Raw genomic sequence first — 55,688 nt, 5'->3', positions numbered from 1 at the left:
ATTTGAATTATTTATTCGAATCAAAATAATTACAAGGAGGATTTTTGAATTTTTGAATTTGAAAGGCAATTAATTAGATAATGCTGCTAAAGAGGAAATCAAATTCCATTGCAAATCACTTAAAACAAATGTAGACCAAGTGTTTGTTAAAATGATGACAAAGATTCGTGTTTGTTAAAATGATGACAAAGATTCGATTTTCCCAATCCAATTAATATAATAATAACTGTAACACTCCATATCCGACCAAATTGCTATGTCTAAGCTATGAGATACCACATTCATTGTCGGAGCATCTACAATCAATTATAATTTAATTCAACCATGAATACATGTTAATAATTATATTACTCATTTCAAATATATTATACAATCATTTTTAGGATTTATACGAGTTTACGAAATATCTTAAGATGACTCGAGAAATAAAGACCAGATTCTAAAGTTTGTAAAATATCGAGTTAACTTCATGACTTCGAAAGTTCCTCATCATGATGCAACTCACTGATTTGATCTCTGTCGTGACGTTAAGGACTCGATGTCATGATGTGACCACCTATTTTCAAATGGTCCAAATGGTAACAATTTTGCAACACCTAAACAATCAAACTTATGTTTCAATTTAATCAGCAAGGATATTTAAAATATGCATATTTATAAAATTTAACATCATATATTCATATGCATTATACAAAATTCATCATTTCAACCTAAACACATATGCCAAGTTCCATAATTCTAACCATTTAGCTATTTGATAGAAATACACATATATGTCACAAGTTATGCAACATCTCATTCAATTTAACTCTTAACCAATTTCAATTGTATAAACCAACCATTTGGCCATAACAAAATTTGCCATATCTAGCTTTAAATATCAACATGATCACCTATTGTGCAAAATTGACTCAAGACCTAAGTACATGTCATTTATCGAAACAAAAGGAACTTTCATGATTCACCTATACCTACACACGGAATAACAAATTGTACGCTGAGCAATAAAGCTCAATGGTACTTTCATGATTCAAGGCTATTGAACATTAATAACACCATGTATAACAAATTCCATGTAACATCTAGTTTTCAACCAACATCATTAACATTCATGTATCAAAACTGGGATTATGCATATTCACATTTAAATAATCACTTATAAAAATCAATGTAACATATCATACATTTCTATCTATTTAACAATAATACATTCAATTTCAATTCAATTCCAACCATTTATTTGTATCATTATTCCATTCTCATGTTTAATCCATTTGTAATAGCTCGTTTTTCTGTGGTGTCGGAAATAGTGGCTTTGGGTTCACAATTCCAACAAGTGAGTCTGTAAATATTATTATTTAATATTTACGGGACAAATATCATGATATAGTGAATTTTAATTTGATAATTTCATTTAATTGGATAATTAGTTAAGTATAAGTGGTTTATCCCTAAAGTCGAATGGTTTTGAAAAATGAGGTATCAGGACCTCATTTTCATAAATCGAGTTTGTAAATCTTTTCATTAAAATATTTACGGAGTTGTTATATAGGTATATTAAATTTTGGTCCAAAAATTTTAGTGATTAAATGGCTAATTTAGGTTCAATGACTAAGTTGTAAAAATCATAAAACTTAATCACTTTAGATTATTATTAGTTATATGGCTTAAAAATGTATGTACAAGCCCATTTGCCCGGGCCCAACAAATCCATACCAGCAAAACCCAAACCAATTAAACTAACCCACCAGCCCAACTAACCCAATACCCTTCAGCCCAAACCCAAATCTCAAGCCCAAATACCCAAATGGCTCAAATCAGAAACAACAAAATTTCCTAACCCTAGGTGCGTCGCACCTAGGGTTCTCAGACCCAACTGCCGCCGCCCTAGCTCTGCCACCGCCATGCCGCACGTCCCTTCACCCACTTGCGCCTGCAGCACCTGCAAAATAGAAACCAAACACGCAAAGCAGGAGAAGAACAACAAAATAGTAGTAAACATATATAAAAAAATGTATTAAAAAGGCTATAAAAAGCCATTCAAGTGACTGTAATGAGGGTTCGCCCCCCCTTTTTTCTTTACGTACACGAAAGAAATAAAAGAAGTAAGGATTTCTTAGTTTTTTTTTATTTCTATTTTTCCTTTTTTTATTTTTACCACTGTTTTTTTTATTTTTATTTTAACGAGAGTAAAGAAAAGGAGAAAACTTCTTGGAAAGGGGTTTCAACGCCGATCCAAGACTTCGTCGATCGGCCGTCGGCTGGCGGCGATGTGGCAAGTGCTATGCGTATGCTATGGCAACCCAAAGGCTGGCCATTTTTGAAAGAGTGTGAGGTTTTTCAAATTTTTTTCTTTTACTTTTTAAAAAAAGAGTGGCTGAAGTGTTTTGATTTTTGAAAAAATGGGTTTAAATAACCCTATAAACGCGCCGTTTGAGCTTAGGGTTCGAGAGACCAAAAGCGGCGTCGTTTTGTCTCTCGACCCATGGTGACCCGACCCGAGGGGAGGATCCGCGTGTTTTTGCCTCTTGGATTATTTGCGCAATTGGTCCCTCTGATTTTGTGGTGTTTTCAATACAGTTTTTCGCATATTTTCAATTTTGGCCTTAATTTTTTCCGTTGTTTCGATTTGGTCCTTAGACCGTGCGCTTGGATTCCGCTGGAACGGCACCGTTTCAGTGACGTGGGAATATTCCACGTTTGGTCCTCATCCATTTGTAGCGTGCTTTAATTCCCCTTTTTTTTTCTTTTTTCATTTTATGATTTGGGCCTTTAAATTTATCCCTTATTTCGATTTAATCCCTTCTATTTTTTTATTTTATTTTATTTTATTTTTCTTTAATTATTAATTTTTGTTTTGTTTATATATTCATTTATCTTATATATATGTGTCTCGTTATTTTAATTTGTGCCATTTTATTATTAATATTATTATTAAAACTATTGTACATATTTATTATTATTATTTTACAATCTCAAGTATATATATGTGTGTGAACAAGTTTTTATGATATATGTATGTACATATTTTTAAATTTGTATAAGTATATATATATGCACATTGTTATATCTTAGTTTTTAAATTTATGTACATACACATGTTTTTATAACGTACATGATTATATTTTTTATATTTTTGCATTTTATAATCTATATACATATACATGTAAATACTTATATTTTCATATATATATTTTTCATTTTTTGTAATTTTATGTATATACATACATATACATATTTCCTTAAATATACATATACATGTTCATATTTTATAATTTTCATCTATTTTCCTTTATTGTTTTGTGTGATCATTTATGTATTTATTTATATGTCCATTTTTATGCTTCAGTTTATTTATTTATTTATTTGCTATGGAATGTATGATTGATTTATTATTCGTTTTGTTCATTTTTTTACATAATCATGTTTATTATTCCATCATGCACGTGAATATCATATTTTAAAAAGGAAATATTTCAAAATAAGGCAATATTTTGCGTTTGGAAATTCGAGAACGTGCCCTAAGGTCTGGTTTCGATTTCTCGTTCGACCAAATAGCTAAATATCCTTTTAAAAACTTTTCAAAAATAAGGCAATGTTTTGCGTTTGGAAATTTGAGGAACGTGCCCTAAGGTACTGGGTTTCGATTTCTCGTTCGACCAAATAACTTAATATCCTTTTCAAAAATTTTCAAAATAAGGCAATATTTTACGTTTGGAAATTCGAGGAATGTGCCTAAGGTACTGGGTCTCGATTTCTCGTTCGACCAAATAGCTAAATATCCTTTTAAAAATTTTTCAAAAATAAGGAAATATTTTGCGTTTGGAAATTCGAGAAACGTGCCCTAAGGTGCTGGGTTTCGATTTCACGGTTAACCAAATTGCCAAGTTTCCTCTTGAATTTTAATCCATGCCATTCGAGTTTTTTTAAGGATTGTATTTTAAATTTCTTTAAAGTTTTCAATCTTCGACACTAAGACATTAAGTAATCAACTAGGTACCAATTTTGGGCGTATCGAGGGTGCTAATCCTTCCTCGTGCGTAACCGACTCCCGAACCCGTTTTTCTAAATTTCGTGGACCAAACTTGTTGTTTTAATAAAATCAAACCTTTTATTAAAAACAACCACTTTTCGAGGTGATCCAATCACACCTTATCAAAAAGGATTTGTGGCGACTCCCATTTTCGTTTTCATTTTCAAAAAACCCAAGTCGACCCCGTTTTCCATCCAAAAAATGGTGTCAACAGCTTGGCAACTCCGCTGGGGACCCAAAAATAAGAGAGTCAAGCCACGAGTTGATTACTTTTTGTCTTTTTGTCGAAAATCGAAAACTTGGTTTAAATATATGATCCTCTCATTGCATTTCATTTGTTTTGATTTATAGTTTTTATAATGTTTTGTATTTCAAATTTCTATATACCTGTGCACATTGCATTGCATGATCGTTGGTCACACCTTTTAAGTGGGAGTGAGAAGCTACTCCTTCGTGAGGTTTTCACCTCCGTGCAGGATAGTGGATCGCTTTCGGGATACATCCGTACCTATGTCTTCGTGAGATTTTCATCTCCGTGCAGCCATAAGGAAATGTATTCCCCTGAATCAAACTCGGTCTGTATGAACCTATAATGGGTGAAGATCGAGGAATCTGCTGGTTCGGGTACCTCATCTTTAGAACCAACCCTCATATAGTGGACTTAGGAACTTAACCTAGGTAGAGCCACTCCAAATCCCAAGTATTTACCTGATTAGGTACTTTTTGTTTTCTGTGTTTGCTTATGTTTTGTTCAGACCCCTCTTGTTGTGTTTTGATTATGATTGCATTACATTGCATTTGCATCTTAGGAAAGAGATATTGATTCAAGTCCGATTACTAAATTAGAAAGCTTGCCATAGAATACGGATTCCTTGATAAAGTGGAAAACAATACGACTTCCCGAATATATTCTGAGAAACACAAGAATGGCGATGGAAGAGTTCGTGACCCTACTTCGTAGCCTGAGGATTCAAGGCAATTGTCTAAGAGCCTTCAACATTCTACCTCCTTAAAGAGGCGGACGAGCTTTATGAAGATGGGCAGATGATGGATCACGACTAAGATCAAGAAAATGAGCTAGCAATGACATCTATTGGAGAGATTACCTCAAACATGCAGATGAAGAAAAACCGATGTTGTTTCTTGGAATATGAGGGTGAGGTCGTACATGTATCCATTTTATGTAAGGGAATTTGCTTCCTAGAAAAGTTTCCTAAATGTAATTGAATCAGAATCAACGTCTCTTTAGGCATTCATTTCATGCATTTGCATTACATTGTATCATATGCATTAGATTTTCACGAAGTGACCCTAATTAGGTAAAATTATTTCAGAAAGTCTGGAAAACTAACATTTTTGTGGTACCCGAATAGAAACTAAGGAATGGACCAAAGGTTGGAGAAATTAGAGCGAATGCAGATTCAGATGCGGGAGCAATTGACTGAATTTCAACAGGAGATGAGAGATCAGATGCTAGAATTACAAAGAACCTTGATGAGTCAGTTCAACCGACTGCCAGCTGGAGTGTTAGAAAAAAGGAAGGACCTAGTGGTCCACTTTGGGGTTGATAATAAGGATCCTGCCCATTCCCTAGATTATACTCCGACAAGTGTCCAAGTCCAGCCGGTTGGGCGTCCACAAGGGGCACTCTTTACCATAAGATCTCAACAATATCAGACTGGTACAACAGCACCGGTGAGTGGCTTGACGGACCCAAGGTCCAAAGTGAGGAACAATTTTCCTGTTGCTCTCGACAACCTGGCTGAAACAAAGCATGCGAGGGTGGAATACCTAAGTACCACAAAGGCCCCAAAGAAGGAGGGGAATAAATGGGATAATGCGGGCATGTATAACAAGGGCCACTCAAAACCAATCACTACGGGCTGACCAAAGACAGAAACCACCAGCCATCAGAGGTCTTCAAAGCAAGAATCTGGAGTGAAGCCAGGTACTGAGAAGCTCCAGTTCATACCAATTCTGATGTCATATAGTGAGTTATACCGAAGCTTATTTGATGCACGTGTGGTGTCCCCCTTCTACTTAAAACCCATACAGCCTCCGTATCCCAAATGGTATGACACGAACGTACAATGCGACTACCATGCGGGAATTACAGGGCATTCAATAGAGAACTGCATTGCCTTCAAGAAACTGGTTGAAAAACTCATTAATATGGGGGTTGTCAGATTTGATGAACCATTGCGATTTCCATCATGAGAGGGGGTTCGAGACCCAAGAGAGTGTGGAATTCAAGGCCTTAGTTCAGGACATGATGGACGATAAGGGGATGAAGCTTCGTGAGGAAATTAAAGAAGAGGAAAACATACGTTCAATGTTGGCAAGCGTTCACACCAATGACATATTTGAAGACACGAATGAAAAGGAGCCTTGTTAGATATCTGCCCTTATAAATCTGGAGTGTTCTAAGCAATTGGGCTGCGGAAGAATTCCCTTTAGTTTTTAGGGCTTATCTAGAGTAATGTTCAGAACATTTTGTTGTTTTTAGCCTAGAAGCGATAGAAATTCCTTTGTGAAATAGGCTAATGTCTGGACGTTATTATTCTAATAAAATACATCTTTGCATTCACTTTTGAGCCAATATTCTTTCATTCTTTTTGAATAATTATGTCTGATTATTTTTCTTTTGGATTTTCTTCCACATCATTCATTCATTCATAATCATATCGTATAAATAATTATTCTTAAATTCATACATTCTTTGTATATTCTTTTGTACCTACAGTAGGTCCCTGGATATCAACGACATGAATGACACTGTTACAGACTTAGAATCTCCTTTTAAGTGAGACATGTGTTTAGAGGGATCTCACGCCTTTGAAGATGACATAGATCGTAGCTTATCTCCAAGCTTATTGAGGATGGTAGAACAAGAGGATAAACAGATCATACCTCACAAGGAATCATTAGAAATTGTGAGCGCGGTAAAGATTAGAATTGACCTGACCGCAGAGACGAAGCAAGACATTGTTGAGTCACCTCTAGAGTTCAATGATGTCTTTGTATGATCATACCAGGATATGCTCAGATTAATCGCTGATAAGGAAATCTGCACAGCAGCACGTTTTCAGAAATTTGCAGTGAATGATGCAATTCTTTACCGGGGCAATGCCTCTCTCGTTGAGTCAACATAACTTTGCCCATTTGAAGTCGAGTTTCCATCCCTTCAAGATGTTGTTGGATTTTATCCTGATTAAAGAGGAAGATCCAAAGTTTTCTATCGTAGTTGCGTCCCAAAAGGGCTCTATGAAAGAAATCTGGTACCAAAGAAGGTTTTTCGCATACAAGATGAAAGTGGAAGATCTTATGTGGAAAAGCATGACCAGGACTTGCCTGATCTCATGAGTTCAGACTCAAAAAAAAATCAAAAAACAAAAAATCAAAAAAAATCAAAAAAATTAAAAAATCAAAAAATCAAAAATCAAAGTCAAAAATAGGAGAAAAAGAAAGAAGATAAAAGAAAAAGAAAGAGGAGAGGTCAAGACGAAAACCCACAAAGGGCGCTTTGACCAAAGGTGGTTTTGAGTTGAAAATCTGAAAAGGACGAATCAAATTTTAAGCAAATTGGGGCATGGACATTGCCATTATCGAAGACTTCTAATGGGCATTGCTTCATTTCTTGAAAGGCTACTTCATGCGTCAATGTCATCACGTGCTGATTTTAGAGGAGATGGTATTGGAAAATGTATTGAACTTGAACAATAGCGCGATAGCTGAGGTCTCAAATTAACTCAGAAGTGGACACCACGATTCGTCACTGAATTGCCTAGAGTTGAACATCGAAAATTAAAGGAAAATGACTGAGACTTACAAGGATCGGCATGAGAAATTACTATTCGAACATCTATACTGGGGCAATACCTTTCTCTTTGGTTTGCGGGGTTTAGGTAGTTTTACCTATTGAAATCCTTTCTCTCCGGGTATTAGTTGGATGAAGCAGAATGGATCCAATCGCGATGCGATCAGTTAAACCTAGAAAAAAGGTTAAAAGCTATTCTTCAGGGTCAGATGTACCGGAAACAAATGATACGAGCCCATAATGAACAGTGTCATCTCAGAGAATTCCACGAGAGGGTTGGATGTCGAAAAAGATCATTCCTCTCCAAAAGGATTCCAGAGGGAAATGAATGCCAAACCGGGAATGTCCCTATGTTGTAAAGAAGACATTCTTCAGAATAGCACTGATCCTGAGTGAGATTGCTAGTCCTATAAACTCGGATCCAGTCAAGAAATACTTCGTTTAAAGAAGGAGAAATGACCAAGGTGAAAACCCGCAAAGGGCACTCTGAGTCAAAAAAATGTAAAAAAATAAAAAAATAAAAAATGAAAAATGAGAATGAAAAATGAAAAATGGAGAGGCTAAGGGGAAAACTCGGAAAGGGCGCCTTAGGCGAAAGGGGCTTTGAGTTGAAAATCCAAAAAGGGCGGCTCAAATATTTGTTCAGAATGGGGCATGAGACGATCGGAGCGATTCGAATTTTGATCATATTGGGGCATGTGGTGATCTTGCTATACCTGAATCAACAAGAAAGGATAGGCGACATCTTGGGGCATCGACAGAGCGCTGTAGATCTCCTAAGCGCATGTCCAACTCAAGATGGTCTTCAGAAAGTTCGTACAGAGAAGTTCAAGCTGCGATATCTAGGGCACCCAATTCTCATATTATCTATATTAAATCTGTTGTTCTTGGAATACATTTTTCCTTTCCAAGATAAACATTCCCGATCAATTTCTTCATTATCCTTCTTTACTATTTTTGGTAATTTATTCCTTTCGAGCTATGCTCAGAACCAATTTTATTCTTATCCATTGTTATGACCCATTTTTGCAAAGCATGTTGCATTAGAATAATGATTAATGGACTAATAAAACTTTTACAAAGGAAGTTTTGCATATTACTCTGAAAAGTTTCTAAATAATATAGGAGCCTAAAGTAGGACTATTGTTTAGAACACACCAATTTTAAAGGTTGGAAATTTGGGAAGGAATAGTCTAAATTTAGACTTTCTCTTTGGATTTTTGTTGTCAAATGCGTTGATTGACAAGACGCCATGTTGGTGACAAAGCTTGAATAAACAAGAAAGCAATGATCATCAGGCAATAGGAAGAGGTTACCTCGGAGAAGAAAGCCTTCATTTGCGCATGAGTCTTTGGTATGACACCTTGGGAATGGTGTGAGGAACTAAAACGATTCGTGTCCTGTATCCTTGAATTGTGATAGGAGAGGATTGAGGAAAATTCATATTTATACCCTTGGATTACAGTGGGAGAATGATGGTACAAATTTTGTGCCCCAATGGAGTAAACTTTGAGGTTTGCAGTGGGGGGCAACTTGGCTAAATGTTTCTTCAGAAACTGCCAGTCGAGAAGGAAGGTGTTGTAGTACTTCATTGACAAAGCCTTAATAAACTTCGAGTAGTGATAACCTAAGCAGGGTTATTCTAGAAAAATAAAATTCTGCATTCATGTCTAGTTAGGAGCATTTGATTCATTTTGGTCATGCCATCCTAATCATTATGCATAATTAGGTCATTATACAGGTCATGTTCCCCAGAGAACAGATAAGTAAAGATAGCAGATCTGGCCTTCCTGCATTGACAGCGAAGTTGATCGAAAACAAAGCCTTACTTCCCAGGTAGTGCAGTGGAGCAGATTAAAGCCACAACGGTGAATCTTGCTTTCCCTGACATTGCGGTTAAAAAGATTAAAGCTACATCAGCAAATCTTACCTCTCAAGCGATGCAGTGGAATAGATTAAAGCCAAATTGGTGAATCTTGTTTCTCCGACATTGCAGTTAAAAAGATTAAAGCCACATCGGTGAATCTTGATTAAAGCTACAACAGCGAATCTTACGCCCCAAGCGATGCAGTGGAATAGATTAAAGCCAAATTGGTGAATCTTGTTTCTCCGACATTGCAGTTAAAAAGATTAAAGCCACATCAGTGAATCTTGATTAAAGCTACAACAGCGAATCTTACGCCCCAAGCGATGCAGTGGAATAGATTAAAGCCAAATTGGTGAATCTTGTTTCTCTGACATTGCAGTTAAAAAGATTAAAGCCACAATGGCGAATCTTACTTTCCAGAAGTTACGAGTTACAAATCCTATCTCTCTGATATTACAGTGGAGTGGATCAAAGAACCAAAGTCTTATCCCCCTGAAGATGCAGTGGGGCAAATTGAAGGTACAAATCTTATCTCCCTGAGGTTAGAGTAGAGCAGATTGAAGCCAGAGATCTTATCTCTCTGAGATTACAGCGGAGTAGATCGTAGAGTAGATCACATCAGATTGAAGCCATGATCTTATCTCCCTAAGATTACAGCGGAGCAGATCGAAGACACTATCCTATCTCCCTGAAGTTACAGTGCAGCGGATTAAAATAAATGATCTTATCTCTCTGAAGTTACAGCAGAGTAGATCGCATCAGGTCTTATCTCCCTGAGATTACAGTGGAGTAGACTGAAGAATTTCAGATTTTATCTCCCTGAGATTACAGCAGAGCAGATTGAAGTCGATAATCCTATCTCCCTGAAGTTACAGTGGAGCGGATTAAAATAAAGGATCTCATCTCTCTGAAGTTACAGTAGAGTAGATCGCATCAGGTCTTATCTCCTTGAGGTTACAGTGGAGTAGACCGAAGAATTTCGGATCTTATCTCCCTGATGTTACAGTAGAGTAGATTGAAGTCAGATCTTATCTCCTTGAGATTACAGCGAAGTAGATTGAAGCTAGTAATCCTATCTCTCTGAAGTTACAGTGGAGTGGATTAAAATAAAGGATCTTATCTCTCTGAAGTTACAGTAGAGTAGATCGTATCAGATCTTATCTCTCCGAGATTACAGCGGAGCAGATTGAAGCTAGTAATCCTATCTCCCTGAGATTACAGTGGAGCGGATTAAAATAAAGGATCTTATCTCTCTGAAGTTACAGCAGAGTAGATCGCATCAGGTCTTATCTCCCTAAGATTACAGTGGAGCAGACCAAAGAATTTCAGATCTTATCTCCCTGAGATTACAGTGGAGTAGATTGAAGCTAGTAATCCTATCTCCCTGAGATTACAGTGAACGGATTAAAATAAAGGATCTTATCTCTCTGAGGTTACAGTAGAGTAGATCGTATTAGGTCTTATATCCCTGAGATTACAGTAGAGTAGATTGAAGCTAGTAATCTTATCTCCCTGAGATTACAGTGGAACGGATTAAAATAAAGGATCTTATCTCTCTGAAGTTACAGTAGAGTAGGTCGTGTCAGATTTTATCTCCCTGAGATTACAGCAGAACAGATTAAAGCTAGTAATCCTACCTCCCTGAGATTACAGTGGAGCGGATTAAAATAAAGGATCTTATCTCTCTGAAGTTACAGTAGAGTAGATCGTGTCAGATCTTATCTCCCTGAGATTACAGCGGAGCAGATTAAAGCTAGTAATCCTACCTCCTTGAGATTACAGTGGAGCAGATTAAAATAAAGGATCTTATCTCTCTGAAGTTACAGTAGAGTAGATCGTGTCAGATCTTATCTCCCTGAGATTACAGCGGAGCATATTAAAGCTAGTAATCCTACCTCCCTGAGATTACAGTGGAGCAGATTAAAATAAAGGATCTTATCTCTCTGAAGTTACAGTAGAGTAGATCGTGTCAGATCTTATCTCCCTGAGATTACAGCGGAACAGATTGAAGATAGTAATTCTATCTCTCTGAGATTACAGTGGAGCGGATTAAAATAAAGGATCTTATCTCTCTGAAGTTACAGTAGAAAAGATTGTATCAGGTCTTATCTCCCTGAGATTACAGCGGAGCAGATTGAAGATAGTAATCCTATCTCCCTGAGATTACAGTGGAGCGGATTAAAATAAAGGATTTTATCTCTCTGAAGTTACAGTAGAGAAGATCGTATCAGGTCTTATCTCCCTGAGATTACAGCGGAGCAGATTGAAGCTAGTAATCCTATCTCCCTGAGATTACAGTGGAGCGGATTAAAACAAAGGATCTTATCTCTTTGAAGTTATAGTAGAGTAGATCGCATCAGGTTTTACCTCCCTGTGGTTACAGTGGAGTACATTGAAGCCGATAATTCTATCTCCCTAGTGGGCAGTGGAATAGATTGAAGATCAAAGATGACAGATTTTACCTCTTTGTGATTATAGTGGAATACATTAAATCCAGTAATTCTATCTCCCCGACGTTGCGGAGTGGGTCCAAGCGCCAATGCCCATACCTCTGAAGTTGCAGTTGAAACTACAGGTCTTATCTCCCTGACGTTACAATAGGACAGACTAAAACCACGAATCTCGTTCCCCTAAAATTGCTGCGAAGAAGATTGAAGCTACAAGTCAGATCTCTCTGAAGTGCAGTGGAATGGATCGAAGCAACAAGGCACAGTGGACTGGAATAAAGCTACTTGAAGAAAAGAGGCTCAAAAATAAGTCAAGACTCGGCGAGACCGGGCAAATTGGTCTTTCTTAGTCTTTGCTTTGTTCTCGTTACACGACAACGAGCAAAGAGGGGCAGCTGTACAAGCCCATTTGCCCGGGCCCAACAAATCCATACCAGTAAAACCCAAACCAATTAAACTAACCCACCAGCCCAACTAACCCAATACCCTTCAGCCCAAACCCAAATCTCAAGCCCAAATACCCAAATGGCCCAAATCAGAAACAACAAAATTTCCTAACCCTAGGTACGCCGCACCTAGGGTTCTCAGACCCAACTGCCGCCGCCCTAGCTCTGCCACCGCCATGCCGCACGTCCCTTCACCCACTTGCGCCTGCGGCACCTGCAAAATAGAAACCAAACACGCAAAGCAGGAGAAGAACAACAAAATAGTAGTAAACACATATAAAAAAAATGTATTAAAAAGGCTATAAAAAGCCATTCAAGTGACTGTAATGAGGGTTCGCCCCCCTTTTTTCTTTACGAACACGAAAGAAATAAAAGAAGTAAGGATTTCTTAGTTTTTTTTATTTCTATTTTTCCTTTTTTTATTTTTACCACTGTTTTTTTTATTTTTTATTTTTTATTTTAACGAGAGTAAAGAAAAGGGAGAAAACTTACTGGAAAGGGGTTTCAAACGCCGATCCGGCACTTCGTCGACCGTCGGAGGCGGCGACGGTGTGGCAAGTGCTATGGCGGCGCTATGGCAACCCAAAGGCCGGCCATTTTTGAGAGAGTGAGAGGTTTTTCAAAATTTTTTTCTTTTATTTTTTAAAAAAAGAGTGGCTGAAGTGTTTTGATTTTTTGAAAAAAAAATGGGTTTAAATAACCCTATAAAACGACGCCATTTGAGCTTAGGGTTCAGAGACCAAAAACGGCGTCGTTTTGGTCTCTGACCCGCGCGGTGACCCGACCCGAGGGGAGGATCCGCGTGTTTTGCCTCTTGGATTATTTGCGCAATTGGTCCCTCTGATTTTGTGGTGTTTTCAATACAGTTTTTCGCATATTTTCAATTTTGGCCTTAAATTTTTCCATTGTTTCGATTTGGTCCTTAGACCGTGCGCTTGGATTCCGCTGGAACGGCACCGTTTCAGTGACGTGGGAATATTCCACGTTTGGTCCTCATCCATTTGTAGCGTGCTTTAATTCCCTTTTTTTTTTCTTTTTTCATTTTATGATTTGGGCCTTTACATTTATCCCTTATTTCGATTTAATCCCTTCTGTTTTTTTATTTTATTTTATTTTATTTTTCTTTAATTATTAATTTTTGTTTTGTTTATATATTCATTTATCTTATATATATGTGTCTACATTATTTTAATATGTGCCATTTTATTATTAATATTATTATTAAAACTATTGTACATATTTATTATTATTATTTTACAATCTCAAGTATATATATATGTGTGAACAAGTTTTTATGATATATGTATGTACATATTTTTAAATTTGTATAAGTATATATATATGCACATTGTTATATCTTAGTTTTTATATTTATGTACATACACATGTTTTTATAACGTACATGCTTATATTTTTATATTTTGCATTTTATAATCTATATACATATACATGTAAATACTTATATTTTCATATATATATTTTTCATTTTTTATAATTTTATGTATATACATACATATACATATTTCCTTAAATATACATATACATGTTCATATTTTATAATTTTCATCTATTTTCCTTTATTGTTTTATATGATCATTTATGTATTTATTTATATGTCCATTTTTATGCTTGATTTATTTATTTATTTATTTGCTATGGAATGTATGATTGATTTATTATTCGTTTTGTTCATTTTTTTTACATAATCATGTTTATTATTCCATCATGCACGTGAATATCATATTTTAAAAAAGGGAAATATTTCAAAATAAGGCAATATTTTGCGTTTGGAAATTCGAGGAACGTGCCCTAAGGTACTGGGTTTCGATTTCTCGTTCGACCAAATAGCTAAATATCCTTTTAAAAACTTTTCAAAAATAAGGCAATGTTTTGCGTTTGGAAATTTGAGGAACGTGCCCTAAGGTACTGGGTTTCGATTTCTCGTTCGACCAAATGACTTAATATCCTTTTCAAAAATTTTCAAAATAAGGCAATATTTTGCGTTTGGAAATTCGAGGAACGTGCCCCTAAGGTACTGGGTCTCGATTTCTCGTTCGACCAAATAGCTAAATATCCTTTTAAAAAATTTTCAAAAATAAGGAAATATTTTGCGTTTGGAAATTCGAGAAACGTGCCCTAAGGTGCTGGGTTTCGATTTCACGGTTAACCAAATTGCCAAGTTTCCTCTTGAATTTTAATCCATGCCATTCGAGTTTTTTTAAGGATTGTATTTTAAATTTCTTTAAAGTTTTCAATCTTCGACACTAAGACATTAAGTAATCAACTAGGTACCAATTTTGGGCGTATCGAGGGTGCTAATCCTTCCTCGTGCGTAACCGACTCCCGAACCCGTTTTTCTGAATTTCGTGGACCAAACTTGTTGTTTTAATAAAATCAAACCTTTTATTAAAAACAACCACTTTTCGAGGTGATCCAATCACACCTTATCAAAAAGGATTGGTGGCGACTCCCGTTTTCGTTTTCATTTTCAAAAAACCCAAGTCGACCCCGTTTTCCATCCAAAAAATGGTGTCAACAATGTAAATATTTGAGGATCAAAGTGACAATTGACCACTTTTTAATGATAGTGGATGGTGGATGTTTATTTTAAGGGAAATTTATATATTAAATAATGTTTTAATATTAATAAAATATAATAAAACATAATTTAAAGTGATCATCTTCATCACTTTCAATCTTCCACCGATTTTAATCAAAAGAGAAATGCACGAATAACCATGGTTGAATTCTTAAGTTCGGCCAAGCTTCCATTTTTCCTTGGTTAGCCGTTTTTAATTCGTTTCTTGTATTTTTTATGTTTTTGAGATCGTTGCAACTAGGTCCAATTAACTTGTATCTCTGATTTCAAAACTGTTAAAGATTTTAAAACTAACCATTGACGAATCTTAGATATTTTTTATAGAAATTGGTAGATTTGGAAGCTATGAAATGTTTAAGGACTATTTAATAAAGTAAATTTTGTTAATTTTGCATTTAAGACTAAATTATGAATTTGTCAAAAGTGATATTAAATTCATGTAAAATTAGGTTTATGAAGACTGTAGAAGGACATGATTGAAACTGGAATGAAAAACAAAGCTCAATTGTGAAAGTTATACTTGTTTCGGTTTAAGGGACTAAACTGAATAAAAAGTAAAAGTTCATGGAAATTGAGTAAAATGAAATTAAAAGATTATAAGCATGAATTTGAGTATTATTATGGTATTGATATTGATATTTTGAATCATAACTATTATATAGATCAAGTTGTTGACTTTGGCGAAAAAGAGAAAACATGAAGGGGCAGCAATCTTAGTAGAAATATAAGGGTGAGTCGTTCACCCCTCTTCTACTCTAAGTAGAATGTTATTTTTATATTTAAAATAAACCTCTACAACTCTACTAGGGTTCTACCTTCTCTTCATATAAATATATGCCACCGGTAGAGCTATTAACACAACTTTTGAGAGATTGTTATTCTGCTAAAAAATAGAGAGAATTTATTCTCAACTTATAAATATATACTTTAGAATAAAAATGTTATCAGTTTCTATTATAGAAGAGAGAATTTTCATTTTCACCTCAAAAGAAAAAAATTTTCCAGTTCTGTGTTTTGATTCAATTGGTTCGAACCCACACTTGAAGCAATTTGTGGTACGAGAACAGTAGAGAAGATCGTCTGGTTGAAAGTCAGAAAACATTAAGGATCTGCTTATCCAAAAACACTGGTACAAATTTAATTAAATTTTAGTGCTTTAAATATCACAAACCGGGTTGGTTTTTAAAATTTAAATTTTTCGTTGTGCAAGAAAACCAATTTTAAACCGGATTATTTCCAACAGTTACATGTGTAAGGCCTTATAGCTCTGTAAGGGTAGCATGTGAAGTCTGCAGTTTGGAAAACTAGGAGACCCACCAAGGTATAAGGAAGAAGGCGCGTGATGATTTGAACGCCCAGTCACTAGACAAAAAAGACTTGGCACGTTTGAGACACGAGTCAAATGGGGCAACTAGGAGATACATCAAGGGCAATGGTGATTGGAGCCTAGTGAGCATCATAACTCAGCCTTGTGTAAAAAGAGAAGTGACTCCTTAGACGAGATGGTAAATGGGGTGTTTACCAACAAGAGTCCACCAGAGAAGTTGCATATCCCTTAGGTGTTAAGCAATTGAAGAATGGAGCGCAATAGAATAGATCCTAATGGGTATGGTATACCAACAAGACTCATTATGGAAGGAACGTTAACTCTATGTTGAATAATGAATAAAGTTCACTAGAAAGCAGCAAGAAGTAGAAGTCTATCATGACCATAAAACACGACAAAGATCTTGTGGATCTACTTAGGGTAGATACCTTCACGAAATACCTAAGAAGGAGATAGTACATTGGGAACCACATGTCTAGCGACGCATCTTAAAACAATTGGCTAAAAGAGCAGGTACTATGGGGTTACATTGTAGGCACTAGCTCTTCAAGAAAAAAAGGGATACTAGAAAGAAATCGTATTCTATAAGGACCAATAGTTTCGGGAATTATTTGGGAAAAATGCCAAGTGTCGTCAGTCAGAAGTAATGAATGCAAGTATCAAGGATGTGGAACAAAGGTAAATGGGATGAGACCCATGAGAGAACTTGGTTATGACCAAACCAGGGTTTATGTCTGCTAACAATGACTCAAAGAGCATAAGGCATGGGCCTTGCCAACCAAGTTCGTCAATTCTCCTATGAAATTCAGGGAATTTAATTCTAAACCAGAAATCTCATTTTCTTGAATATTTATGCAGTCGTAAATGAATTTTATATACAGACCTCACTAAGTTCTTCCGAGCTTAATAAATTGTTGCTTGAATGTAGGATAGGTAAAGACTTGGAAAAATAAAAAAGGACTAAGCCAGACTTTACCGAAGTTACATGGGGTGTGGTAGTTGTTCATGTATATAGAGAGGCACCCTCCAAGGCTACGCCTCAAGGTTGAAGTTGACAGAGTCGAATTGTAAATTGTAAATAACTGTTGAGTCATTAAATGTGTCAGGTTATAATAAATTAGAACTAAAAAGATGTGTGTATAAATGTCAAAAAGAATTTGAAGGTTTAAGTTGTCTAAGTATATATTAAATTTGAAATAGGAATGTGTTAATTTATCCAGATAGTTGTGGCATCCGATACCCGAACTTGACGATCGGGTTACATAAAGAGTGTTATAACACTCTTAAAATAACAAAAAACTGTGCAAAAAAATTACTTCGGGACAAGTGCAGTGGAAATGCCTTAGCTTGCAAGAAAGAAAACATTCACCACTGTAATAAAGACATGCAAATGAGAAAAAATTACATGGGCACAGGTGTAGTGCATACCTAACTCATTATGTTGTTACCTCTACTACTGCCATAAACACAACAAAGTTAGCCATATTTTCCAACACGTATTAACTTATCATGCACACTCTTAAAACAAAACAAAAAATGTGCCAATTAGTTACATTCACTCTTTTAAGATGAATCCTAGAAATAATGTTGTCCTTTTTGAATTTGGAATTGAAAAGAAATAGTGGAGTTCGCAATGGTCTTTTTACACTAGTGGGCAGAATATTTTCCAAATCTACTTCTTTATAGAGATGAGTTTGTCGCTTAGGTTTCTTATTCCCCTAAGTACATTTGTTGTATACCTACTCATATGGGCGGCATAAATGTGGGATGCTCTGGGAGCTAACAATTAACTGCTCCTGCTCCTGCTCCTGCTCCGTGAGGTCATCATGCCCCAACAGATCATCATGATCCATCTATTGCTATTGTTGTTGCCTTGTAGGGTCATCATGCCCCAATTAATGATCTTGCTGCTGCATAGGGTTATCATGCCCTAACTGATCATCCTCTATCCAAGAGCTGATCTAAGTTCACTACAAAAATTTAAATAACTTAAATCTAATAAGTAATATTAGATAATGAATTCGATTTGGAAAATAGCTAACGAACATTATCAAAATGAGAAAGCAAGTTGTATTAAGAGTCCCCATGTCTCTCATTTAAACACAATCCCCTTGTTAAGGTTATGTAAAGAAGAAAAATCAACTTACCTATTTCCCCATCATGCTCTTGTGTTGGAGCTGTTATTTCTTCCATCAACTGCTCCTTCTTCATGGGGTCATCATGCCCCAACGAATCATCATGATCCATCTGTTGTTGTTGTTGTCGTTGCTTCATGGGGTCATCATGCTCCAACTGATGATCATGTTGCTGCATTGGGTTATCATGCCCCAACTGATCATCCTCCATATCCTATAACTGATATAAGTTCTCTACAAAAATTTAAATAACTTAAATCTAATAAGTAATATTAGATAGTAAATTTGGTTTAGAAAATATCTAACGAACATTATCAAAATGAGAGAGCAAGTTGTAATAAGAGTCCCCATGTCTCTTATTTAGACACAATCCCCATGTTAAGGTTATGTAAAGAAGAAAAATCAACTTACCTATTTCTCCATCATGCTCTTGTGTTGGAGCTGCTATCTCTTCCATCAGCTGCTCTTGCTTCATGGGGTCATCATGCCCCAACGGATCTTCATGATCCATCTGTTGTTGTTGCTGTTGTTGTTGCTTCATGGGGTCATCATGCCCCAACTGGTGATCCTGTTGCTGCATTGGGTTATCATGCCCTAACTGATCATCCTCTATATTTTAGAGCTGATCTAAGTTCTCTACAGAAATTTAAATAACTTAAATCTAACAAGTAATATTAGATAGTGAATTTGGTTTGGAAAATATCTATCAAACATTATCAAAATGAAAGAGCAAGTTGTAATGAGAGTCCCCATGTCTCTCATTTAGACACAATCCCCATGTTAAGGTTAAGTAAAAAAAAATCAACTTACCTATTTCCCCATCATGCTCTTGTGTGGAGCTGCTATCTCTTCCTCTTGATTTTGAAAGCCCCCCTTTTCTTCATCTATGACATTCCAAAAACAATTTAGAATACAAAGAAAGCAACAAGTAAGAAAAAAAAGAGGGTCACGGGGCAAGGGGGAAGGGAGACACAAGTTCAGGATTACCTGCAATATACAAACATCGCCAACAATCACACCAGACTGGCATGAAATTTTCATGTACCAAGGTCCAATCTCTCTTCTATCTTCCCCTAGATTTTTTTTTACATTTACCATGTTTCTTGCGAATAGTAGAGATATAACCCATCTTGGATTGAAAATGATAAGATACATGTAGTTGCTTTTGCTCCGAGACAGGAAGATCATGGAGAATTACCTTCTCCATAGATATAAATGATGTCAAAGCATGTTTCGAAGGTCCATTCAACCTATTTGAAACATTGAAATATAAAAGACTAAAAAAAATAAGAAAGTCATTTGAAAGAGTTAAAATTAAATCATTATAAAGAATAAAATGACTTCACTTACTCTAGCTGGCCATAACTTTCTGAAATATTCATCAAATTCAAAAACCATGTTGCGACTTCTATGCTTCTTGGATGGCGTAATCAGCCTTTCATGCCACCCAACCAGCAAAGGGAAGTCCTTGGGACAATTTTTCTTATTTTCAACTATGACAATTGCATTTATTTATTCAATGGCAGGATGGAGCAACCGAGATGCAACCCACGATATGCCCTCCAATATAAGCACCTACAACAAAGGAAAATAAAATGTTAATCCACATGAAATAAAGAGAAAATCTACTAAAAAAATGAAACTATAAATATAACTTCTATCCTCACCGTAACAAAATGAAAATTTCCAAATAGATCTTGTCCCTTTGATTTATGGTTCTCCAAGCTGCAGTGTAGAGTTGCTAGCATGACCGCACCCCATGCATAACTTCCAATTTGATCAATGTTCCTAAAAATGTTAGATAAAATGGAGCTACCACATCATCACTAGAAGGGAGTACGATAGACCTTATGATGTAAAGCACAATTGCCCAAATATAGTGGTCAAGTTCCTGCCCTTCAAGAACAAGATTTTCATCCCAATGCCCATAATTTTCTTTGAGCCAAGCCAGACGAATTCCACTTTTCATTGGGCTTAGGCACTCGTCAATGCCAAAATACTCTATACACAAGTCATTTAAATTTACATTTTGTTCATTTCCTATAACTGGAAAATCATTTCTTAGTAATCCAGTAATTCTCAAAACATCCCCTAAACCCATAAATAGTTTAATAGAACTTTCGCGTCCAAATACAAAACATCTTTCTTTTATATTATATATATCAGTTATTGTTGTTATAAGAGATAGAAATTTCTTTAAAGGGCTTGTGAGTTTCAATAAATTCTCAAAGCCCATTCCCCTCAATCTGACTCTACAATCGGGTGAATATTGAAGTTTATTGGTAACAGATTTTTAGCAATGTCGACAACATCAAAAACATACCTACAAAACAATCAAAGTGCAAATAAGAATCAAGTTATCGACAAGATTAAACAAAAACATGTCATATTGTAACAATATTTTAATTTTACATGTTTAGCTTTTTAATTTAACCCGAACAATTTCACTCGGCTCGACTCAACTCAACTCGACTCGAATCGAATTTCATTTCACTCAGACCGACTCGAAAAATTTCAAATCGAGTTAGAATGCGTCAACTTGATTAACTTGAATTTTTTTGACTCAATTCAATCAACCGCTCACCCCTAATTCTTTCCACCTATAGATCAAAATGGAATTAGTTCCTAATTCTCCATGCATGAACAAAACAAATGTTGTACTCTAAGAGTCTATCAAGATTTATGAAGTGATATTCTGATATTGTACCATGCTATCATTTGAAAAAGAAAATAAAAAAATAATACTTTTCAAGTGATAACATGGTACAATATGAGTTTTATGTTAACAAACTTTTACATTTGCTAAGTTTAAATTAAAATGGACTTAGTTGCCAAGTTTATGTGCCAAAGTGGACAAAAGAAAAATACAAATACCAAAATGGACTCAATTACCAAATTTAAAGACTAAAAATTATATTAAGATATATCTTAGAAATGGTTTGTACTTCAATATAAAAACACATTTTGTAGAAAATATATAACATTATAAGTATGAACTAACAAAAAAATTGTTAAATTCATTTATGTGATATATATTTAATGAAATAAGTATTCCTTGTATAGCATAGGTTTAAAATTAGTATGATAATATGAAAGAGTTTATACAAACTTGTTGTTTATAATATTTAATATATTATCAACGAACCAACTATGCTGTAGAGGTGATTATGGGTTGGGCTGGGCCACGTAGCCCAACCCATGATCACCTCTACTATGCTGCCACTTTTGTGAATTTTTTTGTGAAAACGTTATATCATTTAAAATTACTTGCATGAAATATAACAAAATTTTGCAATCAAAACATCCTTTTCAATCATGCATACATACATACAGATTTAGATGCAAGAGGTCCTTTTAAGTTTCATTCCCCACAATCATATTTACATATATTTTTGTATAAATTGATCCACCGTATTCATAATACGTAAATAATAAATAGTCCGCTTCGTTCGTGTAAATAGATAATTACTTAATTAGATTTAATTAAAACAATCATTTTGATATATATATATATATATATATATATATATATATCTTAAACTTTATTAAATCAAATCATAAAAGAATATTGTGGTAGATATAAATTGTTGATACTCTTAAATATTTTAATTAAAATGTTAAGGCCAACTTCTTTTCTTTTTTTTTTTTTTTTGTATATGTTAGAAAAGTATTTTAAAAAATCATCCCACCATTTTAATTAGAATAAATAAGGATGTTAACTTTTAAGACTAACTAATGTCATTGTAAAATTAGAGGACCAAATGATGTAAAATCAAAATATAAGACTAAATCTCAAATGTGAGCATAGTAGAGGATCAAATCTACAATTTAAAGTTATCTTATAATGGTGAAAAAATAAATAAATTGGAATGAGAATTCCTTTTTTAATTACATATAGAGTATAGATAAACTAAAAAAATTAAATCCCAAATAACCTTTGTTTATAATGGCAAGAGATTAAATTAAGAAAGTATAGTAGCAATGAAAAGAAATTTATTCTTATATATATATTAGTACATATAAGACGAAGGGAAAATGACTAGCATTGGGGGCAAAAGCGTAGTTGATAGGGGCAGGCAGGCAGGGGAATTTCGCATTTCATGTACAAGTTTTACATTATGTAATGTGTCAAAATATTTTTAATTTAGATTTAATGTACAATTACTTTTAAATTACACACCATCTATTATTTTTACCTTTAACTTTTTACATTTTTAAGTCATTAAATGGATACATTTGCATTAATTATTTTATTAGTAAGAATTTCCATTTCATGCTCTTAATCGGTACAAATTGGATCTTATTTTTTCTTTTTTGATAAACAAAGCTTATATAATCTAAAACTTAGCTATTGGGGACGAAGTCAACAAACAATGAATCATCGGCCTCCTAATTCATTGGATTATCTGTATAACTTTTTTTTATGCTCCAACTTAACAACAATTCTCTGTTCCTAGGCGTTGATTTCCCAAGGAAAGAACACACCTTTTCCGTCTTTAGCTTTCGTTTCTTAATTAACGTGATTTTTCTTGATTCCTTAAATGACCCCTTTAAACTTCTTCTTCGTCTTCCTCCTATCGTTCTTTCTTCATCCATTTTTTACCTACGGTGAATTCTGCCCCAGGGTTTCATGCGGCAATGTATCAGTTGACTTCCCTTTCCGACTCACAAATCAACCCGACTGCTGCGGCGATCCCAACTTCAACCTCTTATGCACAACCACAAACCAAATCATCATCAGTTTCCCATTTTCCGGTGACTTTATGGTCAACACCATCAATTATTCCAATCCTTATTTACAGCTCACTGACCCTTGCATCACCAAACGTCTTCTTCAGGGATTTAATCTCACCGGCACTCCGTTTCAGCCCCTATACACTCGAACCTACATATTTTCGAACTGTTCCACCGATTCAAATATCTCAGTCGTCTATCCTTCAGCTTTATTTTTTTCTTGCCTTAGTAGTATAAACTTTTTGGTTTGGGGTATAGCCAAAAACTTTTACGATCCGTCGACGCCGGTGAGTTCATGTCTAGAGCTAGCAGAGATTTCAGTCCCCCAACACGATCCAGGTTGGCCATTCTATATTGATGATATTCCGTTAACATGGGAACAACCCCATTGCCATACGGTACCATGTAACTACTGTCCAAGTAGTGAATGCTCCAGAGATAAAGGAGGTATGTATGTTTCAAATAAAACCATTTTCATTAAATTTAGATGTACAACTTCATGCTTAAACATTTATATTTTGTCAAGGTCTTTCAAACGGTACCAAATACGCTGTGATTTTCATCCTGGGAACACCCATCTCCTTGATTGCGGTGTGTATTATTTATTACAACGTTAGAGTCCATTGTGCTGATCATCGTCGCCACCAACCAAATGTCGAAATCTCCGGCCTCACTTCAGAGCCGCAGTTAGCTGGTATTATTGTAAATGGTCTCGATGGTTCAAGTATCGAAGCCTATCCAATTACATTGCTCGGTGAAAACATGAAGCTTCCAAGGCCTAATGATAATACTTGTTCTATATGTTTATCGGAATATCAAGCCAAAGAGACAATAAGAACAATACCTGATTGCAATCACTACTTTCATGCTAGTTGTATTGATGAGTGGCTTAAGTTAAATGCAGCCTGCCCTGTGTGTCGTCGTACACCAGATCAAGACTCTGCTCATTTACTCACCCATTCCACATCATCTTTTTCATCGAGACCATCACTATAGAATATTAATTTTGTATAAATATTTTGGTTTTTTTTTTTTTTGGGGGGGGGTTATAGTATATGTCTGTATTATACATGGTGGATGAGAAATTTTATTTTATTTTTCTTTGACGTGCTTGATGGCTAATTTAGCTTTATCTAAAGGCTCAACTCTTCATTTTCCATGAACCCTACCATAGTTTTTTTAGAAAATTCGATGATGAAGATAAGCAATTAAGACAGGACAGAAATTTTTTTATAAAATTCCTTATTCCGTAGAGAAAAAACAAAGGGAATTGACATCTTTTTTTAGTTATAGCTCCTTACTAATTACCATTTATTCATTAATACAAATGTCAATGACTAATTTACACCCTCTTTTCTATTACTACATATAAAAGAATAATTTTAAAACTTAAATGTTAATGTTATTATATAATTGAATCTAAATATTCAATATGGAACCGACCATTCTTGTAGTAAAGGATTCATAAATAAATATTAAGAATCTTATTCAAGTACAATTACATAATAATTAATTAGGAATAAATATAAAACTCTCAAGATTCTAAATATAATAGCTATTAGCATTTATTTATAAGAGTTATAATTAATTGATATTTAATTATTTTAAATAAAATTATTAATATTTGTTTATGAGTCTATAATTTTTTATTTTATTTAATGTTAATAAATTAACAGTGATTAAGTATTATCTCATATACTTGAGTAAAGCATCAACTTTCTAATTGTCTCGTTGAATTGGATTATCTGTCTAAATTTGATGCTCGAGTAACTTAGGCGTTAATTCCCCAGGGAAGCAAACACTATTTCCGTCTTTAGTTTCCTTTTTGTTCATTAACGTGAATCTTTTCTTGATTCCTTAAATGGACCCTTTAAACTTCTTCTTCATCGTCGTCGTCGTCATCCTACTATCGTTCTTTCAACCATTTTTGACCAATGGTGAACTCTGCTCCGCGGTTTCATGCAGCAATGTTATAGTTGAGTACCCTTTCCGGCTCACAAATCAACCCGATTGCTGCGGCCATCCCGACTTCAACCTCTCAGTCTCATGCAGAAGCAGATACCATTTGCCAGACCAAACGATCATTTCCCATCTTCCGGTGACTTCGGGGTCGAAACCATCGATTATTCCACTCCCTACTTACTGCTCACTGATCCTTGCATGCCCAAACGCCTTCTTAAGGGATTCGATCTCTCCGGTACTCCTTTTATGTCATTATACCCTCGGATCTACATATTTTTTTTAACTGTTCCACCCAATCCAATATCTCAACCATCTATCCTTCAGCAATAAGTTTTTCTTGCCTTACTGGTATGAACTTTTCGGTTTGGGGTATACCCAAAATCTTTTACGATCAGTCGACACCGTTGAGTTCATGTCTAGAGCTAGCAGAGATTTCGGTCCCCCTTCGCAGTCCAGGTTGGCCGACGAACTATATTGATGATATTCTGTTAACATGGGAACAACCCTATTGCGTGTTTCCACCATGTAATCACTGTGAAAGTAATTGCGAGTCAGAAAATGGCGATGGTGAATGCTCCAGAAAGAAAAGAGGTATGTATGTCTCAAACAAAACCGTGTTTATTTTGTTGTTAAACTTCATGCTCAAACATTTATTGTTTTTTCAAGGTCTCTCAAGCGGTACGAAATATGCTGTGATTTTCATCGTGGGAACACCCATCTCCTTGATTGCGGTGTGTATTATTTATTACAACATTAGAGTCCATTGTTATGACCATCGCCACCAGCCAAATGCCGAAATCTCCAGCTTGACTGAAGAGCAGCAATTAGCTGATATTACTGTAAATGGTCTCGATGGTTCAAGGATCGAAGCCTATCCAATTACATTGCTGGGTGAAAACTTCGAGCTTCCAAGGCCTAATGATAATACATGTTCAATATGTCTATCGGAATATCAAGCCAAAGAGACAATAAGAACCATACCTGATTCCAATCACTACTTTCATGCTAATTGCATTGATGAGTGGTTTAAACTAAATGCAGCTTGCCCTGTCTGTCGCAATACGCCGGATCATGACTCTGCTCGTTTGATCACCCGTTCCACATCAGCTTTCTCATCGAGACCACCATTATAGAAGATTAATTTTGTATAATTATTTCGGGGTTTTTTTTGTTATAGTATATGTTTGTATTATACGTGGTGTATGAGATTTTTTTTTCTTTGACATGCTTGATTGCTTATTTAGCTTTATCTAAAGCTTCATTTTTCTATCTCTTTGACCTATTAAAATTCCAAATAAACCAAGTTCATCATTTGCCAGGAATCCTACCACAGATTTTTTTTAATTCCATAAAAATAATTAAACAAATAAAATATGACCAAAAAAAAGTTAAAACGCGTTAAAAGTTTGGGTAAATTATATTGTTAGTAGCTAAATAATGAGTAAGTTTACGTTTTGGTCGCTTAACTAAAAAAAATTACAATTTGGTTATTAAACTATTCAAAAATTTTCATTTAAGTCATTGGGCTGTTAAAATCGATGTTATATGGCTTTCTCTATTTATATTGTTTGCACCAATCGAAAGCTTTCTTTTCCCTTCTTTTCTACAATTCAATTTTTTTTCATGAAACAACTTTAGATGTTATGAATCTGCGAACCAAAATTCAGACATTTTTTTTCCAATCTCCAACATTGACCATTAGATCGACTAGGATCTAAGCTAAGATATATTGTTCTACTCATCGATGGATACTGATCCACTATATCAATTGTCAGATCGTTGCTTGGAGCTCACTGATGAAACTTCTTTTAAAAAAAATTTAACAACGGTGACTTAAATAAAATTTATTGAATAGTTCAGTTTACTTAAATGAAAACTTTCAAATAGTTCAATGACAAATTGTAACTTGTTTTAGCTAAGTGACCAAAACCAAAACTTACCCATTATTTAGTGACTAATTGTGTAATTTACCATAAAATTTTTATAGAATTCTTTTGCTTTCCCATTCCCATTAAGCATAAAAATGACATGTCTCATTTTCTTTAGATCATATATAATTAAAATTCTTTTAATGTTTCTATAAAAAAAAATTCTTTTAACGTTTCTGTTTTTACTTACCATTATGAAAGCTTAAAAATCCAACAAGATCTTGGTATAGCTTTCACTTTAGCACCACTTTAGATGGCACTTTTCCAAATCATCTTCTTCATAGTCGTTTCCATTTTACTATCATTTCAACCATCAACAAGCGCTGGAATTTGTTCAGTTTTTTATGTGGGGATCGATGGATTCACTTTCCTTTTCGTCTTAGCAATCAACCTGATCGTTGTGGCTATCCTCGTTTCAATCTCTCACGCAAAAAATCAGACTAAGGGCCCGTTCTCCTTTGCGTTAGAAAAGGACTTTTTGAAAAGTCCTTTTCTCTTAAAAGGAACGAAGAACGGCCTCCATTTCGGAAAAAAATCACCATCGGAGAAGTCCTTTTCTCCAGATGAAGAAGTTAAAATTTTCTCCTTTTCTTCAGCCAAAAGTGCTTTTGGCTGGTAATTTCCATTTTTCTCCCCCAAAAACTGTTCTTCCCTCTAGTTCTTTGCCTGAAATATAAAGTTCTTTGCCTTTGTTTCTTTTCCTCTGGTTCTTTGTTCCTCTTCCGCCGGTGAGTTTCTTTATTTGCATTTCAGTTGATGAAATTGGTATGAAATTGGATTTCGTTTGGGCACCTTATGTATTTGCATCTGCCACTTTTGATTTATTTGCTTCTGCATTATTGAACAAAATCGATACTTCTACATTTTGATGTTAACTTCTACAATTACCTCATTCATGCTGTCTGCTTTGTAATTTGACGAACATATTTTTTTCCTTTCCTTCTCTAATTACTAGGCCATTTCGTTCTCTGATCTTTTCTGGGTCACAAAACTCAATATGGCAAACATCTGGATTCTGTCTCAGATGCTCTCTTCGTTGCACTTTCTATCATGGTTTAGGGTCAAAAGCTTCACTGAAGCAGTTTTCTGTGAAAATGCCATGAAGTTTATTTATTTTACTAAAAGAGGATTTGGCTAGTCAAAGTAATTGTGATTCATGTTAATGGAAAGTTGCCTTTTAATTAATTCCATATACAGTGAGATCGAGTAGAAACTAAAAGACTTTGGTTTTAGTCTTTCCAAAAGCGGAAGATTTCGTTTCTACTTACTCCTCCAGTGTGTATTCTTTTTTCGTTTAAGTTCATTGAATTTATTATTTGATGAAATGTTTTCTTGGAAATTTTGCTGCAGAGTGTTTTTGTAGTGTTGAAGTTTTCTTAATGAATATACATCTTCCAATTTGTGTTTTTCTAATTAGTTTTTATATTAAAATGGTATGCTATGAGATATTCATAGAGCCTCTAATCAGTTCACAAATCCTACAATGGCAGTCACAAGAAGCATTTGAATCAACTTATTCGAACTGGATGGTAAAATGGAAACACGAAAGAAATCTTGAAGAGCATTCAAACAAGTGTAAGTGCACATGTGTTTCCATCTTTGACATCATAGCCGATTATCTCCTCAATTAGAAGCATTTGAAACAACAAATGTAAGTCGTAACAGTTGCATTCTTTTGTTTATTCAAAGTATTCTAGTGTTGCTTTTGCTAGCATATGCTTCACTCTAATGCTCGTTTAATTGTTTTTTCGGGCATAGTGAAGTTGTTGTTATCTTGGTCACAACGCCTTGGTGACACTTGTAATGCTTCGTGGCGACCAATTTGCTTATGGCTTTGTGTTTACATAATGCATTACTTTATATCTAATATCTTGGACATTGTTATGATATATGTAATGCTATTTTAGTATAGTTGACTCGTAGGTGTCATTCTTTGAAGAATTTTTTCCGATTTGTACACTTCTTTTAGGAACTGATCTAGAAAACAAGAAGCTTGACCTTGAAATCCGATTTTATAGTGGTACAATTTGTAGATGAAGATATAGAAAATTGTCTTTCCCCTCTGTCTTGATGATTCAGTTTTTGCTGATATTATTGGTTATATTCTTATTTCTTTTAATGCTTGCATGCTCTTGATTACCACTGCTTGCCCCTAGAGTGTTGTATTCTTTGCTTTATATGGTGATGGGGCTGCTAATCAAGGGCAGTTGTTTGAGGATTTGAACATCTCTGCACTTTGGGATCTGCCTGCAATTTTGGTCTGCGAGAATAATCATTGTGAGCAATTTGAATTGGAATGAAATTTTATTGGTCTATTAAATTTTTGTGGACTTTATTTATTTCATGTAACAGATGGTATGGGGAAGGCTGAGTGGAGAGCCGCAAAGAGTCCTGCTTACTACAAACGTGGGGATTATGCTCGTGGTTTGAAGGTGAGACTTGGTTGGCTGAGAGATAAATAGTGGTTATAATTTGTTGGTTATTTAGTATTGTTATTATGATTATTAAGTAAATGAGGATTTAGATGTATGTGATGTCGAAGTGACTATGACCAGTAAATGTCGTAAGAGTGATAGTGGATGGTAAAAAACTATGATAGTTGTGATTTTGGGCCATGTGAGATGCTTCTGCTGGTTTTATATTGTTGTTTTGTTCTCTTATCCTTTTATATAAGAAACTAAACGTTTGAATGAAGTTTCGAAAAGCGTAATCTCAAGGATTTTTCCCTTATACTATCGGTTCTCAATATTTAAGTTTGTTTTCTTCTAAGGTGTAAGGCATTGATGCAAAAGAATGCCTTCTAGCGAACTTTAAAGCAACAACCTCTCCGTCGACTTAAGAAGCGTAATTTTTTTTTGACAAACCATGTCTTAGGAGAATGCATGCTTAAAATTCCTTTTCTCCGACGGTAGACATTGATGTATTTTTAACTTCAATTCTATTTGTTATGTGTTTCATATCTTCTAGGTGGATGGAATGGATGCTCTTGCTGTGAAGCAAGCTTGCACGTTTGCCAAAGAACATGCCTTTCTGCTTTTAATACTGCCATAGCTTGTAATAACGTTCCATTCAAACCTTAAAGTTATTATTGTAAAAGAGCTATATATGTTTAGGCTTTGACAAAAGTAATTACATGGGGCAATTCTCTTTTAATGATTTGTCTTTCTGTCCTTGAAATTAAGCTGATATACCTAAATGGATAGCGTTTCTCCAATTATTTGTTTCAGTACATAATTCGTCCAGCCTAGATATGCATTAAGCAGAATGAACATAACAAAAAATGGCATTGTCTGGTGGACCTTATTTTCTCGAGGAAGCGCTTTGCTCACTCTTTGTGTTCTTCATCAGACAATCTCGACTTTCATTTTCATATGCTTATCAAATATAAGTATTGTATTAACCAAATCACTTTCATATGCTTATCAAATATAGCATCTAGTTTAATAAATTCATTTTAAATTGTAAATGCTATTGACAAATTTTTAGTATTTATATTTGGTATATAAATATTATCCCTTTTTAAATTTTAATCCAAATATATGTAATATTTTAATTGTTAGGTTTATGTTTTCTATGTTATGTTAGTATATAATATGAGTTATGTATTCAAATACATTTTAAAATAAAATAATACAAATGTGTTAAAAGTATTAATTAAAAATAAAAATAATTTTTATAATAATACAATCGTGTCAATATCTAATTACAAATATTTAATTTTATATTTAAATATTTAAATATAGTTTATATATTCTAATTAAAATTTATAAATAATTAATATTAATTACTTAGAAATATTTAAAATTAATATTATATAATAAAATATTAACAATAAGTTATAATAAATTATTTTTTTATATTTTTTCTAAAATGTCATAATATTAACTAATTTGAACATTATTTAAATACATATTTGTTACTTTATAATCTCATGTCTAAAATGGACATTTTATTCTTCAAAAGCACTTTTTGACAGCAATGCCAAACACTCAAATTTCTCAAAAGTACTTCTCAAAAGCACTTCTGAAAAGCACTTCTCAAAAGCACTTCTCAAAAGCAATAAAGAACTGGCCCAAAGCAATTCTCACCCTTACATTTACCGGTGAATTCATAGTCTATTTGTATCAAGGTATATGGATCAACGATCCTAATTATTGCACCCCAAGGCGTCTCCTTAAGGGTCTTAACCTCTCTGATACTCCTTTTAAGCTTGAATATCCTGAAAGCTATGTGTTTCTAAATTGCTCAAATGGTGCAATATCGAAACAACTTCCCGAAGTAAGGTACATTTCTTGTCTTAGCGGAGAAACTTTTTCTGTGGTGGCCATTTTAGAGAATCAGCTTGATATGTAGAGATCATTGTTATGGAGGTATATGGAGATAGGTAGGGTTTTAGTTCCAGCTTGGGATTCTATATGAGATTAACTTGGAATGAACCCGATTGAATGTCTTGTGAACTGGCGGTGGGAACTGAATGTTCAAGAGTGATACGGCTATGGATATCCAGTGCTCCTGCGGTTTTTAGGGGAGCAAAATTCATTCTGATTAGAAAAAGTAATAAAAAATTTGATTTTTGAAAATCGAGTCGAATTATTTACTTTTTTTTTAATTTTATGTTCGAGTCAAGTTAAATTTTATAATTCAAATAACTCGAATAATTTGAATAACAGATTTGTGTAAATATCTTTTTGGTCATTGCAAATTTTAAAATGAACAAATTAGTCTCTCAACAAAATTACAAAATAATTCAAAATAATTTTAAAATTCAAAATATTCCAATATTTATATTTTCTAAAAATTATAAATTTAAAAATAAAAATTCTAAAAAGTTCTAAAGGATATTTAAAAAGTTAAAAAATATTTTTTCTAAAATAATAATTTTGGAACCTAAATAAGTTAATTAACTATTCAAGTTTATCATATTAAAGTATTTTTTCTTCTTATTTTGCTTTGAAAAATATTTCAAATATATATGGTTTCTAATTTATTTGCTCTAATATGGAATTAGTTATATTGTAACAAGATTTTAATTTAACATGTTTAATTTTTTAATTTAACTCGAACAATTTCACTTAATTTAACTTAACTCGAATTTTATTTCACTCGACTCGATTCAAAAAAAGTTCAAATCGAGTTAAGATGATAAAATAGAACTCGTCAACTTGATTAACTTAAATCTTTTTTTCACTCGATTCGATCAAACGCTCACCCTAAATAATTTTAACTTTGGCTACTTAGAAATTAATTAATTCATTCTCGATAAACTTAAAAAAAGAAAAGAAAAAACTTCGCAAATAGAAGTAAAATAAAAATTAAAATAGATCTATCATTAAATTTATACAATACATTTTCAAACTCGCATAGACTCACGCTAACCACCAACACGGGAGAATCTGTGGATTGAACCCTGCTCATGAGTATGGGTGAACTCTCTTTTTCCATTAAATACTAAAATATTATCATTTGCAAAATTTTACACAACAAATATTTTATTATATGTACTGTAGTGTCATATTAACTTATTATTCTTACATAATGTTAACAGATAATTCATGCCATTTTAGTTAATAAATTTAGCAATCTTTAAAATTTCAAATAATATAGTCTAAAAATAATTAAATTAGAAAATAAATACTAAATACATAATTTACGATAATACGAGACTAATAGTAGAATTTAACCTAATGAATTTAACTAGTACTATTTAAGTCATGAGTAGAAACTTAAATTTTCAAAAGTACAAAGATTAAATTTGATCAAATTAAAGTACAAGGGTTAAATACGTAACTTGGACTAATACAAAATTTAACCTCAATTCTTTTTACTCTGTTCATACAATTGTTTATTTATTTTGCACATTCAAGTAAAATTATTTAGAATTATACACCAATCATTTAAGCCAAAACATCGACGTGAAATAGCACATTGTCTTGTATTATTACACTAGTAACTAAAGGACTCATAAATATTATTCTTTTCACTTTTACAGGAATTTCAAGAAAAGCTAAACTCTGCTTAATTTTTGGAGTGGGAATATCCCTCTGATGCATCCTAGGGTTTGTATGCCATCTCCGGAAGAAGGCTAACAATATTTAAATTGAGCATCAACACCATAACCTGGAAATCTCCGTTCCAGTCGTCGTCCCACGTTGATCAGCTGCTGCTGATGCCAAAGGGCTTGATGGACCAAGTGTCGATTCCTATCCAGTAACCTTGCTTGGCGAAAGCCGGCGATTACCGAGGCCTAGTGGCAATACTTGCTCAATATGCCTTCGTAAATACCAAGCTCATGAAAAATTAAGGACTATTCCGATCATTATTTCCATGTTGATGAGTGGTTGAAATTAAATGCCTGCTTGTCCAATATGTCGTAACACTACTGATAAATTTCATTCCACTGTTCCATCATAATATATAGGATTAAATTAATCCAGCGTGCGTAATTTTATGGTTTGCTGTTTCCATAACTATTGAATTTCAACGATATAAATATAAAGTGTTCAAACTAAGGTATTTTCCTTGCATTTACGTAGAAATAACTAGAGATATCGATATCAAGTGTACATGCCAGCTCGAAACTATATATAAAACTTACGACACGTTTGGTTCATTGAAATGGAATAGGGCTATAATGGAATAAAGCTGTAATAGAATGTAACTGTAACGGAATAGAGTTGTAATCAGTAATTCAATTATTTGGTTGAATGTAATGGAATAGAACTGTAATAGTATTCTTGTGTTTGGTTGAATAAAATAAATTTGTAATAACATAAGAAAAAAAGCTAAAATAACCAGAATACCCTTAGCATAATTTTTTTTAGGGAGATGATTATTGTTATAAAATTTTAATAATATTATTATTAAATATAGTTTAATTAAAATAATATATAATTTAATAACATTCTTAATATAATTATTTTATATTAAATTATATTAAAATATTTAAAATATTTTATTTACTACATTTTAAAATAATACACTATTATTTGAATCCACTGCTTCTCAAGTTATCTCCATTATAGTTGACACAACAACCACATGGTTAGAGTAGTGCATTTGCATGGTTTATTATATATGATATTGAAACCTTCAAACCACAACCACTTGAACTATATATGCTAGAATAGGAGGTTAAGTTTATGGCATAAAATGTTGTTTCATTAGAAAAAAAATTCAAATTTAACATTAAATAGATTGCGGTTTACAACAAGCGATATGAACAACCTTGAATTTTACTTTTCTTCCTCAATATTGTCTGAATCAAGGAGATAACAAGAAACACAAAAAACAAATTCTATGTTACTTACTCTGATTCGTGTAAAGAAGGGGCTTGGTTATAGGGAAATGTGAACGAAAAGGTTTAAAAGAAATATATAAGGAAAATTTGTTCTGTGCATCATCGAATTTCGCCATTTATGCGCAGATGTATCATTGTTAGCTATCATCCGGCTACTCAACTACACCATGCCAACATCCTCTTCCCACCAAGTAAAAGTCTGCAATAATTCATGATTTGGTTTGTTGGTTAGCTGATTAAATTTTCACGATGCTTAATCTCTACTATGTAATATATGTATATAAACTGAATTTCCCATCTTATTTCCCCAAGTTTCATTTATTCGTACTACGATGTCAAATTATGTGTACTTTTGAATAATCCAATGCAGAATGCCCTCTTAATTTCTGAGAATACCAAGCTGAAGTGTTATCATATGGTCAAAACATGTAAAACCGGAAGGAAGAAATTAGGATACACAAGTCAAGCAACATAAATTCCTTGTTGCAGTGCCAATACAACCAAAACAGTAGAAAATAGAATCGCACCTACTCCAATAAATAAATATAAAAACCTACAAAATTAGAAATTAGAAGGTCAAAACTTGAAAGAATATGCAAGAAATTCTACTCAAATAAGGACTTGAAAACAAGCATAAAAATAAATAAATAAATAAATCAGTACTAACTCCTTCAATAATACACTTTACCATGAGAAATCAGAGAACAAATAGTTGGCAGGAAAAAAAAAGAAAGAAAAAAGTAAATGAAACTTGAGGTGGAGAAGAAAAAGAGTTCACAACGTTAACAAGAAGTAAAAATATAAAATTCAACATGACACATAGACCAATTAGATTAGTGGGGCAGGAATAGGAGCAAGCAGAAGGGACAAAGGATTTCAATTCACCTCCTACCCCATTGACTTCCTTGACATCTCAAATCTGAAAATTATTGCTTATCAATGGGTGAAACCATAATGATAAGCCATGAGAATAAGAATTTTCACTTAACCACCTGATGTTATTAACATCATTGGTAATGTAGATTTTGCTCTTTTGAAAAGCCATTTGCAGCTAAAGTAGTTTTAGGGAGGGAACATACAAAATTAAGATCATGGCTGAGGAATAGGTTCACATGACATGAGCATTGTGTAAATAATCCAAAACTACTGAATATATAATCTATTTGTGTTCCACAGCGGAACACAGCAAAATAATGAATAGAAACATATGTCATCCCTCTCAAGACAATAAAATCTTGGTTACATTTAAATATTATTAATTTCCTACTACCTAAAAATAAAATTGTAAAAGGTTCTTTCCAGATTGCTAGTCATACTTTGAACTTCAAAATTCTAGTACCTACTGATTTCTATCCCATGCAGAAATTGAAAAGGAACATGAAAATGGATAGCTATTACAAGTAGGTTAATGGTCCCTTATAGTAGAAAATTATGAAAAAGAGTAAAACTTTCTTGTTCACATGCATTGAGCCACGCACTTTGCATTGCATTGCGAACCAAACTTGCAACCAATACAAAAAAAAATAAAAAGAATCAGGCTTTGCATCAAAAACCAGATAAAAGCCATATCTTAATGCCACAATAAAGTCCTCAAAGGTATAGCACAAGAAATGGTTAAGTTAAAATAAGAGAGATAAAAATCAAACATGTACCATGAATTGCACATCAATTAACAAATGTAGAAATATGGTACAAATATACAACCTTTGGACATATCAGCTGTAAGAAAACACCAATAACCTTGGACTATCATATCCAAAACTTGTACAGTACTACATAAACACCATAAACAAAATCATAAGAATACCTTCAAATCAAATGCAACATTCCAAACAAGTCATCCGAAAGACATCTGAAATATAACATATAGCTAGCGTCAGATACCTGTAAAAATATAGAACACAATTGATAGAAGAGTACAAGTTGTCTTACCTAAAAACAAAGAGATGTTGTACAAATTGGTCAGTCTAAATGTTCACCAGGTGTCCAGGAGATTGTTCATTCAAGTGGGAGCATTGTGAAATGAAATTAGTGAATTGAATAACTTCATTTATATCTCAAATTTGAGCAGCAACTCCTTAAATCCATACGTGTTGATAGCTTTACATTGTAGCATGTTGTCGAGTATAAAATTTACTGAAATCTAACCGGAAAAGGAGGAATTTCAAATCTACAAGTTGTTGAACAGGCAACTGAATTAAGAAACCCTCGCTTGTAACTCATGAATTCCTTCATATAACCGATTTGCATGACTTCTAAATTGCAGTATAAGGTCAAAAAGGACAGACAATGACTTCTAAAGGGTTTGAGATCTTTCACCCATGAGTGATTTTTGTACAATTGAGTGGAAGTACTTCTCATATGCTGCTAGTAGATCATCAAGATCTTTTGCTACTTCCATGTCATTGGAAAAATTGGACCATGACATCTCCAAGACTTCAAACATGATAAACTATTGCAAGTTGGTAACAAAATGATTCATCTCATCCTAAAGAACCTGCCATCGCCTTAATGTTGAAAGCAGTTACAATTTTACAGCATGTTGCAACTTTGTGTATACATGTGAAGTAAGACAATTGGATTTATGGAAAAATACTTCCAATACCAAAATCTAGAATTTCTGAACTTGGATTTAACAAATTGGTTAATGAAAAAGGTCCAAATACCAAAATCTAGAATTTATACTATATAAGATAATCGTTAAATTTCAATTTTGATCCCTCTACTTGTTTTAAGGTTATATAGCAATAGACAAATTTAAGTTGTGGTTACTATTCTTTGTTCAAATTTGAGATTTAATATTTATGCTTTAATATTTGACATAATTTGATACCTCAACTTTTGCAATGCCATTAATTTGTCTAAATATTTTATTCTAATTAAAATCTTAACGTATATTTTAAAAATTGTTAACCTTGTTAAAATTCTTTATTAAATTTCTATCACAATTAAGGTGTAAATGAAATATTAGTGTTCATAAGTTATTCGAGTTCTGCTCAAAAGAGATTTGAACTCAATTCAATAATTATTGAGTCAAGATCGAGCTGTTGATCGAGCCAAATTCAAGCTTAGTAATACTTTACTCAAATAGCTTGCAAGCCTTATCGAGTTTTTCATATTTTTATATTATTAAATCACATTATTGCACTTAATATATATTATTAACCCTAAGTTTAATTATCGAACCGGAGTACAAAAATTGGTAATGAGCTTATTGAGATCGAGCTCCATTATATCTTAAGTCATGCTTGAGTTTAAAAACAAATGTTCGATTGAGCTTGAGCTGAATATTAAGATCCAAATTTCGAGTCGAGCTCAAGCTCGACAGTATTTGAACTCAGTTTAGCTCGATTACTCCCCTACGAACATACCCTGTAACTTCACTTCATCAAAGCCGGCCATTGGGAAAGCAATGACAACGTGGGAGTACCGAACCAAAGAGATTTTAAGAACTATGCCGAGCTGCAACCACCATTTTCATATCAACTGCATAAGCGATAGGGCGGCTTAAACTCCTTCAAATATTTTCCAAAAGTCGCTATAAGTTTGAGGAGCCTGCTTCAATCTTGTCTAGTTGATCACCATTCACTCATTAATACAAATGTTAGTTCCTAATATACCAAGAACCATTTTAAATTATTACTATTTCAAGGAAATTTCAAAGAAAACATCATAGATAGTATATGATCTTTTGCCTGCCGAGTTCACAATAAGCATGAAAATGACATCTTTGAACTCTTCTTCTTGTCCTATGTCTCATTTTTCTTTAGAGCAAAAATTGACATCTTCTAACGTTTCTGTTTGTATTTACCATTCATGAAAGCTTGCAAAACAAACAGAATTTCCGTATTTTTCAAATCTTCTTCTTCGTACTCTTCTCCTTCGTTTTCCTCTCTTTTCAACCGTCAACAAGTACTGGAATTTGCCCTGTTTCTTGTGGTGATCAATGGATTCGCTTCCCTTTTCGTCTTAGCAACCAACTTGATCTTTATCCCCGTTTTGATCTCTCATGCAAAAATCAACCTAAAGCAGTTCTCACCCTTCCATTTTCTGGTCAATTCATAGTCGAAAATATCGATTATTTGTATCAATGACCCTAATTATTGCCGCCCAAGACATCTCCTTAAGGGTATGAACCCCTCTTGTACTCCTTTTGAGCCTCAATATGCTGAAAACTATGTGTTTCAAAATTGCTCAAATGGTGCAATATCAAAACAACTTCCCCAATTAAGGTACATTTCTTGTCTTAGTGGCGAAACTTTCTCTGTGATGGCCATTCCATGAATCGTCTTGATATGTACGCATCTTTATTATGGACGTGTAGGAAGATAGCTAGCGTTTTAGTTCCTGCTTCGGATCCTAAGTATGGTATGAGATTGACATGGCATGAACCCGATTGCACGTCTTGTGAACACAGCTGTGGGAATTGCATGTTCAAGAGTGACATCGGAGCTCTGGTATGGCAAGTGCTAAAATGGGTATAATTTTCAGAGAGGAAATACCGCTGTTATGCATCATAGGGCTTGTGTTACAACTCGGAAGGAAGTCTAACAATTATTAGAAAGGACTTGATGGACCAAGTATTGATGCCTATCCGGTGATTTTGCTTAGTGAAACCCGGCAATTACCAAGGCCTAGTGATAACACTTGCTCAACATGTCTTTGGGAATACCAAGATAATGGAAAGTTAAGGACCATTCCAAACTGTGAGCATTGTTTTCATGCCCTTTGCATCAATGAGTGGCTGAAATTAAAATGTCGCAACACCCCCACTGTTTTATGATTTTACATTGGTTCTCTGATTTTGTATTTCCATTCTCCACAATTACTAAATTTCAGACAACCAATGCAAATTAAAGTGTTAAAACTAACATCTTTCTCTTGCATTCATATAAATATAATTAAAGATATTATGAATTAGTATGATTATAGAATGATATATTAAGAATCAAGATACACATTATGTTCTGGAAGCTAATTAAATCTTTTAGAATTTTAGAGGGCATAATGAACATTTTCAAAAATTTTGACAACTTCAATTAAAAATTATAAAAACTTAATAAGATTTTTAAAAATTTTGGGAGAATTAATTAAAATTTATAAAATAAATATTAAAGAGACTTGAGGAGAATTTACAGAATATTGGGAGGCTTAATTAAAATTTAAAGGGCTTAATGGTAATTTCCCAAAGTTTTGGGAGGCTAAGTCACCTCTTTGGTTTCCCTGAGGATCCTCCTTGTACAATCTTTTGAATTAATAAATATTATGGTCAACGGTAGTCAATACTATCAAAGTTGGCATCGATTATGTGATGTGTTTTCATTGGCCACTACTTTTTCAACATCATTAGCTTCAGGGGTAAAAAGTACGATTGAGTAGCAATCACTAAAATGGGGTAAAAAATCTTTAGGTATCAATGTATAAAAAGGGGATAATTCAAGGGTCAAATCATGAATAAACCCAAGGAAAAAAAATAGTGGGAATGACTGTCAGTCTCCAAGTGGGCTAAGCTAGACCCAGTATTCTCAATGGTGGCCCATTCTGTTCGCTACAAATGGATGGAATTTACACAAAAAAGAAAAAACAGGTACTGGGGGAAACAAAAGAGCTGTACGGAGAAGTAAATACAGGGGAGTTGATCCCTGTTCTGTTTCGAGTTTCGAAGTGCACCTTGTTGGTTTCTGCACCTAACAAGACTTTTTCTCTTTCGAACTCAGCACTGTGATGTGAATGAAACCCTGAGTTTTTGCTTCTTACTTGCGGTACTCTCTTTGAACTCCCAGATTTTAGCTTCAGAAAATCTCACTGTATGGCCTCTTCTTAGTGATTTAGTTCTATTTGCTAGAAATGAATCTCGAGGCTTTGGTTTTTAATATATTTTAGCTGCATTTATCTTGCTTTGCTAATGGTTTTAATTTGATCGTACCCTTTCTTTTGTTAGAGGAATTTCTATTCTTTGTATCAATGGCATTTAGGCGTAGCCTTTCCAGGAGAGCAACCCTAATAGCTAGACGATATCAACCGTCATTTGCCTACATTGTCCATGAAGATGATCGTAAAAATCATCCTTTAAACGAGTCCTACTCTCAGCCAAAACCTAGCAATTTGTTTCAACAAATATCTTTTGGAACTGGGTTTAGTAATTCATCATCAGGCTTTGGTGTGTTGTTTCAAGATAGAAGATGTTCCAAATTATCTCTCATTCCTAGCACTGGTGTGTCGTTTTTTCGGTATATGTCGACTGATGGGGCAGATAAGATTGAGTTTATGACTGATGGGGCAGATAGGATTGGGCTTATGACCGATATTTCGGAAGCTCTTAAGGATAGTTCTTTCGAAGCAGTGGCTTCGCAGGCTCCTGCTGTGAATGAGGTTGCTGTTGCTGCTGCTGATTCTGGGTTACCCGTTGCTGCCATACAGTACGTTATCGATGCAGTTCATTCTTCTACTGGCTTGAACTGGTAATTCCTGCTTGTAATTATTTAGTTTTTCTGTATTTATGTAAATGTACCAAGAACGAATGGAATGCACTATGAATTGGATTCAAATCTGATGATTTAAACTATCTACCTGATCTATATTTCAAATGGCCAAAAGGGTGGCAAGCATAAACTATCAGTGCTATAAATATAAGGACTTCGATCTATGAAACACTGATCTCCATTCTCCATTATATGTAATCTATCAGATTCTAGTCAAACCAGTTTGCTATTATCTCTTACACATGGTTGAATTAAATTTATTACATGCAACATGATGACAAATAAATCTTAATGAGAATCTTCGTGGTGTGTCTTATGCGATATGTATCTTGTGACTTCTTGGTTTATGCTAATCTCCATGTTTTGATAGCGTGCAATGTTGAAAATCAAACCTTTCTTTTAATCTTTTTAACACTATAGGCTTCCTATTTGTTTCAGGTGGAGTTCCATAGTTGTGACAACACTTTTGGTTCGAGGTTTAACTCTTCCGTTTTTGATAAGTCAACTTAAAGCTACTGCAAAAATGACGGTGTGTGATGTTTCTGCTTCTTTTTCTTGTCATGTTCTTTTACCTTGTAGCATGCCCTTTGTTCTTCACTTATTTTATTGATAGCCCTAAGTCTATGTACAAGACATTACTTTTGTGATTACCATGTATATGAAGCCACAACTTGATAATATGCAAATACTGGATGATTCACATTTGGATGATTTCAGCATGTGGCATCTTGCCTTTGTACCTTGTTAGTGGTAAAATGGGAAAAGAAAAAACTGAACATCCTTATCTTATTCATCTAATTCTAGAAGATATAATATGCCTCTGCATGATCTGTACATTTTTGCCACTTAAAAAATTTCAACTTTTCCTAGTATGAATGCAACAGTATCCATTGATTATTACTGAATTTTGACATGTGTAAGAACAAAGAAAGGAAACTTATATTCTCTCTCAGATATTCTTTCTCCTCGAATGTGACTTCAGTTTTGTAGCTTAGAGACTGTTCTTTTTTATTTTTCATACCTTCATTAATGGGAAAATCTGTTCATTTGAATTTTTCTCTGCTGTCTTTATCCTGCAGTTACTTAGGCCACGATTGGAGGAAATCAAGGAGCGCATGCAAAGAACGGTCTGGTGCCAGCTTTTTCTGTGATTTGTGTTATTATTTTGAACAATCTACTTTGTGGATAGCATTCCGGTATCTGATTTTGTGCATAATCCTAGAGCATTTTCAGATTCCATGGATGTTCTTGTTTCTTTTACAATAGCTTGAAATAAAACTTCAAAGTTTCTACCTATTTTCTGCAGGGTATGGATCCCCAGGCAGTAGCTGAAGGTCAAAATGAAATGCAAAAGCTTTTCAAGGAGTAAGAACTTTTCCAGTAGGACAGCTCATTTACCTGTTTAGAGTACATGTTGCATAGCCCTTGGTTCCATGATTGAATCACTAAAATCATTTAAATGTTTTTTCATTTTAATAATTGCAGATATGGTGTAACTCCTTTTACTCCACTGAAAGGGTTCTTTATTCAGATGCCAATCTTTATCAGCTTTTTTTTAGGCGTAAGATAAATCGTTTTTTTTAAAGGTTCTGTAAGGATTACTAGTTTGGTTGTAGAATTGAATGTAGTACATTCAGATTTAGACTTGTCTTTCACCCTCAGATTTCGAATATGGCTGAGAAAATGCCATCATTTAAATCCGGTGGAGCTTTTTGGTTTATAGATCTCAGTACACCAGATGGTTTATGCATCTTTCCAGTTTTGACGGCTCTGACATTTTGGATAACAGTGGAGGTAAGCTTCCATTTTTGTAGATAAAATGAATGCATTGAGAGGTATAGAGTATGCCTTTCTATCATCGACTCGGTTTTAATTAAATGCTTGATGCCCTCAGTGCAACATGCTAGAAGGTACGGAGGGGAATCCTTCTTCTGGAACTACAAAAAATGTTGCTAGAGTCTTTGCTGCTCTATCGGTTCCATTGACCATGAATTTCTCAAAGGTATTTCCACTTCCATTTTCCAGTTTCTGCACTTTCTTTCGAATATCAGTTGTCAAAACAATATTTTAAGAATTTTACTTGCCATACAAATAATCTGGGTTTACATTCTAGTTTCCTTTAACAAGCTCATAAAATTGATTTGCATTGCCTACTCTAACAAGTTCTTTAGGAGCTCTTTGTATCTCATATAAATCCTGAAATTTTTAGCCAAACCCAAAAAGGAGACGATATTATTTGCAGATATATAATGATGATGATGACAACGACAATGATGTTAACTTCCATCTCATTTGTGTCCACAGGCCATTTTCTGTTATTGGATTACATCAAATGTATTTTCCCTCGCCTATGGACTAGGTAAGTCCTTAAAACTTTACATTTCCGATCAATTTTAAGTTTTATCTTCTCAAGATTTCTCTGTAGTTCTTTGTATATTTTCCATTCAAAATTTTACTTTTGCAGTGCTTAAGGCTCCTGGGGTGAAGGCGGCTTTAGGTGTTCCGCTAATACCTAAGCCTCCGGCTGGTACCACACCGCGGCCTTCTATCAATCTGTATTCAGCTTTCAAACAACCCGAAAGAACAGCATCACATCAGTCTACCTCACCACCTGATGAACCAACTAAAGCATCACATAAAAAAATATCGTCGTCTTCAACCATGGATCAGAGGATTAAAATTTTAGAGAGACAATTAAAGGGAAGGAAGAAAAACAAGAAGAGGTGAGAAAAGCTTCCTTCCTAAAATGTTGAAATGCCATTAATTTCCATATATGTATTAGGAATTTGCTTCATATAAGGCCATAGAAACAAACTGACACTGAATTGTTTTATGAAATTGAGTAGTTTTAGAAATTTTCCTGATCCCCATAGTGTGGGTGTTTTTGGTTTCTACTGGTAATGAATGTATTCACAACATTGAGGGGCTTCAAATACAGTTAACATTACAAGGAATATTATTCTGTCCATTTGTTCTTTTGTTTGCATTTAATGTATTTCAATCGCCATCAGAGGATTAAATTAAAATTTATTAGTTTTTTTTTATCACGGGTGCTAACTTTTGAGTATTATTAAAAACGTTTTAAAAGAAAAACTCAGTACCAAGCCAGATGTTAACGACTATACCTATTTGCAATCACCATTTTCAATGGAGTGGCTTCAACTCAACCAAACAAGTATTAAAACAAAAATTGAAGAAAACCCACTAAGTACCTTTGGATGAAAATTGAAGAAAAACAAAATATAGATAGAAATGACTGACAGTCACTGGACCAAATATTGCCAATAGCGGCCCATCCAGCTTCGGCAAGGTATTACCACTTCCCCTTTTCCCTCTTTATCCACATTCTTTTGTATATAAGTTTTCAAAACAATAGCTAATCCGGGCTTTATTGAACAGTTTCCCTTAACAAGCTCATAAATGAATATTGCTTTCAGGTCATATTATTTCCATCAATTTGTTCCACATGTTGGGGCAAATATTGCACTTCCAAAATATGAGTTGAACGTGTTATGCATTGTTCTTAATAATATTTTTTTATTGTACAGCGTATATCTTAAAATTCAATAAATTCTTCCTATTTATAGGATTTCAACTAGGAATTGGCTTATAAGAATTGCCACTCATGTGAGAAACGTTGAAATGCCACTCATTTCCACACTTGTTGTTATATCTTATAAGAATTGGCTTCATATATGGCTCATTAATTTGGGGCCATAGAAACAAACTGACAGTGTGTTATTTTTAGAATTTTTCTTCGGACCCTGGGATTTTGGAGGTTATTGTTCACAGCATATTGACTAATCTAAGGGGGGTTGTGTTTAGGTGTATCTGTTTAACTAACGTTCAACATACTTAAGGATTAACGAAGACATATAGTTTAATAACATATACATTAATGGACGTCAAATACAGTTCAGCATTAAATAGAACAATATTCTGCCCTTTTCTTCTGTGTTTGTATTCAATAATAATAAAGCCCCATAACTCCATAGGCAAGGTTGGTTTGGTATTATTGCAATTCTGCATTAACTTCTTTTTCCTATCATGTTAAAAAGAGATGGTAACTGGTTAACACTATAAACTCCACTCGTAGATCTTTTTTTTAATTAATTATGTTTTAATGCAGCTGTAAGAGGATATAAATTTGAGCAAGAGGTTACTGATTCTATAATTTAAGACTTGAAGGTTGTGGGTAGAAGTATGAAAACTTCTTTTTTGAAAGGGATAATATATATTACATTTCTTGTTTGATCTAAATACTTATTTTCTCTATTGATGTTATAGAGGGATTAAATTAGTTTAAGCGGATCGTTATAGAAGTTTAGGACATTTTGGTTCCTCAAATGCTCATACAAAAATTTAATTAGATCCTAGTTGGTTTGTTTTTTTAATTTTCATTTAATTCCTAAATTTTTAAAATTTTACTAAACCTCAAGATCCGAATATAATTATATAACAAAAAATGAGTGGGTGAATTCATTCTCATTTGCGTAGACATCTAAACGTTGGTCCACAAACGTGTTAGGAAAGGTTTCAGGGTTGTCACACGCTATTTGCATTTTTAACGTTAGTTGACCTAGCAAGTTCCGTGACCGGTTCAATGACGCTAACTACAACCTTTTAAACCAACTGTGATGGCAAACTTTCGTCATTGCAACAATGAACAATCCAACCCTTCACTCCATTTTATTTACAATCCTTCATAAAATTAATTTGTTCGAAAGCGAGGACTTGTATATATCTTCTTAAAATTTACATATTTCTCAATTTCATCTTGACTTAATAAATCTATACATTCTGTCAATATTCACTTTGAATATATAAACATAGAGGATTAAAATTATTATTATACCGATTAAAATGATGATTAATTGAACTTAAGAAGGGATTGGTGTAATGTTAATTTAGAAATAAAAGTAGAAAGTTTCATCTCAAAAGAAAATTTAATTAATGGGTTGGGTATACAGGTAAGGGCTATGGTAGTTAGAGGACTATATTGGACAAAATCAAAACTTCCTTTTCTTGCAAAGGCAACTGATTGCCACTTCTGGAAAATTAATTTGACCCACCCACGTTGAATTTAATGAAAATGATTTTTTTTATTTTATAATTTAAAACTTTTTTGTAAAACAAAAATCTTCTTTTTAGACTCAGTGATCAATGTAATAATCTTATGATACGAAAACCACAGGTTTAACAAATATATAAATAATGTAATAAACATGAAAGATGAACACACACACACATATATATAATTAATATGTAAATTTAGAGTGCGTTTACTTTTGAGATTTTTAAAATGTTAGAATTTTAGAATTCATCGTTTCAGAAAAGTTAAAATTGGTAATTTTTTGTTTCCATAAATATTTGATTTATGAAAATTTAGGTTATTAAAATTTTACAATTTTAAAAAATTATAATATAAATAATATTTTAAAATTTTATAAATAGTTTTCATAAAATAAAATTATATATTATATGTTATAATTAAATAAAATGAAATTTGAAGTTTAAATTTATTATCTTATATGTATCAACAAAATTATCTTATAGTAGGACCATGTGCATTAAATCAAATAAAATTCTTGATGAATTTTGAAAACTACTTATTTGGTTGGACTCGAAATGAAATTGAGCTATTACAATCCCTCAAATTACTGTCAAATTTTAAAATTCTCTAATATATCTCCCCATACAAATAAATTCATTTTTAGAACTTTAATAACCTTAATACAAATGAAATCTTTCCTACAAATTTCTCACTCAAACACACCCTTAAGGTATATATATTTTGTTCTAAAGAAACTTTTAACTCAACTAATATTTTTTTCCTTGCAATCACTAATGTTAAAAAAAACGTTAAATGATATAATGAGGGTGGTTCGCATTGTAAGGCGGTGCAAAGAGCCATTAAAATGAGGGTGATTCACATTGTAGGTGATGTGAAGGACTATTCAAATGAGGGTTTGAGAAGGCAAAGGTTGGATTTGAGCAAAGTATCAATACTATGTTTCTTTTTCTTACCCACCCTTCCTCTAGGAAGGGATATTTATATATGGATGAGAGTTTAAAACATGTCTCTTATCTTATGATTACCTTTCTAATAGAGCCCAACATAGGCCCATATTAGGGTATGGGCTAGATGTGACCACCCTCTAATGTCATGGGCCGTTGTTTGAAACCCGTGACTATTACACAAAATGAGTCTCATGGAAGTCTATCGATTAGATGGGGCTCACTTGAGCCACGAGAACTGATCTGATTCAAAGAACTTATAGAGAAACTTGTCTATTTGAAGCTTAAATGGCCCAATGAAGCATATATGGAAAATTAGGGTACCTTGGTAAAAAGGAAAATTAATCTTAGAAGATTGGAGGGAATAAAATCTGATAAGATTAGAGTTGATTTGATTGTGTAATCTTATAAATCCCTTAATTGTAGGGATATGCTTCATCTTGTCCATCAATGTAAATTTAGCTAAACCGTTGGATTTGAGGGAGCACAACTATAAATAAAGAGTCTCCCCCTCATTTGTAAATCACCCATTGTCAGGAGTGTAAATGAGCAGAACGTTCGATGAACTGTTCGTGAACCGTTCGTATAATATTTATTTATATTCATTTATTAAGCTAAATAAACGAGTATGAACAAAATTTTTATATTCGTTTCATAAACGAACTAACACGAACAAAGGTGTGTTCAGTTTGTTTATGTTCACGAACAATTAAAAGCTTGTTTATTGGCTCGTTTATAAGCTCATTTATTGACTTGTTTATGACTCGTTTATTTATTAATGATATTTTCTTATAAAAATATTAAAATAATATATCGCTCTATTTTTATATTTGAATTTCAACTCATTAATTTAGAATTTCATGTACAGCCACATAGAAGAAACAAATTCAAAGTTGTAATTAGAATGCGCGAGTTTCGTTTTCTTATTTAAAGTCCAAACAACAATTAAGCACACATTGCGCTCACACTTATCTTCACAAAATTTGTAATGCTTGATCTCTCTCAATGTCGAACCAGAATGGTAAACTCCCAGTTTGAACACACGAAATTCTTCGTTCGTCCCAAAATGCGAGATGAATTTTTTAATCACCAACAATTCACAAAAAGTGAAACAAATTAGTGACATTATAAGTTATGGGCACAAAATAACTTGTCGGTATCCAACTCAAGAATGGAACGCATGAACCAATGCCAAAATAAAGGTTACGAGTTGGTCTTTCCTTTTCAAAATGAATCACAAACTTTATCGATGGTAACAAATCAGAATCGCAAGACATTCGCAAATTATAATCTTGGAAAAGAAAATTTATTCATTCAAATCCCTTGAACAAAAACATAGAACAATAATCTCCGGGATCAAAAATAAAGTTTTCTCTTACCTTCTCAATCTGACATGAAGATTTCATGGCTAGTAAAAAAGAAGGAATTGGAAGTAATAAAAAATTATAAACATGCAAGAGAAGCTTAAATACTCTTAACCAAAATGTAGAACAATAATTTTCGCAAACAAAGAATTGATTTTGTTTTTGTACACCAGCAAAGTTTACATACTTTGTTTTCGAAACTAATGATAAAACATGAAGCAAATAGAAAGGGCCAACATATCTATACAAATTAAAATAATGGTGCTCACTTTCTCTTACCAACAACTTAGAAAAATATGCTCCAGGTTGAAACACATGATTTGGGTCACTTATGTTCGAAAACAATGTAAAGACATAGTCCATCAACAATGCAATCATGTTTAACAAATGGAATTTAGTCACATACCTTCGAACAAGCAGCAGCATCCGTAAAATTTCATTGCATTGATTGAAAGAATTCATGTAGTAATCAAAACCAATCAAATTAAGCATTTTACATGAATACTTTTTATCACATACAACAATCATGTTTTGCTGACTTATAATTGGAGCAATGTCATCAACGTCCGCAACATCTTGCAATTTGATGTGATTTGAACCAACATGAATCAAATGATGATAGAAACATTTCGTGACACTATTCGAAATAGGTTCAGCAATGAAACTCATGTCATCGTGCTTTTTAACACAAAGCAAAAGATGAAATAAGCTATGCAAGTCACTTTTCAAAATAGATTCATCAATCCCAATCAATGTATAACAATTAAACATGTATTCACAAAAAAAAAATTAAGATCAACGGTATGAACAGGCTTGGCAATGAGAGTTAAGAGTTCCACTTCGATTGGTTTTCAATAGATTCCCTACCTTTCTCATCTTTGGAAATGTCAAAAACGTTCGGACTTTCCATCTTACCCTCTTCAATCAATTGAAACCGTCATTCGTTGGGTAGGTAATAGAGCTGGAACTTGTCTTTAGGTGGAAGTTTACAAACCTGAAACGAATAGAAATCACAAGGCAAGTTCGAATGGGGGTTAGCAAAAATATTCCTCCCTTGTGTTTGAGCACTTTCTTCTTCTTCACACGTTTCTTTTTCAAGCTCTCTCTCTTTTTCACTTATTTTCTTTTCAAGCTCTCTTTCTTTTTCACTCATTTTCTTTTCAAGCTCTCTTTCTTTTGCACTCGTTTCATTTATATTTTCTTTTGTTTCTCTCTCGCTTTCCTCTTTTTCTTTTTCCTTTTCATTTTCATTTTCTTTTCTTTTAATTTTTTTTCATTTTTATTTTTCTCCTCTCGTTTTTCTTTTACCTCACTTGTTTTTACAGCAGAATTTTTCAGTTCGAGTTGATCCTCGTAGACTTGCATAGAAGTGAGCGGTACTAAAGTTACTTTCCTCCCTTGATACTTAAAGGAATACTTATTGGTATGGCTGTCATGAATGACCTTTCGTTCCAATTGCCATGGCCTTCCTAGCAACAAATGGCAGGCATGAATAGGTACCACGTCGCACACAACTTCGTCTTGATACTTGCCGATGGATAAGGCAACGCGCACTCGTTGAGTGACCGCAAATTCGCCTTCGTCGTTATGCCATTGCAATGTATAAGGGTACGGATGCTTGGTAGTGGGTAAGCTAAGCTTCTCCACTATTCTAGTACTGGCCACGTTTGAACTACTTTCACCATCAACAATGATGCAACACACTTTAACGTGGACACGGCAGCGAGTGTGAAATAGATTCTCACGTTGCGGTTCATTCTCCAAGCTTTGAAGGGTTAGACTTATTTTTATGTCAAAAGTTTTGTCAATGACAGCATGGGGCAAGTCAAACTTAGAAAATTCTTAGAACATGGTTTGAGCAAAGTATTAAAATAAATAAATAAATAAAATAGAAAAATAAACCTCACCACAAACCTCAAAAATCCTCTCGCAAAGAAAATTAAGATGTGCTCTCTACTCGTGTTTACGCTCGAATGTTGGCTTTTACCTCTTAATGTATTTTCACTCATGCCTTTTACCTCTCGAAGTTCTTAGCAATTTCGTTACACTTATTAACACACTTGTGGGTCGGCTTCAAAAGGCTAAGAAACAAAGCTTGATGTTAAGGTAATTAGGTAGGCTGAAAGAAAAATTTTAAAGAGTGTGGCTACAAAAATGGTTTCTTCAAAAACAAACACGGAAGATCGGAAATTAAAATTTTCCAAATAGCTTTTCTTTGATTCGAAATATTCAACACCAAACTCCCACTTTTGCAATTTTCCAAATGCACAGATTTTTTTTACGCGAAATTTTTTTAATTCCGAATTTTTTTTCTTTTTTTAATTTCGGGAGTACAAAAACGATAAAAAATGTACCTAATTTGAAAAGCTCTGATATCAAATGATACAAACTCGCTTACGGGAGTAATTGAGTCGTTGATTGCCCGATCTTCAAATTAAGTAGTTCTCATTTTCGGATTAACAAAATGGATAAGTTATAAAAATATAGTTGTTTGGCAGCGGATAAAAAAAGTTAAAAATCTTGGAAGATGGATATAATGATCTTAAAACATGAACGAACCCGTAATAGTGATTAGAACCCAATTTATATAAGTCTTAAGGTGGAGAATGGATAGTTGGATAGGACTGAGACCCGTTATCTAGGGAGATAAGAACTTACGGTATAGGTGAACGTTACACTCGAGAGTGATAAGTTCAAGAATGGAGATCAGATGACGCCACTAGCAATGCTAGATAAGTCAGATCAAATCACCAAGAACAATAAGAGTGAAAAACTCACAAAGTCTGAAATATTTCATAAATTTATCAAAAGGTTTTCAAATAATGTTTCTTACAAACTATTTATAGGCATTATTATGACTATTCAAATTCAACATTCATACCAGCTATTAACAAAATATTAAAATTCGGTTATAACTCTTAATGAACAGCAAAAGAGTCATGTCTTTTAGCTTGATTCATGCATAGCTGAAAAGTCATGCCTTTTCACTTGATGAAAGTTTAATGGTCCATTAAATGTGTTGTTTAATGTCCCTTCATTTTCCCCTTAACCAAATGCCTTAATGCTTGTGTATTCATCTCTTGATTGGCACCATAACTAGCTTTGAGTGCATGAAACCGATCAGACTTGAAGAGTCACTCTTGGTCTATTTGAAAAGTCACCATAATGAGCTTTGAGTGTTTCAATATCCCCAAAAACGTTTCAAATATGCACCAGCAATTAAGTGACCAAATGCACACTCTTTTATGCCAAAACTGGACAGCCAGTTGAATGTGACAGCATTTGATTCTTCTTGGCAAACGAACAGCCCTATTGTAGGTATGTGACCAGCCTTTTGGACTTTCTTACAACAATCACACAATCAATTTATTTAAGAAAAATTAAGCACATTATAACTTAAGCATTAAAAAAAATAACAGCCAAATTAAATAACATACTAATATAAACAAACTAAAACATATTTAACAACTAAGATGCTTAAATGCTTAGTTTTAATTAAGATGTAAACTAAATGAATAATGAATTACTTAATGCATGACTTCATTAAAAGATGCAAACTTTAATTAACATGGGAGTTACATAATGTATGACTTTATTAAATGCGAACACAAAATGCATAACATAATTAAAAGATGTAGATTAATAATGCAAGACATTAATTAAAGATGCATTTAATAAACAATCCATAATTAAATACTCATATTATAATAACTAAAGTAACTAAAATAAATAAATCAAATTCCTTATTCTAGCAACCAAATTAACAAACTGGAATTAAAAGCTTCATTTTGCACTTGGGCCCCTCAAGTTTGGGCTAATTCTAATATCGTCGAATTGTTTCAAAAGATGATGCGGTCGAGATCGCATGACTTCCTGAACCAGTCCATGCGCCGTGATGTTTGCTTCTCTAAGTATGAATCTAAACTTTATCTCTTAATATATTAAAAAGATAAATGAGTGGTTAAAGCTTAAAAACAACTTTTCAAGCTGCATATAAAGAATATAGTCAAGTAAACGGGAGTGAGGGTGGAACGGTGAACAGGAGTTTCAATGAGGTGGAGGTGGTCGATTAAAGGGAGTGAAGGTGGTGATGGAGGGAGGTTTTTGGGGTGTTTTTTGGATTGAAACAATAAGTTTAAACAAAGTAAGAGAAAGATAAATGAAATAGATGCATAGAGAATTGATGTTTGGTCCATTATGGCTTATTCATCAACTAGCGGTGTTTGTCTTTATATAAGTGTTATCCAAGAAAAATTGCCCAGAATTTTCTTCTTGCATATCTTTCAATGGTTAGAGTTTTTACATTTATGCATGATTATTATAACATGATCGGAGTAGGAGACTTTTCATAATTTTAATACAAAATGATATTGTCATCTTTGAAATTCTTAACCAAAAAACCATAGTAAATTCAGTGAAGGTTATGGTCTCTCAACTTGATATGATCATTCTTTTAATAACATTCTTGTCGCCTATTATTGTTTTGACCCGTGTCTTAAGCCTACTCCCTTAACTCTTGCTTGGTCGGATGGGATCTTTTTACCCATCTCTTGATTACAGTTTGCTACTTTTTTTAAATTTTAATATATTAATCATTGATAAAGAATTTGTATTAAGCATTTGTTGCATCATTTGATAGATTTTATCGTTCAACTTCATTAGTCTGAAACATTTTTTTATCAAAGATCAAAGAATTTGTTGCATCTCTTGATAGATTTCATCGTCCAACTTCATCAGTCATTACAAATACTCAATTTTTATTTCCCAACGGTATGCAAAAGAGTTTTCTTTTCCTTTTTTTTTGTTTCATATATTAACAATATGCATATCCTCTTAAGATCCGACTCTTTCTAACAGTCTCTCCAAAAATGATGTTCGGAAAGGCCACAAAGAGTTCGAGGGAGACATTTTCAGATCTTTATTTGTGGTATACCATTCTCTTTTATCTTGTTTAATTAATTTATTTTAGTATAAATTAAGGTTGAGACCTTTCAAGTTGGAATTATAATTTCGTAACTATTATTTTGCTATTATTATCTCCAGACTTAGCTTTATGAGATATTGCTTTAAACCTGATGCACATTGTTGTTGTTCATACTTCAATAATTTGTTAAAGATATTTAATATTATTAATGGTAAAAGAAAATTATTTGAAATGGTAATTTGTTACTTGTTTAGCCTATGTGTATTATTGCTTTTATAGAGCTTGTTTATTATATTTGGTGTTATCCATTACTAATGATATAAGTTTTAATTTTTAGGTATGTCTTATAACTTGGAACAAGGTCATTATTCTTATTTGTGTACTGGTTCTTCATCATCGATGGTTGTCATTAAAGTAAATGGAATTTTCAATACTCGAGATACTACTCATGAAAGACAAACCCCTGAGGAGGCTGAGTGTTTGGATGATATTGGAGTTGCCACTTATACAATGAGAAATAGAAAGAAGACATCAATTGTTTGGCAGGAACTGGCCACATTTAAGCTTGCTGATAGGATCGAAAAGTGCAATGTAATCACTGTGAGATTAAACTTGCCAAGAACCAGGATGGTACAACTACACAATATAAAAGGTATTTAGATAGTTGTGTGAAACGTCAAGTATCTTTAAAGGGACAAGGCAATCTTTTTCTACCACCGCAAGCACCTAGATCTGACAGTGTAAGTGGTATCCAGACTTGGAAATATGACCAAGCAAAGATCAGAGAAGTTGTTTCTTAAATGATAATGGTTCATAAGTTGCCTTTTGCATTTACTGAGTATGAGTTATTCACTTTGTTGATGAAAATTGCAAGCCTTCACTATGTAAGAATTTCTCGTGCTACAGCCAAAGCTAATTCTTGGACAAGTTATGAGGTTGAGAAGAAGAGGTTAAATGAGTTGTTGAAAATAATGGATAGGATGTGCATTACAACTAATATGTGGAAGTTGGGTCAAAAGATTCAAGACATGGTCTTGACAACTCATTTTGTGGACTCAGATTGGAATTTGCAAAAAAAGAGGTTTAAACTTCATTGATGTGCTTCCTCTGCATAGTGGAGTTCTTGTATATGACGCATTGTACAAATGCTTACAAGACTGGGGTATTGAAGGAAAAGTGTGCTCAATTTTCGTGGACAATGCTTCTTACAATGATGCAACTGTAAGGATGTTGAAAGATAGCTTTTCATTTCATAAAAGGCTTCCTTTGAATGGGAAATTGTTTTATGTCCGTTGTTGTGCACACATCTTGAATCTATTGGTGCATGATGGTCTTTTTGAAATTGAAGATGTAATTGATAATGTAAAGACCATCATGCATCAATAGATTCAATATGTGTACAACAATTCTAGATTGTCCTTGTTGGGTGTAGCCTCTCAAGGCCTTAACAACATAATGTAAAGGAAGTTTGTTCTTTCTTTGCACTTTTTAATGAAGTTACCAACATTATCTCAGGTAAACAATTGAAATATATCTAGTTTTATTTCATTATTTATTAATTTTCATTTATTTTTTTAATATATGGTATTTCCTTTATAAATATTAGGTTCTGAATATCCAACTTCAAATTTGTTTCTTCCTAAACTTTGGAGTATCAAAGAGTTATTGATGGAGAAATCTTTGAGTGAGGAACTTTGGATGAGACAAATAGCTGATAAAATGAAAAGAAAATTTGATCAATATTGGGGTGAATTTAATTTTCTGATTTCTATCGCTGCTATACTACATCCTAGGAATATGATGAAATTGATTTACTTCAATTTTCGTGTTATTTATTTTGAAGAGGAAGCTCCTAGACAAATTCACATTGTACATGATAGTTTATATGAGCTTTATAAGGCATATGTGGATGAATATGCAACATCTAATGTTGGTACATAAATGGAAAATGATGTGTAAGAAAGTGGTGTCAACAATGCTTCTACCACTAGTAGAATAGGTAAAAGAAAAGTTATGACTGGGAGGTCCAAGTTTGAGAGATATATTAGGAGGGTTGACATAGTCAAAAGTTTTAAGTCTGAACTAGATATATACTTGGAAGAAGGAGTGTTCATTTGTAAGGAAAACTGTGGTGATTTTAATGCCTTAGAGTGGTGGAAGGTTAATAACCTCAAGTTTCGAATTTTATCAAAAATGACTTGTGAAATCTTGTCTATTCCTATTACCATGGTGGCTTCAGAATCTACTTTTAGTGGTGGTAGAGTGATTGATGCATATCATTCATCTTTAAGAACTGATACAATGCAAA

The 55,688-nt window shown here is 33.6% G+C and overlaps 3 protein-coding genes, 1 long non-coding RNA gene and 1 pseudogene across 4 annotated transcripts; all 5 read left to right on the top strand.

The window, feature by feature from the left end:
* The first annotated feature begins 23,062 nt into the window (after nucleotides 1–23,062).
* On the top strand, nucleotides 23,063–24,401 carry LOC105788222 (putative RING-H2 finger protein ATL21B). Its single transcript, XM_012615000.2, has 2 exons — nucleotides 23,063–23,852; nucleotides 23,932–24,401. The coding sequence occupies exons 1-2, from the start codon at nucleotides 23,213–23,215 to the stop codon at nucleotides 24,399–24,401; spliced, it is 1,110 nt and encodes a 369-aa protein (XP_012470454.1). The 5' UTR covers nucleotides 23,063–23,212.
* An 865-nt stretch (nucleotides 24,402–25,266) lies between these two features.
* Nucleotides 25,267–26,500, top strand: LOC105789575 (putative RING-H2 finger protein ATL21A). Its single transcript, XM_012616948.1, has 3 exons — nucleotides 25,267–25,602; nucleotides 25,763–25,958; nucleotides 26,034–26,500. Exons 1-3 carry the CDS (start codon nucleotides 25,267–25,269, stop codon nucleotides 26,498–26,500), a joined length of 999 nt encoding a protein of 332 aa, XP_012472402.1.
* Nucleotides 26,501–29,174: 2,674 nt separating this feature from the next.
* Nucleotides 29,175–30,355, top strand: LOC105788224 (uncharacterized). The gene is made up of 3 exons (XR_008190823.1): nucleotides 29,175–29,572; nucleotides 29,648–29,727; nucleotides 30,263–30,355. It is a non-coding gene; the product is annotated as an uncharacterized LOC105788224 (long non-coding RNA).
* Nucleotides 30,356–36,913: 6,558 nt separating this feature from the next.
* On the top strand, nucleotides 36,914–39,375 carry LOC128034062 (putative RING-H2 finger protein ATL21B; annotated as a pseudogene).
* Nucleotides 39,376–40,169: 794 nt separating this feature from the next.
* Nucleotides 40,170–44,028, top strand: LOC105788221 (mitochondrial inner membrane protein OXA1). The gene is made up of 10 exons (XM_012614997.2): nucleotides 40,170–40,354; nucleotides 40,534–41,053; nucleotides 41,513–41,603; nucleotides 42,154–42,201; nucleotides 42,381–42,439; nucleotides 42,560–42,635; nucleotides 42,737–42,868; nucleotides 42,969–43,076; nucleotides 43,379–43,433; nucleotides 43,539–44,028. The coding sequence occupies exons 2-10, from the start codon at nucleotides 40,557–40,559 to the stop codon at nucleotides 43,799–43,801; spliced, it is 1,329 nt and encodes a 442-aa protein (XP_012470451.1). The 5' UTR covers nucleotides 40,170–40,354; nucleotides 40,534–40,556; the 3' UTR covers nucleotides 43,802–44,028.
* Nucleotides 44,029–55,688: the final 11,660 nt, after the last annotated feature.

The sequence above is a fragment of the Gossypium raimondii genome, chromosome 2 (assembly GCF_025698545.1).
Source record: "Gossypium raimondii isolate GPD5lz chromosome 2, ASM2569854v1, whole genome shotgun sequence".
Classification (NCBI taxonomy): domain Eukaryota; kingdom Viridiplantae; phylum Streptophyta; class Magnoliopsida; order Malvales; family Malvaceae; genus Gossypium; species Gossypium raimondii.
Note: the sequence above shows the minus strand (reverse complement) of the source record. Positions and strands in the feature narration are given on the sequence as shown.

What these genes read in the sequence shown, in the direction of transcription:
- LOC105788222 (XM_012615000.2), top strand. Translation starts at nt 23,213, where the DNA reads ATGACCCCTTTAAACTTCTTCTTCGTCTTCCTCCTATCGTTCTTTCTT. An exon ending in ATGCTCCAGAGATAAAGGAG is followed by an intron (nt 23,853 to 23,931) that starts GTATGTATGTTT and finishes TATTTTGTCAAG; the next exon opens with GTCTTTCAAACGGTACCAAA.
- LOC105789575 (XM_012616948.1), top strand. Translation starts at nt 25,267, where the DNA reads ATGGACCCTTTAAACTTCTTCTTCATCGTCGTCGTCGTCATCCTACTA. An exon ending in TAAGGGATTCGATCTCTCCG is followed by an intron (nt 25,603 to 25,762) that starts GTACTCCTTTTA and finishes TTTTACGATCAG; the next exon opens with TCGACACCGTTGAGTTCATG. An exon ending in ATGCTCCAGAAAGAAAAGAG is followed by an intron (nt 25,959 to 26,033) that starts GTATGTATGTCT and finishes TGTTTTTTCAAG; the next exon opens with GTCTCTCAAGCGGTACGAAA.
- LOC105788221 (XM_012614997.2), top strand. Translation starts at nt 40,557, where the DNA reads ATGGCATTTAGGCGTAGCCTTTCCAGGAGAGCAACCCTAATAGCTAGA. An exon ending in CATTTTGGATAACAGTGGAG is followed by an intron (nt 42,869 to 42,968) that starts GTAAGCTTCCAT and finishes TGATGCCCTCAG; the next exon opens with TGCAACATGCTAGAAGGTAC. An exon ending in TTCCCTCGCCTATGGACTAG is followed by an intron (nt 43,434 to 43,538) that starts GTAAGTCCTTAA and finishes TTACTTTTGCAG; the next exon opens with TGCTTAAGGCTCCTGGGGTG.